The following is a 62,721-nucleotide window of genomic DNA, read 5'->3' as shown; positions in this document are numbered from 1 at the left end:
TTCACATCAGGAAAGAAAGCAGTTTAAATATCTTTTTTGCAGACGGACATTGTTGTAAGTAACGAAAATAACTAATTATCATAAAACAACTGTGTGCTCTTCTGTGTCTGTGTATGTATTCAGGGCCGGATCACATCAGTTTTAAGGGGGGGGGGGGTGTTCCAAATTTCTTTTAGGGACAATTCGACTACACTAAGCGTTTAGTTGAGGGCGCGCGCCAAGCGTTCGTTCCTCCTAGGGGGGTCAGGGTGCATGCCCCCCCCCGGCCCCCCCCTTCCCCCCCAAAAAAAATGTTGATAAAAACAATGAAAATGGAGCAATCTGGTGCAATCTGAGCCAAGAAACTTCCCCTAATACACCTTCTAAAAAGTACATTGAAGAAGACAAATTTGGATCAAAACAAGGACAATTGACAGTTCTGGTGGAACCTGAGCCAGCAAATTACCCAACTACTTTCCAAAACCGTCACTTAGAATACAATAGGATCCGGGGTCATTCCCCCCCCCCCCCCCCCCCGTAAAATTTGGATACAAATTCATGGAAAATGGAGCAATCTGGTGCAATCTGAGCCATCAATTTTTCCTTTTTTTCAAATTTATCATTATTATTTTTTGGTTTTAAATCTTTTTTAGGCAAGGGGGGGAGGGTCCAAAAACCCCGGAACCCCCCCCCCCCTCCCCCTCGCTGGATCCGCCCCTGGTATTTTTGTGTGGGGTACGTATTTCTTAAATGGGGTACGTTCCACTGTGCATTCCTTTCCGGTGTCAACCATCCAGCACGTACTCCATCTTTCAACTCGAATACATAACGATGCATGATTTATGGGTCAGGCTTGCAAGTACGTGTGAGTGACTATGTTTTCGAGTGATTTTTTCCCGTGCAGTACTGTAAAACCTGTCAAAAGTTCTGTTGTTGTTGAAGAAAAGTTGTTATTTACACTTTTTTTTATCATTCTCTTTTGTTTTGTGTGTGTGTGTGTGTTACTGGGCCTTCTAATATCGTCATCGTGGCACAGAAGCCAAATGTATCTATATCTAGGCATTCTATCTACCTTCAAGAGGGCATGGGTTTACTGGTTTAAAAGAAAAAAACCCCGATTAGTCAAACGCTGTTAACGGATCGATTAGGAGCTGTAGAAAATGTTTTGGAATAAACGTTAAAAGAGATTGTGAGGCCGTTTTACTAAGATCAAAGGAAAAGACTGAAAGCGCACTAGCGCTGTCTTCTTCTTAGTAACTGCATGGTCTAAAATGTGTTGTTGGTTTTTTTTTTCGTTGAAGAAATTGACTAATCTGTCACAAAAGACTTAAAATAAGAGACAAATGCTAAAAATTACTGATCCCGCAAGTATGATGGCAGCTTTGTATATTTTTAGACTGGAAGGAAAGCGACAGACTCGTTACGTTTGGTGTCACACACAACAACTTCTGACGCGCTTTGGTGCCCTGACCCCCCGGGACCAACAAAAAATCGAGTATGACAACACACAACCAAAGAGAGAGAGAGAGAGAGAGAGAGAGAGAGAGAGAGAGAGAGAGAGAGAGAGAGAGAGAGAGAGAGAGAGAGAGAGAGAGAGAGAGAGAGAGAGAGAGAGAGAGAGAGAGAGAGAGAGAGAGAGAGACAGAGACAGAGACAGAGAGAGAGACAGAGAGAGACAGAGACAGAGACAGAGACAGAGACAGAGAGAGACAGAGACAGAGACAGAGACAGAGAGAGACAGAGACAGAGAGAGAGACAGAGACAGACAGACAGATACAGACACAGACAGACAGAGACCGGGAGACAGACAGACCGAGAGAGAGAGAGAGAGAGACAGACAGAGACAGACAGCGACAGACAGAGAGAGAGAGAGAGAGAGAGAGAGAGAGAGAGAGAGAGAGAGAGAGAGACAGACAGACAGACAGACAGACAGACAGGCAGAAAGACAGACAGACAGACAGACAGACAGAGCAGAGACAGAGACAGAGAGACACAGACAGAGACACAGACAGACAGAGACACAGACAGAGACCGACACAAACACAGACAGACACAGAGACAGAGAAACAGATTAGCTGCACATGTTCCAAATAATCCCAGCACATGCGCAAAGACACTGTGACTCTCTCTACTTTAAGTAGCACGTCACAACCGTAGCGCATTGTGAATGTCCGGTGAAACTGGTTCCACGGCATTACGGTCTACAGAAGCGGGATTTCTTATATTGACATTCCTGCTCTGGAAGCAGCTAACTGCGTTTCCAGAGAATTGTTGCAAGGACTGAGAAACGAGATAAACTGGTTTGGGACAGAGAAGGTGAGTGCAATCAATGGCTTTTATCATTGATTTTTGTGAATCTATTTGTAAATTAATTTCTATTTTCAGAGGATAAAACTATATTGAACATCCTTTTGATAGATATTTTGTGTGGCTGTTTCTCTTTTTGTTGACTGTTGTTATACCGGGGGCCCAGGTAGCTCAGTTGGTAGAGCACTGGACTTGTGATCGGAAGGTCGCAGGATCGAATTCGGGCCGGGACGGACACGGGTCAACTTTATGTGCAGACCCAGAGACGGAAGCCATGTCCCACCCCCGTGTCATCACAATGGTACGTACAAGACCTTGGTCATTCTGCCATAAGTGCAGGTGGCTGAATACACCTAAACACGCAGACACCTGGGTAGCGCGACTCCGTTGCTGCTAGCTTTCCACTGGGAGGAAGCGACCCGAATTTCCCAGCGATGGAACAATAAAGTAATGAAAATGAAAATGAAAAAAAAAAATATACACAACTGATTGCCCCCCAAACAAAAACAAAGAAACTAACAAACTGCAGATTCTTCAGGTTTTGCTGTTGTTGGTGATAGTAGTGATGGTTTCTTACCGCCGTTTGGGGTGGGGGTCGTTTTGGTTATTTGATGAGGTGTTTTCAGGAGGTGTGGTGGTGGTAGGTGGCGGGTTTGGTGGTAACAGTTTTGGGGAGAATGGACTGATGTGTGGTTGTTCTATTACTCAATGTGTTTTTAATAATTTCCAAGAATATTTCTAGAGATATTCATGTTGCATCTTTTTCAAAAGAAGATGTTGGAATCGGCTGAATTAAAGACATTTAAAGCACAATCGACCTTCGCCTTTCTGTGGCCAGGTCAGTAGGCAGTAATCACCAGTTAGGTCTAGCTGCCTCATGCAGTATGGATAGCGGTGCCATGACAAAAATACTCCCCCCCCCCCCCTATTGATCGCTGGGAGTCGAGACAAGCTGCGCTAACAGAGCCCTGCATCATTTATAGGAGCTCATTGCTCGACGTTACCCTGTCTCGAGCTACGCCAAAGATCACATGGCTTAATTTATCGTGTCATCATCAGTCTTGTCTTGTCAGAAATTACGCCAAAGATCACATGGCTTAATTAATCGTGTCATCAGTCTTGTCTTGTCAGAAATGAGATGGCTTACTCGTGTGATCTTTTGGCGCCTCTCCTCTCTCCACTCCTTCTCCACCAAACGAGAACCTCATACGTCACCCCCCCCCCCCCCCCCCCCCCCAAAAAAAAAAAAAACCAAAAAAAAAACCCAACAACAACAACCCCAAACCCACCCACCACTACCAACAACAAACAAACAAAAATCAAAAACATCAACTGACCAAGCAAAATCTGATCGACTTTGACCCAAAACAGTCTACTGGGGAAAAAAAATAAAAGAAAAAAAATTAACAAAAAAAAACAAAAAAAACAACAACAAAAATCATGATTGTATGACGTCATTCATCGACTTCCGCGCGGTATTTTGGAAACCCAGTGTACAGTTGCTAAGAAAACCATCGACCGTCGAAGATGAATTGTATGGACTGTTTTTCTCCTGAACACTATAGCACGGATCGAACATTGGCCTCTTCAAATGGTGAATAGCAACAATGCCTATAGTTTTTAGCGCCAGCAGCTTCAAGGGCAAGCATCACGCGATAGCTCTATCTGTGTCTATGTCTTCCTGGGTCTTTTGTGTGGCCGTCAAACTAAGAAGTAGATGGCGAAAAGCGAAAGAAAGAAACAAAGAAAATAAAAGAAAAAACCCAAGAAAAGGATTTTTTTATTTTTTTATTGATTAGAGTGCTGCGTATATCAATAAAAAAGAAGCAACAATTAACATATCTGTTTGATCTTCCTGAAGCGGGCATTACTTATCTGCGCTGTTTCAAAGAGTTGTTATTAAGTTACAGAACAAACAGTGTTCTCATACACGAACACATACAGAACAAAAACACAAGCACACCAACACAAACACACACATACACACACCAGTGACAGATATATAGATAACACAAGTGACAGATATATAGATAACACAAGTGACAGATATATAGATAACACAAGTGACAGATATATAGATAACACAAGTGACAGATATATAGATAACACAAGTGACAGATATATAGATAACACAAGTGACAGATATATAGATAACACAAGTGACAGATATATAGATAAGTATAGAGAGAGGGGGGCAGGTAGGAAGACAGTCGGACAGACAGATAGACAGACAGACAGACAGACAGACAGACAGACAGACAGACAGACAGACAGACAGATAGATACATACATAGATACATAGGTAGATCGATAGATAGATAGATCGATAGATAGGTAGATCGATAGATCGATAGATCGATAGATAGATAGATAGATAGATAGATAGATAGATAGATAGATAGATAGATAAAGATAGATAGAGAAAGTAAGAGAGAGAGAGAAGAGAGATTCTGCTCATGGACGCTCAAAAAAAAGAAGGAAAGACTGGAATAGAAAACAAATTGTTATTGATTTTGCTGTGCCACTCGGAACAATACGTAGAGGTTACACGCCGAGTCTCAGTGATTATCAAAAATAATGGTCGAAGTTAGCGGATCATGAAAAATGCGAGCTTTAGCGAGTTTTTTCATGACCGCGAACTGAGACCATTATCCCCGAGTACGCAGTACTAGGGTCCAACAGACTTTAAGTGTGTGTGTGTGTGTGTGTGTGTGTGTGTGTGTGTGTGTGTGTGTGTGTGTGTGTGTGTCTGTCTGTCTCGACTTAACAGCTTATTGCTGGGAAACTACTGGGCGCAGTTCGTTGAAAAGTTGATACACTAACTTGATAATAGGTCCGATTGATCGTATTAAAACTTCATAATGTTACCTGGGACCTAAATGCGAAATAAATCACAAAAGCCACTCTTAACGGTGGGAGTTTTTGCGGTGGGAGGCTGGTCGCTTTGCGAACAGCCTGAACTAAAGGGGAGACTTGAGCGGCGAACACGTCACGCAGTGACGAGAAAAGCATGATTTGCAAGCCAGACAACGGGTGGGAAAATGGTCTCGGCAAAGAAATTACAATGCAGGGTTTGGTCTCGGTGAAAAGGAGACAGAGAGCACGAGAGAGTCTATGGCCAAAATGATCGGGGTTCGATTCCCGGCATGGGCGTTCTATTTTTTTTTTTTTAATTCTTGTTTACTATTGTTTATTATGAACGTTTTAATGTTTAATTTTACTCTAATAGTTTTTTTAATTGTGAAAAATAAATAAATAATTTTTTTTTTGTTTTTTTGTTTTTTAAATCCAAGTGACCCGGGTTCGATTCCCGGCATGGGCGGTCTATTTTTTTTTTTTTTTTTTTTAATTCTTGTTTACTATTGTTTATTATGAACGTTTTAATGTTTTATTTTACTCAAATAATGTTTTTAATTGTGTAAAATATTTTTTTTTTTAAATCCACGTGCACAAGACAAAAACTTTCATACTGGGGGAGCGAGCCAGTCTGAAGAGTACTCAGGTCCAGCGCCAGCGTTTTTTATAATCACTGAGACGAGGTGTGTAACCTCTTTATTCCTCCTTTCTTCAGTTATTCAAAGAAAAGAGGAGTTTTTTTGCGAAAGTTTGATCGAATCCTATTTACTCAACCAGTCAACCTGCGCAGGCGATCGATTAATGCGCGGTTGTATAGTTCCGTGCAAATCATTCCATTCTGTTAACACTTCTTGTCAGTTTTCCTATTTTGGACTAAAATCAAGTACACAGATATGCTGTTATTCTGCTGTGGCGGCAAAGGCAGATATTGTGTGTTCTGTATATGTTTTGGTGTCGCTTAGGATAATGTTCTTTCGTCAAATGGGACTAGCAGACGAACTTTTGCACCCGTGTTCCAACGTTAAAAACTGTATGAAGTTCAGTTTTCTGGGGAAAATAGTGTATGAAACCGCTTTATGTTGTTTAAATTGATGAGATGTGTGCATTTGGTTGCGTGTGATCTGTTTATTAAATGAAATATTGTTGAAAACTGACCGTCGGATTGCAGTCTGTTGTCGAAGAAACTGAGTGAAAAGAAATTTGAAAGGGGAACTACTCTTGTCGCTAGACAAGGTATGAGAGTTACTTGCCTTGGGAATTTGCTTGTGATGAACGTTTGTGCACAGCAGACCTAGATTCAGAAAACAACCAAACTCATGGATTTTATATGGAGATTCATGTGTTCAAGCCTGTAGTTGTTAATTTAAATGCGGTATGTTTGTATTGTTTGCTCCAGAGATGTATACTTCGTACATTAGAGCGTTCGGAACTTTTCAGTCGCAAAAGTAGTACTGACGCAGAACAGCTTCTCAACCCATTGCGCTATCGAGGATTCAGGCTGTTGCTGGGTCGTTATTTGTTTGGTTGCTGGGTGTTTATCGAAAAATAACTAGCTCTACAAGTTTACAGAGGTAAAGAAGCAGAGGGGGGAATAATATGAGTTATTTCTAATATGCTGACTGTTAGCAAATGATAATAGACATGTCGAGAAAATCGATATCTACATGAGACGACAGGCATGGCATACTAAACTATTTGGATGGGTGGTGCCTTGCCGTTCTGTAAAACACCCATAGGCGAAACTGTATTTGTTTAGATGAAAAAGTGTATTATCTGATAACATTTGAAGTGTAACTCTTTAGAATAAGTCACGCTGATATTGTTAATTCAAATTTTTACTTCGTCTTATTTATAGTTAGGGTGATCAGCATTTAGCGGGCCACCTGGAATCAGTCTAAATCCAAATACAATTTCCATTTAAAAGGAAAATTAATTTGTCCTTGCCATGAGCACAGAAATAGGTGAAAACATTTACCACATATACCTGACTTAACCTTTTTATTCAGAATTCTTCTTCCCCTGGGCAAATGCAAATCAATAAATCAGTACGATCAAACGTCAGGTAGAACAGTGGCAAATCGGAGAGGTGAGGGGAAAGAGAGAGAGAGAGAGAGAGAGAGAGAGAGAGAGAGAGAGAGAGAGAGAGAGAGAGAGAGAGAGAGAGAGAGAGAGAGAGAGAGAGAGAGACAGATAGAGAGACACACAGAGAGACAGACAGACAGACAGACAGAGACAGAGAGAGAGAGAGAGAGAGAGCGCGAATGACAGAGACAGAGAGACAGACAGACAGAAAGACAGAGAGAGAGAAAGAGAGAAAGAGAGAGAGAGAGAGAGAGAGAGAGAGAGAGAGAGCGAGAGAGAGAGACTCAGACTCAGACTCAGAACTTTATTACAAAAGGATAAAGGTTTTAGGCAAAGCCTATTCTTCCAACCTGTCCTTTATACAACACTTAAAGACACATAAAGACAGAAGCACATTACAAATATAAATTCAATCATATAATATAACTTAATCATGATAGCTATCAGTTGTGTGAGAGAGAGAGAGAGAGAGAGATTGGTTAGTCGTAAACGCAAACAGACAAATACAGAGACACAAACATGGACGGACAGAGACAGACAATCTCTCCCTATCTCTGTTTCTCTCTCTCTCTCTCTCTCTCTCTCTCTCTCTCTCTCTCTCTCTCACACACACAACTGATAGCTATCATGATTAAGTTAACAGTCCCGCAGAAACGCTTGATTTAGGCCGACGTCAATACCAGTCGGAGGGAGGAAAAGCCCATAGAGAAACACGAAAATATACGGTCACGCTTGACTCGGGCGATTCCGAATGCGTCGTCATTTAGAGAAAAAAAGCTCTTTTAAAAATAAACAAATCAAGATATTGTTCCTGGTAATGGGCTAGCGTGCGCCTTCTTATCATGTATTATGCATGGCTACTCGATCAGCGTAGCTAGAGGATTTTAAAAAGGAAATATGTTCAACAATAGTGTGTGACTTACATCAGAACAGGAGGTGGTCCATATTGGGAGCCGGTCCATACCAGGCAACCTTCCCCTATCACATTTGGAGTACAGTTTAATGGTGGGAAGGGGGGGGTAGGGGACAGAGCAAGAGAGAGAGAGAGAGAGAGAGAGAGAGAGAGCGAGAGAGAGAGAGAGACAGAGAGACAGAGACAGAGACAGAGAGAGAAAGAGTAGAAGGAGAGAGAGAAATAGAGATAGATAGACAGACAGACAGACAGACATAAACAGACATTGAGACATTCTGACAGACAGACAGACAGACAGACACATTGACAGAGTCAGAGAGGATGCAGGGCCAGGTTGCTGGGAATAAGTTAAGAACCATTTGTCTTATGCACTGACCGAATAAAGATGCAGTTTTCTGTACAATTCTCACGCCATTTGAGTTCTTACCTGCACCGCGGTCAGGGTCCATTTGAGGTAACAAAGGTGTCTATCGAAGCGTGGAGCTGGCACGATTAAAATCACATCAAAGGTATCAACTATCATGATGAACACTGTGGGGGCATTCACCTTGTGGAATGTGTTATTTTTCTCGGTTAATTATTGGCTGAGATGTTTAAATACGAGAACGATATTTTTCCATTGAAATGTACTCATTTAATTGAGAAGATAGTGCCTTTTCGTTATTGTTATCATGTCTGCGGACAAGTTGAACTGGAAAACCGGTGGTGATTCTATTTTAAGTGAGTGCTACTCAATATTTTGGATTTTGTCTAGCTTCAAGTGGACCCCCCCCCCCCCCCCCCTTCCTTATGCCCAATCTATCTCTCCTCTGTCTTCATTTCTCAGAAATCCCATTATCTGGGTCACAGGATTAAAGCCAAGCGAAATCCTGTCTCTCTCTTCCTCCCCCCCCCTCCTCTCTCCCTCTCTCTCTCTATCTCTCTCACCCATTTTCACTTACCTCTGGGACAGCTTTCTGCAGGAAACAAAGCTAATCTGATCTCTTTGATTCATTCGGTCTCTGTCTTTGTCTGCCTGTGTGTCTATCTGGCTATGTGTGTGCCCCCTCTCTCTCTCTCTCTCTCCCCCCTTCTCTCTCCCCTCTCTCTCTCTCTCTCTCCCTGTCACTCCCTCTCCCCCTCTCTCTCTCTCTCTCTCTCTCCCACCCTCTCTTTATGTCTCAGACAAAATATTGTTGAAGTTCAATCTGTGTCAGGCAACTCAATCCAACGAAACAGGACATGGACGGCAGATTCAGCCTACTTTCAAATGTACCATCAATAGTTGATGCTGACTGTCACACAGAGGCACCCATTGGAACCAGGGCCGAGATAAAGCACAGACGGCGTATTATGCAAATAACTCTGCTCTTTAGTGCGTGTACAAGAGAGAGCAAGCGAATGTCACTTCCAAGATATCTCGATAACAGCTGCATCCTAATGAAACTCACGCTGCAAGAGCAATGCCGGTCGTCCGTTGTTTACTGAACTTGTTTACTTCACAGAACACGCACATTAGATCACATGACAGATTGGGCATACTGATTAAGAACTATGCCCAAGAAATTTAGTTTAGGTTACACAGGTCAACGTTCTGGTGGATATTTTGTTTGTTCAGTCATTAAACGTTCGAGTACTTACCCTTTTTGGGTTTATTTAAAAAAAATAATTATTCTTGATTTTGGAATGTAAAAAGTCTTTCTGTTTCGGATTTTGCCTGAAGTGATTTTCTTGACTGCAACCCGTTTTTGGACTGTTTTGTCTGTGTGCAACACATCGTGGAGCTTAGTTCTGATGATTGTCTCATTATCATTTGTATGTTATTCACTGACTTCAAAGACGACCGGCACGGTTGGCCGAGTGGTAAGGCGTTCGAACCCCGGCCGGGTCATACCTAAGACTTTAAAATTGGCAATCTAGTGGCTGCTCCGCCTGGCGTCTGGCATTATGGGGTTAGTGCTAGGACTGGTTGGTCCGGTGTCAGAATAATGTGACTGGGTGAGACACGAAGCCTGTGCTGCGACTTCTGTGGCGCACGTTATATGTCAAAGCAGCACCGCCCTGATATGGCCCTTCGTGGTCGGCTGGGCGTTAAGCAAACAAACAAACAAACAAACTTCAAAGACGACTAGGCCGACGTGCAAGTGAATATTCTTGTGTTAAAGGCACAGTCAGCCTCCCGTAACAGACACTGTCAGGCTTTTACACACAGTACAAACACCCTTTCGTTTAAACACTCACCACTTGAGAACATCATAGGTGCCCTACGTAAAGAGCGAGCAATTTTCAAAGAAATTACTTGTGCGTGGCCAGCCGGATTGTTCAGTACCACAATCGGTATCTAAATAATAAACTGACAGCTTGTTACACAAACATTCTTAAATCATAAAAGAATTATTTTCTCATCAAGACAAGATCAGTACAATTCGAAGTTTTGAAAGTTTGAAACAAGAAAAGCCCGGAAACGTGTCACGCAAAACGTGTTTTGCATAGCAGACGATGGTTCTGCATAGTGCCAGTTCCTTTGAACGGTCGACCGCCACCGCTCAGTTCGTGTGACTCGCAGCCTAATTGTTGCGTTTTAGATTCAGAGGTACACAATAACGTGTTATTGCAGATAAGCTTACAGCGAGTCGCATTGAAATCACAAACTGACGACTAAATTGTGAAGAAAAAGAAACTGGATCACACGGGTTCACGATGGCTCAGGGGTAAGACAAACCACGCAAAAATAAATTCTTTGAACATTGCTCGCTTTTTACGGAGGGCACGTAGGATGTTCTCAAGCGAATGTTAAATGCAAGGGTGTTTGTACTGTGTGTAAAAGCCTGACAGTGTCTGTGATGGTTTACGGGAGGCTGACTGTAAACGAACCAATAACGAAAATGAGTTGTTTTCATGTTTCTGAAAGGCATTAACATTAATTCGCGGGACAGCTTCTGTGTCTAGATTAAACATATACCAGGACAGTGAATAGGGGTGATCGTCCTTTGTTTTCTACGTTTTAAATCCGGCTGTGTGCTCACATACTAAAGATCGTTCGCACGAAGATTAGGCTTATGTGAAAGATTTTATTTCTGGTGAAGAAGACAACATTATATAGAGCATCAAGCTCACTCTTTGGTGACCTTAGTGAGGGAAGAAAAATTGCTGCCGTGGCGAATTTTGATTTGAAGACGTCACGTGAAAATAAGAGATAGCTGCTGCGTCCTGGCTAAGCTTACTGTCGAAGACCTGTTATTGTCACCCATTGTTTTCTTGAAGTTAGTTGTAAATCACACACGTATTATTTCAATGAGAACCTCCAGATAACTTGACTGCTGTATCCCGATGAAGGTCTGGTTGGTAATTGAGGTAGCTCGCTGTTGAATGAGCGCTTCTGGGGTGATAACGCGAGACAACTCCTGTGATCTTGCCGCGAGGTGGCGCCAGTTACCAGCCGAAAGAAAGAAGGGGCATAACCTCACCAGAACTGACCATTGTCTGTTTACCGTATAAAATGCACGACTTACACACGAACAGTTACCAAACCGATATGCTATTTGGAACCAATGCCATTTTTTTTCCTTTCTCGTGTGATCTTGCCGCGAGGTGGCGCCAGTTACCAGCCGAAAGAAAGAGGGGGCATAACCTCACCAGAACCGCCTATTCTAAAGTCGTTTTCAAAGAACAAGGCTAGCATTCAAGACACCCCCCCCCCTCCACCCCATCCCACCCCACCCCACCCCGTTTTACGACTGCAGGAAAATGAGGAGACTAAAATCAGGCCACCTCAATACTTAGGTTAAGTAGTTAACCCGAAAGTAAACGCATGCAATATTTTATAATCATGGTTGCAGCTTTGCCAATCTTGCACTAAGGGACTTAACCAGTTCTTCATCATGTGTTTAGTTGAAGTATTTTACCTGAAGAACGCGATGCCTTTGCCCTTTTTAACTTTCAGTCGTTTAAGCTGTTTTCACTTTCATCCTCGCACCCGCCCTCCTCCCCCCCCCCCCCCCCACCCCAGCCACCCACATAGTACACTGGCCGAATTAGTTAAACCGGTCTCCAATTTCGTTGCTGTATTTTAAGGCGATCCTTAATTCAGCCCGAAGTCGACTTCGCGCAGACTTTGCGAAGTCTTTTTACCGAAAACTTCGTACTAAAGCTTCGTGCGGCCAGCTTTGTGTAGTCAACTTGGCCCAGTTAAGGACAGGCTTTAACCTGTGTTACTGCTTCCAATTGTGCATCGTCGTTCTCCCCTCACAAAACTTAAGACAGAAGATTCCGTCTACCTCCATTCCGCCGACCTACCCTATCCTCTCAGTCACAAAAGTAAAAATGAATAAATGACCGCTGCCAACCACCCTGTCCCGTTCGTCTCTACCTTCAATAATACCTCCCCCACAACACGTTTCCGTGCTCCGTATTACTACAAAATTGCTTTAAAGACGAAGTATGAAGGCATGCGAATTTGCTGATTAGGCTGCCTTTGAAGCGTGCCAGTGACGTCATACGCATTCCGCCAATCCTCTGTAAGTGACGCAGTCTGATTATGAGGTTCGTGGGATGACGGGGGAATGCAATGTCTGTCTGTACACAGAGAGTCGATACATCAATAACGGCTTTTTGCCTTTGATATTGATCTGTGTGGGTTACCCTATGTTGTCATCTAGTGAATGAGATAGAAGAAAGGAAGATAGAAGAATGTAGGTTTACTGGGCGCAGGGGCGGAAAACGTAGAGCTCGGTTGATATTGAAGTTGCAATTCTCATCATTTGAGATGGGAAAGATGATAGAAGAACCTACGTTTGAAGTAAAGGATTGAGCTATCCTACATTCTGAATGTACTACTCTACAGCTTCACTGCTATATTAGTGCCCCCCCCCCCCCCCCACGCCAGTCACCCATCCCCTCCCCCGTCAGGTGCCCGTGCAAAGATCCCAAAACCAAGAACCTCTCCTCACTTCAGCAAATTGTATACAGTACCGCACTCAAGATCGATAAACACGGTCACGAGCCAGTACATTTTTATGTCATCCTATCCCACACAGTATTTTCAGAAGTCTTGTCAAATGTAATACAAGCGTATCAGACACCTTCAACCAAGAATCAAGAACGAAATCATCCCTCTTCACTCTTCCCTCCGGACACTTCTTCCAACTCAGCAAACAGTACAGCCCTCCAGATCTATAAACACGAAGGTCCCCAGCCAGCAATCAATGCAAAGGTGGGCTGACGTGACGCGAGGGGGACCAGGGTAAAGGCGTGTAGACAAAGAAAAGAACACGGGTAGAAGCCGTGTTTTTCTACCCGGCTACCAACAGCGACAGGACTGTTGAGGTTGACAAAATCAATTTCTCCCTCGCTGTTCAGCAACGACAGAACAATGGCGGCTGTCCCATGACACCAGGATGTTGTGGCGTTGTTAAGGTAACATAGAACATGGTGGTATATGTACCAGCTAGGAACCCCTTATCTCTGCTTCCCCCTCTCTCTCCTCTTTGACTCGTGTTTCCTTGCTTTTAGATCTGTCTGCGGCTTTTGATACGATAGACCATGACATTCTTTTTTTATCGTCTAGAGCACTACTTTGGCATTAGCGAGATGGCTCTCTCTTGGATTCAAAATTATCTCTCAGACAGGAAACAGTTTGTTCTGATCGATGGCCAACAATCTGCTGAAACCTCTCTTGTGTTTGGTGTTCCTCAAGGTTCTGTGTTAGGCCCGGTGCTGTTCATTATGTACACAGCACCGCTGACAACTCTCATAGAGAATCATTGTGTGCTACACGAAATCTTCGCAGATGATACGCAGATCAGTCATTCCGCATCACATGACAAGTACCCAGATTTGGTTCTGTCGCTACAGGAGTGTGTGAGAGATGTCGGGGCATGGATGGAAGAGAACAAACTCAAACTAAATGACGACAAAACTGAAGCCATGCGTTTTTCATACTCCACCCCTACCCATGCTAAGTCTATTTCAGAACTCCCACAGGCCATCTCTTTGAACAATATTGACATCAAGTTCTCGGATACATCCCGTGATCTCGGAGTCTTTTTTGACAAAGATCTTAGCATGAAACAGCATGTAGTCCAAACATGTAAAGCAGCGCGAATGGAGATCCGGCGTATAGGTTCCATTCGACAGTACCTTACCGAAGACGCAACCAAAAGACTAGTCTGTTCCAGCATACTCTCTAGATTAGACTACTGTAATTCACTGCTCGCTGAATGTCCCAAATCTGTCACCAAGCCCCTGCAACTAGTCCAGAACGCTGCCGCTAGACTCGTGTTTCGAACACCTATGAAACAAAGCGTCACGCCTCTACTCAAACAGCTACATTGGCTTCCAGTCGAACAAAGAATTTAATACAAGATCTGCTGCATATTCTATCAAATTGCCGCGGGCACGGCTCCACAGTACCTGTCCGATCTCGTGCAGAAAAACAATCCTGAAAGGGTTGTCCGCTCTGCCTCCCAAAATAAATTTGTCAAAGCTCATAAGTATCAGAGGGACGATCATGGTGGCCGCTGTCTTTCAGTCGCAGCTGATCATATCTGAAACAAACTCCCTTTGTCTCTACGTCTCAGTCCATCTCTGCCTTCTTTCAAGGCAAATCTCAAGACTCACCTCTTCAGAGAAGCATTCTAGAAGGTTAATGTTGATGATGTAGTTGTCGCGACCCTGTGAATGTGCACTTTTCGGATGAACAATGTTTACTGTGTGTGTGTGTGTGTGTGTGTGTGTGTGTGTGTGTGTGTGTGTGTGTGTGTGTATACTGAGAGTTCGTTCCTGTAAGAGCCTCTGGATTTTTGTAACATTTATGTTGTTTTTGGTTTTGTTGTAAAGTGTTTACGATTGTGTTCTATTCCGTCAATGGAGTCATTCTGGTAATGATGTTGTTAAAGTTGCTTTTGTAAAGCGCTTTGTGTGTTCGAAAGCGCTATAGAAATCACCATTATTATTATTATTCATTAGAGGCGTAGGTTCAGGCACCTGTTGGTTTGATATGGTATAATATAATGCCAACCGTCAGTGCAAGACAATCATGTATGCCATTTATCCCAAAACATTACAGTATGTATCTTACTGTGGTGGTTTTATTTTTTTATTTGTGTTGTCTATGTTTTTCTATTGCTTCTTCTTGTTTTATGTTTGTACAAAGGTTAAAATGTAAAACAGGCTAACAAAAAGACACCGGCACGGTTGGCCTAGTGGTAAGGCGTCCGCCTCGTGATCGGGAGGTCGTGGGTTCGAACCCCGGCCGGGTCATACCTAAGACTTTAAAATTGGCAATCTAGTGGCTGCTCCGCCTGGCGTCTGGCATTATGGGGTTAGTGCTAGGACTGGTTGGTCCGGTGTCAGAATAATGTGACTGGGTGAGACATGAAGCCTGTGCTGCGACTTCTGTCTTGTGTGTGGCGCACGTTAAATGTCAAAGCAGCACCGCCCTGATATGGCCCTTCGTGGTCGGCTGGGCGTAAAGCAAACAAACAAACAAACAAATAACAAAAAGACCCTTTTCTCTGCCCCAACACATCTCTCCTCTCCTCTCCTCTCCCTCCCTTTTGATTAGGATTCCCTGTGGTTTTATATGGCTTAATATCCGATATGGCAGGTACCCACCCGTGAACATGGCGATATATTGTGTACCAGCTAGAATCTGTCATCTCAGTTCCACCTCTCTCTCCTCTCCCATTCCCTTTGACCTCTGTTACCTTGACCCATGTCAAGGTCCAGGGACCTGAAGGATTTATACGGTTTATAGTCAGTCGGCTAAGGACCGTTTTGGTTACTTTTTGGCGTCACGTTATACGTTAGCAAACACTTTTTTCTGATAGATTTTAACACCACAACACTAAATCGAAAGTTTTGGGGCAATATTCCAAACCACCGGTGAGAAAAACGTTGGTTTGTGTGTATGTTTTCCTTCTTTGGCGTTACTATTCTTGTTTTGAGGGTTGGGTTCATAAAACGGACATAAAACTTAAACCGCTTGACAGAAATTATATAACTGTAAATCATTCGAAAGGGAAGGCATTCATGTACACGTTTGTGCCACTTAAAGTGACGTCATTATCTGTTTGTTTTTGTGAAATTGACAAGAAGAGCGGGGTAGTAGTTGCGCTGAGAAGGATAGCACGCTTTTCTGTACCGCTTTTCGTTTTAACTTTCTGAGCGTGTTTTTAATCCAAACATATCATATCTATATGTTTTTGGAATCAGGAACCGACAAGGAATAAGATGAAAGTGTTTTTAAATTGATTTCGACAATTTAATTTTGATAATAATTTTTAAATTTTTAATTTTTAGAGCTTGTTTTTAATCCAAATATAACATATTTATATGTTTTTGGAATCAGAAAATGATGGACAATACGATGAACGTAAATATGGATCGTTTTATAAAAATTTTTTTTTTTTTTACAATTTTCAGATTTTTAATGACCAAAGTCATCAATAAATTTTTAAGCCACCAAACTGAAATGCAATAGCGAAGTCTGGGCTTTGTCGAAAATTACTTGACCAAAATTTCAACCAATTTGGTTGAAAAATGAGAGGGTGACAGTGCCGCCTCAACTTTCACGAAAAGCCGGATATGACGTCATCAAATACATTTATCAAAAAACTGAAAAAAACGTCTGGGGATATCATACCCAGGAACTCTCATGTCAAATTTCATAAAGATCGGTCCAGTAGTTTAGTCTAAATCGCTCTACACATACACACACACAGACACACACACGCACATACACCACGACCCTCGTCTCGATTCCCCGCTCTACGTTAAAACATTTAGTCAAAACTTGACTAAATGTAACAAGTCGCGTAAGGCGAAAATACAACATTTAGTCAAGTAGCTGTCGAACTCACAGAATGAAACTGAACGCAATGCCATTTTTCATCAAGACCGTATACTCGTAGCATCGTCAGTCCACCGCTCATGGCAAAGGCAGTGAAATTGACAAGAAGAGCGGGGTAGTAGTTGCGCTAAGAAGGATAGCACGCTTTTCTGTACCTCTCTTTGTTTTAACTTTCTGAGCGTGTTTTTAATCCAAACATATCATATCTATATGTTTTTGGAATCAGGAACCGACAAGGAATAAGATGAAAGTGTTTTTAAATTGATTTGGACAATTTAATTTTGATAATAAGTTTTATATATTTAATTTTCAGAGCTTGTTTTTAATCCAAATATAACATATTTATATGTTTTTGGAATCAGCAAATGATGGAGAATAAGATAAACGTAAATTTGGATCGTTTTATAAATTTTTAATTTTTTTTTACAATTTTCAGATTTTTAATGACCAAAGTCATTAATTAATTTTTAAGCCACCAAGCTGAAATGCAATACCGAATCCCGGGCTTCGTCGAAGATTACTTGACCAAAATTTCAACCAATTTGGTTGAAAAATGAGGGCGTGACAGTGCCGCCTCAACTTTCACGAAAAGCCGGATATGACGTCATCAAAGACATTTATAAAAAAAATGAAAAAGACATTCGGGGATTTCATACCCAGGAACTCTCATGTCAAATTTCATAAAGATCGGTCCAGTAGTTTATACACAAACATACCGACAAAATGACAGACATACACACAGTGAGACAAACCGACACAGAAACCCCCACACATGCACGCACGCACTTATGTACGCAAACAAAGACGTAGAGATGCTTATAGAGAAACACTTACGCAACCAAAAAAACACGCACACAAACACACAGACAGACAAACTTCATTCTTGGTAGAGAAATGCATTTCTTTCTGTATTGCTTTCTCTTTAATGCACCTACCTCGCAGAGAGAGAGAGAGAGAGAGAGAGAGAGAGAGAGAGAGAGAGAGAGAGAGAGAGAGAGAGAGAGAGAGAGAGAGAGAGAGAGAGAGAGAGAGAGAGAGAGAGAGAGAGAGAGAGAGAGAGAGAGACACACACAGACAGACAGACAAAGACACAGAGAGAAAGAGATAGACAGACAGAGGGAGAGACAAACAGACGAACACACAGACAGACATAGACAAACACACAAACAAAGACACACAGACAGACTTCACTATTGTATGTGCAAGTAATTTTGTTAAACCACACGTTACGTTCACCACTGAACGTGAAACCATGTAAAACGTAAGGCATTTTACTTGCTGTCTGATGGCAAAAATCTTTAGCTTTCGTTTAAGGTATAATTTGCTTATATCCGTATGCAGTCAAGCGGTACATGACGGTTTTTTGTAACCTACCCCCTGCGTCATGGCTGCATTTTTGCAGAATATGGGTCATGTTACAAAAACGCTTCTCATTCTTAGGTGGTTGGGTTTAGCCATTTGTCGTTTACCGAACTGTGGCTGCAAATAAAACGAACTTTCCAAAAAACATAATATCTAATGTGACCACCAAAAGTAACCTTTCCACTATAGCCAGCCAGGTGACTATTAGTGTCACCTGCAGCAGCTAACAATGAACATGGCGGTATGTGTCCCAGAAAGGACCTCAATATCGCCTGATTCTTAATCCTCTGATGACAGAAACAGAGATCAAGGGGAAGGCGATATTTTTTTTTAAAGACCCCAACCCAATACTCTTTTCTTATTTCTTTAATTTATTGTTGTGTAATTGATTATTTTATAGCAGATTACGTTTGACAAATAAACGATGTATGATTTGTCCCGTCGTCGGGGAAGAGTGATTGGGTTCTGAAACGGCCAGAACGCTATTTTGCAAAAGTTCATAGCTCTATTTTAATCCAATCAATTAAAAAGCTTGTATAGGCACCCCCATAGACTCTGCTTTCTTTTTACATTTAGTCAAGTTTTGACTAAATGTTTTAACATAGAGGGGGGAATCGAGACGAGGGTCGTGGTGTATGTGTGTGTGTGTGCGTGTGTGTGTGTGCGTGTGTGTGTGTGTGTGTGTGTGTGTGTGTGTGTGTGTGTGTGTGTAGAGCGATTCAGAGTAAACTACTGGACCGATCTTTATGAAATGCTTCATGAGAGTTCCTGGGTATGATATCCCCAGATATATTTTTCATTTTTTCGATAAATGTCTTTGATGACGTCATATCCGGCATTTTGTAAAAGTTGAGGCGGCACTGTCACACCCTCATTTTTCAATCAAATTGATTTAAAATTTGGCAAAGCAATCTTCGACAAAGGCCGGACTTTGGTATTGCATTTCAGCTTGAAGGCTTAAAAATAAATTAATGACTTTGGTCATTAAAAACTGAAAATTGTAATTAAAATTACTTTTTTTATAAAACGATCCAAAATTACGTTTATCGTATTCTTCATCATTTTCTGATTCCAAAAACATATAAATATGTTATATTTGAATTAAAAACAAGCTCTGAAAATTAAAGATAGAAAAATTATGATTAAAATTAAATTTCCGAAATCGATTTAAAAATAATTTCATCTTATTCCTTGTCCGTTATTGATTCCAAAAACATATATATATGATATGTTTGGATTAAAAACACGTTCAGAGAGTTAAAAAGAATAGAGATATAGAAAAGCGTGCTATCCTCCTCAGCTCAACCGCTACCGCGCTTTTCTGGATTGTTAATTTCACTGCCTTTGCCACGAGCGGTGGACAGACGATGCTACGAGTGTACGGTCTTGCGGAAAAAATGCAATGCGTTCAGTTTCATTCTGTTAGTTCGACTGAGCTTGACTAAATGTTGTATTTTCGCCTTACGCGACTTGTTTTCTTTATGTGTTCAACCTCAGTTACCTCATTTGGCTTCTTTTCGTATTCAGCACCTCTCCCTCCTAGTGTTTGAAATCATCTTGGTGCTATTGCATTATGAATCTGCTTTATTGACGAGTTTTTCTATTTTTCTTTGGCCTTCTGAACCCTTGTCGTCGCCTCTTGGCACCGGCGATTGTTCCGCACACGTTACGTTGCTTTTTATCACTAACCAAGTCGATTGTCGTGCATGAGCTTAAAGACAGAAAAGCCTCTCTCATTCAGTATGGCGTTACTGTATTATTCATCCCTGTCACAGACCAACTGTGGGAGAAAGCGACGTACTTGTACTTGGTGCCCTCTTCTTTGCGATCTACATCTTTTTCTCCGCTTCTGTTTCTCCTCTAATGACCTCAATGGGCTGAATGGTGTGTTTTAGCGAAGATGCATTTCTGTGCCTTGAAATTATGGACAGCTTATTAATTTTCATGGTATGGTATTTTGCGTTGGATGAGAAGGAAGCAGACTTGGAACAATTAGTACTTTTGACGAGACCGTAACAGTTTTCGTACAGTTTGTCGAGCCTGTTAACACAACTCATGAGGGCCAGGGTTGGTAGATTGGTTACTTTGTTTTATTTGATTATTGTTTCTGTAAGTCATTAATTGTTTATTTTTTAAGGCGCCTGTGGCTTTCTATTGGCCGGAAATCGTGCGAACTTTGTACGCTGGATGTCGAAAAAGAGTAACTTCCTTTGTACAGTCTGCACATTTCATTAATATCTTTTTTAGATAATTGTTTTTAAAGGGTAGCAAAAAACAAAAACAAAGTTTTGGGGTAGAGACGAAAAAGTAGGGTTGTTTGGGGAATCGGAAGCATTGAATATTTGTCTTGGCTTATCATTGACTCTGAGGAATGTTCTATGTTTCCACATATCTGTGGTCCCATAACACTATCCCGAACCAGGAGTCGTAACCATAGGTCTTAAATCCTAAGCTTCATAATTTGCCCAAGCCTATTAAGCGTATGGGTGCAATGACGCATGGTGGTTGTTCTAACCCGACAAGGCAAAATACGGGGAACATTAGTGCACATTATGATCGCATCGGTGATCTGTTTGAAGTTGCGGCAAACACGATGCATGTTTCATTCTGACGTGGAAGGTGGTCTGTTTGAAGTTGCGGCAAACACGATGCATGTTTCATTCTGACGTGGAAGGTGGTCTGTTTGAAGTTGCGGCAAACACGATGCATGTTTCATTCTGACGTGGAAGGTGGTCTGTTTGAAGTTGCGGCAAACACGATGCATGTTTCATTCTGACGTGGAAGGAGGTCCCATGTTCCCCCGAAATCAAGTTTCCATAACATCACGTCTCATGTGAAAGACACCCATTGTTTGGACGCATGCATGAGAATGAACTTTAGTCAAACCCACCATTATACCTTGAGGGAATTTTGTTTGATAATTTGTTTTTCATTTTTCATATTTTCCGACTGACGGCTGAGACTATTTGACATCCATGGATTTTTTGTTTGTTTGTTTGCTTAACGCCCAGCCGACCACGAAGGGCCATATCAGGGCGGTGCTGCTTTGACATATAACGTGCACCACACACAAGACAGAAGTCGCAGCACAGGCTTCATGTCTCACCCAGTCACATTATTCTGACATCGGACCAACCAGTCCTAGCACTAACCCCATAATGCCAGACGCCAGGCGGAGCAGCCACTAGATTGCCAATTTTAAAGTCTTAGGTATGACCCGGCCGGGGTTCGAACCCACGACCTCCCGATCACGGGGCGGACGCCTTACCACTAGGCCAACCGTGCCGGTCATCCATGGATGTAACGTGTATTAATTTCATATTCTGCAGGAGATGGGGCTTGGAATGAGGCTGAATGTGAATAGTTTAATTGCTAATCTGGCATAAAAATCAATCATAACTTCAATCTGGCTCAATTTACTCGACTGCAGCCTTGTCACTTTTCAGTTGTTGTAACCAGTTTTTCGCACGGTTTCGAAGAAAGCGACACGGATACTGGACTAACTGCAATGTCGACTCATTTTGGTTTCCGCTTTCACACAGTCAGAAACGTTCCGATGCACGTGGGTTGTCTGTTCACTATTCCATACATTACCTAACACAGGCGGGCGGACGCAGCATTCTCCAATGCACAAGACTGCTTCATTGACAATTCTATCACACCCATTACCTAACACAGGCGGGCGCACATAGCCTTCTACGTTGCACGTGCATAGCGCTCTGCAATGCCCTGGCGCTGTCATCGATCGCCTAGAAAAGAGAGAGGGCAGGCCTAAGTAGCAGGACAGGTACGTAGCACCACAGGCCTTGCAGGGACTGCTAAGCTAGGTTTTGTTGGCACCACGTCACAAGATAGAGACCCGTAGTGCCAGACGCGGTCCCACAGAGGCAAAGACAGAAAGAACTGCCAGCAGCCAGCGGAGATAGGTAGGTAAGTCATAACCATCGAGTCTACTTTCAGGGAACACATTGCTTTGGGGTATTTTGTGGTTTATTTATTCCTTTATATTCGTAGTCAACTTGGCTGCTTGCTTGGATAAAAGCGAGTTAAGAGTAAGGTAAACGAGGTTTTTAGCTGTACTGTGACACTAAGTGGCACCAGGGTCGAACAGGGAATACCTATTAAGTCACAGGTGAGTCACTTTACTTTGAGCTTTAAAGGAATTACTAATCTAACTGGCGTAGCCTACACTCATACAGTCAAGTGATACTGTCAACGTCATGATTATTATAGTTAAGATTGATCTAAGGCGCTTATGTTGTGCATTGTTGCTGTAATTAAGAGTGTTATATTTAAGATTGTAAGGCGCTTAAAACTATTTTAGGATTTACGCCCTTTAAATACCCTTATTATAATTATTATTATTATTATTATTATTATTATTATTATTATGGGTATTTCGTGCACTTTAATATTCGCAAAAGCTGTGTTTTTTGGTCAGTGGTGAGTCTGTGTTGTGTTTTAAAGAGCAATGCAACCGAATTTTGGCAGTTTGACATGTTATCGATTTGACCGTGACCGAGGAGTGTTCGGTTCATTATTGATTTGGTTTTGACCAAGGAGTGTTTCGTGTTATTGATTTGGCTGTGACCATTCTCACTTTCTCTTCTTTTTCTTACACACAACCAAGGGCGCATTTTATTTTTATGTGGCATGGCCAATTAAAGTTTATCTTTGTTGTGACATGGCTATGCGTATGTAGTATGTCTAAAGTTATTGTGACATGACCAAACGCAGTTAGCTGGGATTTTCTTTTATCACACAAGGACGAGCAGTTACAGTTCGTTGTGACATGACCAATCGCAGTTTCTCTGAATACTGGGCTGATCAAGCCTACGTGTTGAGACTTGGATGCGATCAGACCAAGCGCAGTGTCATGACCTGACCTAAAGCACTTCTTGTCACAAGGCAAAGCACCGTTTTTACATTTAGTCAAGTTTTGACTAAATGTTTTAACATAGTCATAGAGGGGGAATCGAGACGAGGGTCGTGGTGTATGTGTGTGTGTGTGTGTGTGCGTGTGTGTGTGTGTGTGTGTGTGTGTGTGTGTGTGTGTGTGTGTGTGTCTGTCTGTCTGTGCGTGTGTGTGTGTAGAGCGATTCAGATCAAACTACTGGACCGATCTTTATGAAATTTTACATGAGAGTTCCTGGGAATGATATCCCCGGACATTTTTTTATATATTTTTTTTATAAATACCTTTGATGACGTCATATCCGGCTTTTTGTAAAAGTTGAGGCGGCACTGTCACACCCTAATTTTTAATCAAATTGATTGAAATTTTGGCAAAGCAATCTTCGACGAAGGCCGGACTTCGGTATTGCATTTCAGCTTGGTGGCTTAAAAATTAATTGATGACTTTGGTCATGAAAAATCTGAAAATTGTAAAAAAAACAAATTGTTTTATAAAACGATCCAAATTTACATTCATCTTATTCTTTATCATTTTCTGATTCCAAAAACATATAAATATGTTATATTTGGATTAAAAACAAGCTCTGAAAATTAAAACTATAACAATTATTATCAAAATTAAATTTTTGAAATCAATTTAAAAACACTTTCATCTTATTCTTTGTCGGTTCCTGATTCCAAAAACATATAGATATGATATGTTTGGATTAAAAACACGCTCAGAAAGTTAAAACGAAGAGAGGTACAGAAAAGCGTGCTATCCTTCTCAGCGCAACTACTACCCCGCTCTTCTTGTCAATTTCACTGCCTTTGCCACGAGCGGTGGACTGACGATGCTACGAGTATACGGTCTTGCTGAAAAATTGCATTGCGTTCAGTTTCATTCTATGAGTTCGACAGCTTGACTAAATGTTGTATTTTCGCCTTACGCGACTTGTTCTTTGTTCTGATATGACCAAAAGAAGATTTTCTTTGTCACCACATGACCAAGAGCGAAAAGAATAGATTGTGTTGCTGCTGTTGTTTTTGTTGTTGTTGTGATATTAGCAAGTTCAAGTTTCTCGTTGTTGTGAAATAACCAACATCATTTCTTTTTGTTGTGACATTACCGTAAGCAGTTCTCTTTGTTTTGTCATGGTCAAACGAGTTTCCTTGCTGTTGTGAAGCTATTGCATCATTTTGTTATCACAATGCACGTCATTTTGTTATCACAATGCACGTCATTTTGTTATCACAATGCACGTTATTTCACCACGATGGACACATTTATTTCGAAATGTCCAAATGGCATATGGACTCCTTTTTTGTCGAATTATTTGTAAAATTATCAGGTTTTTAGCCAAGATTTCCTAAACCACCGCTTCATAAGTTAAGTGCAGACTGAGTGTTCTTTTTTTGTCCAAAAAGGTGATGATAACATTCTTGTACACTGGTATGAGAATATCTTTTTTCTTTTGATGTAACCCCCCCCCCCCCCCCCCGCTTACACACTCACACGAAAAACGAACACAAAGCAAATAAAAAATAAACTAAAACTTAAACAAGAACAGAGAAAAATGTTCAGGAAACGCATCAGAGAAGTTCAATGTAGGGAGGGTAGTGTGCAGTGGGTAGTACATGTATTTTATTTCCTGTCTGTGCCCGAACATCGATTCTGTATTCTGTTTCACAATATAAATGATATTACATGCGGTATAGCGGGATCAGACTCAATGCACGGCTATCAAGGTCGTTGGCAATTTGCCTGGTTTGGATTTGATGATTGAGAAAGCTGATCGACATGAAGTGTCATTTGTTCATATATATGTGCGCGCGTGTGTGTGTGTGTGTGTGTGTGTGTGTGTGTGTGTGTGCGTGTGTGCGTGTGTGTGTGTGTGCGTGTGTGCGTATGTGTGTGTTTTCTGTGTGTGTGTGTGTGTGTGTGTGTGTGTGTGTGTGTGTGTGTGAGTGTTTTGTGTGTGCGTATGTGTGTGTTTTCTGTGTGTGTGTGTGTGTGTGTGTGTGTGTGTGTGCGTGTGTGTGTGTTTTTCCAAATTAGAAAACAGTGTTCAAATAAACAAAAAAACAGACAGACAGACAGACAGACAGATAGATAGATATATAGATAGATAGATAGATAGACAAACATACTGAAAGACACACAGACAGACAGATAGGTAGATCGATCGATAAATAGATAGGTAGATAGATAGATAGATAGATAGACAAACAGACTGACAGACACACAGACAGACAGACAGACAAACAGACTGACAGACACACAGACAGACAGATAGGTAGATAGATAGATAGATAGATAGATAGATAGTCAGATAGGTGGAAGGAAGGTAGGTGGGAAGAAAGAAAGAATAAGAATGCCCTTTGCACGGTATGACCTCTTATCACTTGAACACATGGGAAAGATCAACGGCTGTATTATGTTCAGAGATATAATTTTTGACTAAATCAATTACGCACGTTGACACTGTTGTCAGATTCAAAATTATGGAGAAAAAAATCACACACAAAAACCTCACACTTACTTAAAAAGTAGTTGAATTTTGGTATGTATTTGAATCGAAGGAGGCTCATTTCTCTCGATATATCTTTGGTGGCTGAAATTACGAGTTTTATCTAAAGAAAGGCAAATCTATGAAATAAAATATTTGCAGGGGTTAGAGAGCTCACGTTGGTGCATAGTTACAAAAAAACAAACCCAGAAGGGAGGGATGTGGTTCATCTCTTAGCTTGATTTGTGTGTTTCCGATCACGAGCGTGTTTGGTTCTTGTGAACAGGTGAGCTTGGATATTATGTTTGATAACAGTGAGAATGGAAGATTGTTGCTCATCTGCTATTCTAAGGCTGCTGCTATTTGGTTGAGGTATTTTGGTGTCAGGATGTTTTTTTAAAAGGTGAACAAGAAAGCTCACTTTGGGTTGTGTGCATCTTGTCAAGCTCTTTATAATACAGCTTGACGTCATGCCAGTGTTAAATATTCGCACAGAAATCCCCCAAGTCAGTGTTTGAAGTGTAAACACTCTAAAGCTCTGCCAAGAGTCTACCTGTCTTTGGTGTTTCTTGCGTGTGAAAATTTGAGAACGAGTTTTTCCAGTCATATATATACACCAGTAAGGCATGTGTCTGTTGTCTTTCACAGTTCTCTGACATGATCCCGGAAAAGATTTGTTCGGATTGTGTGTGTGTGTGTGTGTGTGTGTGTGTGTGTGTGTGTGTGTGTGTGTGTGTGTGTGTGTGTGTGTGCGCGTGCGTGGTGCGGCGTGCGCGGTGCGTGTGTGCATGCGTGCGTGCGTACGTGCGTGCGTGCGTGAGTGCGCGCGCGTGCGTGCGTGCGTGCGTACGTGCGAGTGTGTGTGTGTGTGTGTGTGTGTGTGTGTGTGTGTGTGTGTGTGTGTGTGTGCGTGTGCGTGTGTGTGTGTGTGTTAATTTTGACATCCAAAAGTTAACTTAAAAAAAAGAAAAGATTTCTGGTGTGTCTGCAGTCACTGGTCCGCTTCTCGTCTACTACCTCTAAAACTAAAAAAACCCGAAGGTTTAAATCTATAAACCGGGAAATTACTTCATCCCTTCTTATTGCCTAAAACTGAAAGATGGTTTAATTCAATTGTATTACAAGATACATGTACGTCAAATGTTCTCCATTTTGAAGATGTTGCACAGTCTGTTTCCTACTTCTTCACGCCTGAAACGTCAAACTAAAACTAACATTACGATGCTATGGTATTTCTGTGGGTCTCCACATGTGTTTGTTTATAAGGCGGAAGTGACCTCCCCTTGTACACAATAGGCCCTCAGAGGAAGCCTACGGACAGACTAGAATAGAACATGCACATAACACAGAAGGTCTGCACAGCACACTCACACACAGCAATACAGCACACCGTCTTGTACCTCCTTCTGCCCTGCCGAAGTCGGGGTATCCTTTTTAATCCACCGAATTTCACAACAATTAATATCCACAGCCATGTGTGTCTCCTGCCTCCGAACACACACGCTACAGAGCTCGACTCGATGTGCGCAGTTTCGTATAAAAATTATTTTCCAAATTTCCCCACTGTGTTTTATAAAATAATCATATTATGAAAGCACATACATTCTTATCTTAGTTGTTATGTATTCATTGTTAGCAAACATCGGCATTATTCATGTTTTACTTTAAACGCAATCATTGTTATTTATAGATCACAGGCACTTGATGTAAGTAGGTCACACACGTGTAAATGTTGTGCCCAGTCCTTGTTTTTGTTTCTGTTATTATTTTAGTTAGCAGGTCTAGTTGAGCACGTATTAAGTATCATGTACCCACTACTAGTCATTGTGCATTTTAGTTAATGGACTGATGATGTCATTTGTATGGAGTCGACGCACGTGCGAGGATATGTATGTGTGGGAGGGGGGGGGGGCGCGGGAGATGGAAGCTTGCTGTATGTTATGTAATGTATATATTGTGTGTGATACGTGGAAATGTGATACTATTTATTTGCATGTATGATACAGGTACAAATGTGATAATTGTAGGCTTATACTAGTGATTACTGTGTGTGATACATGAAATGTGATATGAATGCTGTTTTTATATGTTATACTCTTACTTTCTCCCAAGTGCAAGACAAATTCTTCTATGAAAATTGAAGCCAATAAAATTTGAGTTGAGTTGAGTTGAGTTGAACAAGTTATTGAGAGGGAGACCTGAACTCAAAATCTCCTCCATTTTGCAAGAGAAGAAAAACGTTTTCTTGCTCCTCCTTTTTGCGTAAAACCCAAAACATGGAGGTGACTGAATGTTATTGACTAGAAACGTGTACGTCAAATCCCTTCATTTTCCAAAGTGCCAGCACAATTTGCTCACCTAAAAAATCTTAAACTACAAAAAAATGGAGGTGGCCTAATCGTATTGACTGGACAACATGGACGTCAAACCCCTTCCATTTTCCTAGATGCTTGCACAGTTTGTTCTCTACTTTTTCTCGCCATGGAAACGCACACAAAGGTCTCAGCCTGCAGTCAGCAGAATCCGCATTGTTCTAGGCGCTGTGTTTGTTTTCCAAGCCGGTCAGACCAGGTCGGTCTGCCTCCAGCGTACCAGCCAAGGGAGCCAACTCCACGGAACAGCAAACACCAGAAGAGGAATAAATGGCGGATATTGACAGAATGGCCTCTAACATCGATTGACGTGTACATGTGTGTGGAGCTCTGGCCCGGGGGTTGTGCATACAGCAAGCAGGGGGATTGACAGCGGTAGTCTAGTCACTCACCTTCTGTCGGTCTGTCTGTTGTCAGATGCGTTGCTGCGTGATGTGAAGTCTGTTTGTTTGCCGAAGCCTTTTATTCCAGCGGTGAGAGAAAAACAAAGGGCGGCGTTCATGAGTTGTTGTATGAAACGATTAGGCTGTGGTGAAATTGCGCAAGATGGTGTATACTGACTCGATGGCTAGATATCATTTTTAATATGGGTTTGTTTGATCAAAGAGGTTGTTTGGTGTGATGTGACTTCACATGTCGTTTTGATCTTTTAACAGGGAAAACAAAGAAATCCTGGCCCGTGCTTGAACTTTTTCTTTCAGGATTTTGTTCCAGGGTAAGCTGCTCTGCCTATAATCTCTTTGCTTCGACCTGTACATCTAATTAAACCACAGAAGACCTTGAACACGAGGAAAGCGTTTTAGAAATTTGCAAAACTACACCAACCAGAACTTGAAATATCCTGGTTGGTCTGGCATGCACTTTGTCAAAAGGTGTTTGTAAGTTGAAACGCCCCGTAAGACCTAATACTTCATTGGAGTTTCTGAAGGTCAGCATTTGATGTACATAGTTGAATATTTATTAATTGCATTCATTTAATTTTTTGTTGTTATTTGCAGGATGACGTCCTCAACTTTGCAATCAAAATGAATTTTCTTCATGAAATCGACCTTCGTCTGCAAGTCCTCTGTTTTGGATAACCACCCTGGTCATACTTAACAACACGGAATATCAACACCAGCACAAAAGCCTTCAGGAAGACCGCAAGAAAAACCTACGACTTCCTCTGCTGGACACACCACGCAACGTCAAGAAGTAAATTCTACTATTCTACTTCAGTTTCCAGGTTACTCATTTACCAACACATTGCTGAAAACGCATTTGTTATCAGGTTGTCACGATCGTCAAGAGGGCCATACCAAAAGAAGAAACCAGTTTAACGGGAAAATCTCCAAACAGATCCTCAAGAAGAAGTTCTTTCCCTGTCATTTTGGAGGAAGGGGTGACCTCCTTCTCGTGTAGTTACCTGTTGCTTCTTATCCCACGAGTCCAGTGTGAGTCAGTGTCACCTTCAAGATGGGAGGTTGTGGGTCGAGGAAGGAGGAGCGCTGCTACCAGCTGCAGACGCTCCACGAACACGAGTCCGGCATCAACTGCATGGCTCTGAGCGAGGACGGGTCAGTGCTGGCCACGGGGGGCGAGGACAAGACGGCCAGGGTGTGGTCCACCAAGACAGAGCTGTGCGAGTGCATCGGTATCTTGCGTGGCCACACCGAGTACATCAACTGCATCCTCATCGAGGACTGCTTCGTGCTGTCGGGCTCAGCCGACAAGACCGTGCGCAAGTGGGACGTGGGCACGTGCGACTGCCTCTTCGTGCTGACGGGGCACACCAGCGTGGTCTACCGCATGATCTGCACCGGGGACTTCATCTTCACCTCGTCCTACGACCGCACTGCGCGCTGCTGGGACTTTGACAACGGCGAGTGCATCAGGGTGTTCCGAGGTCACAAGCGAGGCGTCTACCCGCTCATCTTCATGCCGGCGGACGAGGACGACCTGGAGGAGACTCACCTGGACTCCTCCAAGGACCTGCTCATCACGGGGTCCGCGGACTTCACCGCCAGGACCTGGGACTTCGAGACGGGCCAGCAGCTGAAGACCTTCAAAGGCCACAAGGGCGCGGTGACCTGCATGAGCGTGGACCCGCACGGCAAGACGCTCTTCACTGGCAGCACGGACTTCACCGTGCGTTCCTGGCACATCTACAAGGGCTCGCAGCTCAAGGTCTTCGAGGGACACCAGGGATCCGTCATCTGCATGCAGGTGGGTTAAGGGCCTCTGTTTGTGGGATTCGTTTGTTTGAGCAGTATGACATAAAGTGTTGTTTGGGCCTCTGTTTGTGTGATTTGTGTGTCTTGTTTGTTTGTTCGATTGTTTGTTTGTTTATTTGAGCAGTATGAATACAACCAATATATATCTTTGACATTCGCTCCTAACAATGTCATACAGCTGTCTCTTCGAGGGCCATTAGTAATCCATAATCTGAACGCAGAAAGGGCATGTGCATATCGGTTTGGCGTTGTGATGCTTATGCTGTTTTTCTGTTACTTTTGTCACCCATCCCTGGCACAATGACAAGTTCAAATTGTTTGCTGGAAGCCAGTGCTCTGTTACCTGGATGCAAGAAGGCCATGAACTTCTATGTGTTTTGTATACAATATGTGTGTTTGGAGGTGTGCATGTTCCTGTCATTTGCTCCTGGTACACCTGTCAGGGCACATAGCTCAGTCTCTTTAACGGGCACCAGAACCATCGTCACGTTATCGGTTTGCAGATGGATCGTGAGCTTATGTGCGCAGGCGTGTGTGTGTTTATGCGTGAGCATGTGAGTTTGTGTAAACGAGGTTTGTGCAGACGTGTTGATAAGTTCACCGAAAGACACCAACAATCACAACAACAAAGACGACGACATTGACGACGACGATGACGAAGAAGAAGTAGAAGACAACAATAGGAAGAAGAACAGCAGGAACAACAGTGTATATGAAAAAACCCACCAAAAAACATGTCATTGAATTCATATTTACTTCAAAGCTGACGCCCACTATTTCTGACACGACCAATTTTGTGATCTGCTATGCGGATAGTTATTACGACAACAGCCTGGCTGCGGATCTGATCCAGAAGACATCAAAGTAATCCAAGACCGTGACAATAACGAGGCTGACGCATCCAGGCACGCATGACCTTTTAGTACATCTGATCCAAACCAGACCTGTCATTTCCCTTTTCGTTATAGAAGGTGACCAAGAATACCAGGGCATTCTGTGTTTGTTTCGCAACCAGAAAGTTGATTATTTCGCAATATCCTGAATTATTTCGCAATATCCTGACCTCATGAAAACTTAGCTCCTTATGTTTGTGAAGTTTTTACAAGGTTTTTAGTGAGTGCTGTTTTTTTGACCGAGTGATGCTGCTACATTTGTCAATCACCTCCAAAACGCAAAAACACTGTCGCTTTTTTCTTAGTGATGGTCACACTCACAAGAGTTGCATCAAAGCGCCGGTAAATTGAAGTAGGTCACTCCTTTATCCTTATTGTAGTGTTACTGCTATTATTCACTATGTGTATGTGTTATTGAGAAATGACGTTAACTATTAGAGAGAGCAAGCAAGCAGGCAAACAATTAGTTGCTGCAAAAGCAGACCCATGCAAGCACACAGCTATTAAAGGAATCGTAAGCGAGCAAGTAAGCAGACAAGCAAGCGTCTCAGTTACACATTGCTGTACTAGGCAATCGTCTTCGATCTTTGAAAATACATTTCTTTTCCGTGCAAACTTTTTTTGTAAATCAGCACAAAACTGCACCGGCTTTTACATGCGTTAAGGGCATCATTTCACATGGACATAGATATCAGGTAAATACAATCGAATCTGCCTGGTCCTTGGGTAGAGTCGTATTTAGTTTTTCTAAAATAAGTTGCAGATTTAGGTAGGTGTAAGTTAGGACATGTATTCAGGAAACAAATACAGCCCTGCATTGAAAGCAGCCAGGTCGCAGCTTTGTGGTATTTGCCCCAGTGGAAGGGTGCTCTCATCTCATGTAAAAGCCTGGAAGGATCTATGATGATTTGCACGATTTCTTACACGAGATGGAAGGTGCTTTTCTGCATCTCATGATGTCGCTTTGCGAGAATTACAAAAACAAACAAACGATCAAAGCGAGTTCATTAAAATGAATGTTACAAGTCCTTTGGAGTACGCGAACACAAATATATTTTTAACACTGAAAATGTAGTCACTTATCCGAGACCACACGGAGAGGTTTAGAGGTTTCATACGACATCGCTACATCTTCGATGCCCGATGGTATTCCCTAAGCGGATCAAGAGCAGATCATGAAGACTTGCACTCACCCCCCCCCCCCCCCCTCCCATCTCTGTAATCTCTGTGCTTAGGAACTTGTCGTCTTATGTCCGCAGGTGGTCAGATATGGCTTATGAGCACCAGTTGGTGACCACAAAATCCTCTTCCTTATTCCCTATCCTCTGCTGGAGGTCGCCATTGTCGATACCGTCATTGTTATTGCTGTTGTTGTTGTTGTCGACGTCTTCGTCAATATCATTGTCGTTATCGTCTTGAAGTTTGGGTTCCGAGAAGTAAGTATTCATCGTCCTATCCCCTCTTAACCTCTTTAGTGTTCCCAAGCGCCTCGATCGCTGGTACTACGTATAGTATGTGTTAGGTTTGCCTTTCGGGTGTTGCACTGGGACCGGTTCTTCTGGTAAGGAAGGGAACAAGGGTTACACTCCATTTATTTATTTATTTATTTATTTATTTATTTATGTATTTATGTATTTGTGTATTTATGTATTTATGTATCTATTGATTTATTTATTGATACTTTATTATTGCAATGACGGAAAATTCGGATCACTTCCTCCCATTGGAAAGCTGACAGTAGCAAGAGTTGTTCGTTTTCAGATTTAAATAGCCACCTGCACTTCCAGCTACTCTGCTAAGCCCTTTGACATGCCACAGCGGTGACACAGAGGCGAGACATGGATAGCGTCTCTGCGACATAACATAAAATTGCCCCTTCTCCAACCTGTCAGCCGAGGATCACAAATTCAGTTCTTTACCAACTGAGCTATTTACAGTCAGGTTCCATGTGTATCTGCTTTCGTCACAGTAAATATCGATGAACAAGGGCTGTGCACTTACATTTTTTCCTTTTCCTTTTCATGACTGTATTGTCCCATTGCTGGGAAATTGGGGTCGCTTCCTCTCAGTGGAAAGCTAGCAGCACCAGAGTGGTGCTACCCAGGTGTGTGCGTGTTCAGGTGTAATCAGCCACGTGCACTTATGGCAGAATGACCGAGGTCTTTAACGTGCCACAGTGATGACACGGGGTGGAACATGGATACCGACTCTGAGTCTGCACATAAAGTTGACCCGTGTTCGTCCTGGCTCGGATTCAACCCCGTGACCCCCAGATCACAAGTCCAATGCTCTAACAACTGAGCTACCGGGCTCGATTGAATCAACAAATATTCAGTTTTGTCTTGCTTCTAATGTTGGTGCACGGTGTGCACGTACTGTGTTACAGGTGGTGAACAAAATCATGTACACCGGCAGCTCGGACCACACGGGACGCGCCTGGGTCACGGAGTTCGGGGAGCAAACACGGCTGTACAAGGGCCACAAGCACACCGTCAGCGTCATCAAGATCTACGACGGCATGGGTACGTTCACTGTCTGGAGAAGACAAGAAATATAATTACGTTCTGTTTACTGAAGTTTTATATTACTGGTGGATGTTGGGATATTATTACAGGGGCACACCCTGTTGAAGGAAGACGGCACACACAGACACACACACACACACACACACACAGACACACACACACACACACACACACACACACACACACACACACACACACACACACACACACACACACACACACACACACACACACACACACACACACACACACACACACACACACACACACACACATTTGAACAATAGATAAAAAAAAAAGTAATGCGTAGTCAGCTGATACAACGTTCAGCAGACACAAACACAAACACTCATTGTCCAGCAAATACAACTACATCAAAAGACATCAATCAAGTTTTGGAAGATGTCAGATTAACTCGCGCATGGTGATGAGACTGAATTTAAGAACAAACAGCGTGTTCGCAAGCTCTGCGCACGATGATTATACTGAATGCTTTATTGCAACTTCAATCCGAACATTACACGCTGAAATGAATACACACACAGAAGTTCCACTACGACCGCGAGAGCGATGATAGCATGTGCACACACAGAATACACTGGGGAGGTGTAACATTCCCCTGTTGGCATGTGGCGAACACTCGACAATAAAGCTCATTATTTTGTAACTTCTATCACGCGGTATATCTACGGCTAATCGATACAATCTGCCAATCGATAGGGAAATGATAGCCGTCAACGGCTATCGGACGCTGCTTCCCAGCCCCCTCTCTCCCCATCCCCTTCCTAAAACTATCTCGTCTAATCCCTCTTCCTCAATCCGTCTCCTCACCCCACTTCCCATCATGCAGTTGCTGCAATTATGTCACTTGATGAGCCTTCGGTACACTGCCCTCTCTCTTCCAATCCTCTCGTGTAATTTTCTGTCTCTTTCATCCCCCCCCCCCCCCCCTTCTCCAAAAAACCCGTATAACTTCATGAAAAACAAAATCATCTTCTTTTCCAAGCTCCTAGCTCTTACTTGAATCTAAGATCACAACGTGTAATGAAAAACAAAATCATCTTCTTTTCCAAGCTACTAGCTCTTACTTGAATCTAAGATCACAACGTGTAGTGAAAAACAAAATCATCTTCTTTTCCAAGCTCCTAGCTCCTACTGGAATCTAAGATCACGACGTGTAATAAAAAACAAAAGCATCTTCTTTCCAAGCTCCTAGCTCTTACTGGAATCTAAGATCACGACGTGTAATAAAAAACAAAAGCATCTTCTTTCCAAGCTCCTAGCTCCTACTGGAATCTAAGATCACAACGTGTGATAAAAAACAAAAGCATCTTCTTTTCCAAGCCCCTAGCTCCTACTCGAATCTAAGATCACGACGTGTAATTAAAAAAAAAGCATTAATGTCTATCTTCTTTTCCAAGCCCATATAGCTCTTACTGGAATCTAAGATCACGACGTGTAATAAAAAACAAAAGCATCTTCTTTTCCAAGCCCCTAGCTCTTACTGGAATCTAAGATCACAACGTGTGATAAAAAAACAAAAGCATCATCTTTTCCAAGCTCCTAGCTCCTACTGGAATCTAAGATCACAACGTGTGATAAAAAACAAAAGCATAATCTTTTCCAAGCTCCTAGCTCTCACTGGAATCTAAGATCACAACGTGTGATGAAACATCAAAAGCATCTTCTTTTCCAAGCTCCTAGCTCTTACTCGAATCTAAGATCACGACGTGTAATGAAGAAAACAAAGCATCTATATCTATCTTCTTTTCCAAGCCCCTAGCTCTTACTGGAATCTAAGATCACGACGTGTAATAAAAAACAAAAGCATCTTCTTTCCAAGCTCCTAGCTCCTACTGGAATCTAAGATCACAACGTGTGATAAAAAACAAAAACATCTTCTTTTCCAAGCCCCTAGCTCCTACTCGAATCTAAGATCACGACGTGTAATGAAAAAAAGAAGCATTTATATCTATCTTCTTTTCCAAGCCCCTGTAGCTCTTACTGGAATCTAAGATCACGACGTGTAATAAAAAACAAAAGCATCTTCTTTTCCAAGCCCCTAGCTCTTACTGTAATCTAAGACCACAACGTGTGATAAAAAAACAAAAGCATCATCCTTTCCAAGCTCCTAGCTCCTACTGTAATCTAAGACCACTACGTGTGATAAAAAACAAAAGCATCATCTTTTCCAAGCTCCTAGCTCCTACTGGAATCTAAGATCACAACGTGTGATAAAAAACAAAAGCATCATCTTTTCCAAGCTCCTAGCTCCTACTGGAATCTAAGATCACAACGTGTAATGAAAAACAAAAGCATCTGGGTTGTTCTCTAGAGCTGGGTACCATTTTGTGACATGCATTGTCAGTCCTTTAAACTATGATAACGTACATTCAATGGCAACTAGAACGTAGTATCTGTACTTATTTCAGTAGTTCTCCAGTTAGATAATGATACAGACATGCAACAAAACACATAATATATATTTGTGTCTTCTTTTTTCCGGATGTTTTGTGTTTAAATCCATGTCACAACCTTTTGTTTTCCTGTTACGAAGTTGACTTACTTTAAAATCCTTGTAATTTACTGAACGTAGACAAACAAACTGTGCAACTGTTCCTAATTATAATTCTTTATCTGCAGGCCAAGGATATATATGGAACAAGTATTTATTAAGGAAATCAATGCGTATGGTTAAAATGTCTCAGTTCAGTAAAGGAAAGTCAACTTCGTAACATGGTTTCCCCTGGTACCCAGCTCTGGAGAATGACCCATCTTCTTTTCCAAGCCCCTAGCTCTTACTGGAATCTAAGACCACAACCTCATGATTAGAAGGACAGACATTTTGCAGTCACAGTTTCTGGCCCTGGAAGGGATCGGGGATTACAGCAAACAAGAACATCCTGTGACTGTAACATCCTTCAAATGTCCATGCATTGTTGAGCCTTTTCAAAGCCTTTCTGTAACACTTTATCGAAATAGAGTCGGTTTACTTTTGTGATTTAATTAATCATCAGCCCTGAGAGTATACATAGATCTTAATGAATCTTACGGGCATCTTGCTTTTATACAGATTTGTTTGTATTCGATTCAACAGATAGGGTTCACATTTCCTAAATAAAAACAACTTAACATTTTTCAAAATGCACTTTGATGAAAGTTACCTGGTTTGTCGATGATGTCGAGATTGGAAGTGCTTTGCGTATCATTACGTCACTGCGCAAATCGTCATGTATTTGATCACGTGTGTCGTTGTATCATCGTTGCATGCATGTCACTTGTTGAAAAACATTGTTTATCACACATTCACAGACTCACAATTTGACACAAATACTGCATACTTCATATTCACGAAGTTAAAACACATTGTCGACTTGCAACAAACACAACTAGAATGTCGCAGGTAAATACTTTTTGTCGTTGTCTTTAACCATCAAATGGAATGAGTTTTAGAACATTTAGTTTGAGAAATTGAACAAGTTGATAAATGTGTCTCGTTGAGAGTACGTGCAGTATTACTCACAACCCTATTCATGGCATTCACAGAACTTGACATTGTGACATATCTTGTGTATTTACGTACAATGTGCGTCGTGTGAAAGCGTGTTGTCCGGACATTTACATTCTGTGAATGTGTGCGTGTTCGTGTGTCAACGTGTTGTCCGGACATTTTCACTCTGTGAGTGTGTGCGTTTTCGTGTGTCAACACGTGTCTCTAACGTCCATAGACGCGAGTGTCTGAAAACTGCAGTTTCAGTCAGTTACAACGATGTAAACTGTATTGTACATTGTGCGTTGAGATGTCCATGTGCTTCCTGCGTCATCCTGGAGTTTTGTGTGGTCGTCAAGAGGACTGAACAATGAATCACACGAAACGTGGATTTCTCCTTACAAGTGTTTCATATATTATGTTTCTCATCAGTGTATTGTTTGTGAGTGTGATGTATGTATGGCCGAGTGTTTGTCCAGTATGTTTCTGTCATTGTCCGATAATAGTCTGCTCGTCGTGAGCGATCTGTAGTAATAACAAGTTGTCAAGCGGGATTCAGTTCAGCCTGTCTTGTTTGTTTCGTCGTGTCGTTGTTTGTTCGAGCGTTTGTGATAAATTTACTTTTAATTTAGTTGTTTAACATTTTGTTTGTTCAAGTGCTGACCAGTGTTTGTTTGGTCGTGGGTTTGTCAAAATGGGAGACCTGAACACCCCCCCCCCCATCCCCCCTCCCCCACCCCCGCCCTTAACGCGATCCGACACCCCTATGATCACGTCCCCATTTCTTGCATGTGTCTGTCCGAGAATTGACTTGTTCGCTCTGACGTGTTGCACGTGTTGTGTCACGTGACTTGCAGTGTTCACCGCCTGTGGGGATGCCATATGCCGTGTGTTTGACGCCAAAACCGGCGAACAACTGCGCGAGATGCCAGGCCACGAGAGCACCATCACTGCTATACAGGTCACTCTCAACCCCCCTGCCCCCACACCTCACCCCATAACCCCCCCCCCCCATTAGTTTCAGCTCTCCTTCCTTCTTTCTTTTTTTCAGCAATTCTCTTTGTTTCACTAGCAGGATCATAGCCTTTCTTGCATTTTTGTGGGCAATATTTTCTACACTTGTGTGACATTAGTAGTCGTTCTTGCACGTGTAGTTATCTACTCTATTAGTTCGGATGTTGTTGGTGGCGTTGAATTATACTTAAACCACCTCTATTCATAATCTGTGTACGTGTAGCACCGTTTCCTCTTGTTTGTGGATCTTTCCCTTTTGTCCTGTGACAGAAGAATACCCATCCTGCTTCATTAAATGAGTGACTACTAATCCGTTCAGACTCACCTTCGTGCAGGCAACTAATTGTCTAGATCCGAGCGATTATTTACGTTCTTCAGTTCCCCCTTTCTCATCCATCAAACCGATTTGCTGGGTTTTCAATTCCCGTTTATTATTTCTTCTTTCAATCCTCGACTGACAGTTCTCTCTCTCCCTCCCTCTGTCTCTCTGTCTCTCTCTCTGTCTCTCTCTCTCTCTCTCTCTCTCTCTCTCTCTCTCTCTCTCTCTCTCTCTCTCTTGTTGGTGAGATAAAACTAACTGAGCACAGAATTAATTTATTTTCAAACATTCTAGTAGCTACTCCTACCCATAGAACTTTACGACTTTTATTTTTATTTTGTGTACCCCACTAATCAAAAATGTAAGTGTAGCTTTTGCAAAGCTATTTACCGTATGTACTATCTAACTTACTTTGTCTTTCTCGTTATGACCATCACTCTTTGAATCAGATGTCAACCCCGCATTTCTTTTCTGGATGCTAAGACATCTGCCAGTTGATCCCAAACGGTCATCTATGTTCACAGACTTGTATTTAAGCCCGTGGCTAAGTAAGTGTAAAGTGCAGTATTTTCCAAAGCAATTTGCCGTATACAACAAATCTGATGTGTTCTGTCTCTCATGTTCTCTGAACCAGGTCTAAATCCTTCACCGACAGTCATTCTTTACTGCATGGTCACATGGTGGGTGGGATTCTTCCGGTATATACCGGAAATCCGGATTCGCAATGTCTGTGCTGACGTTTTTTGGGTTGTTAATTATACAAATCCTTCAGCGTCTGGGGGCCCCCAAATACCCCTTAAAATTCTTCAGAATTCATGAAAGTTTTCAGTCCCACCCATGTTACTGATCTTACTGTTTCAAATGTTATACTCTATCGCTCACACCTCATTAGTGTTTTGGTGTAGCAAGATATGACGAAGGGTATCTTCCGTGTTTTCCAATTCTGAACTGGTAGTGTAGTTAGCGTGACGTTTTGCACTCTGGAGTCCTCATTGTTGAGGCTTTTTCTGCACAAGCACACGCTTCACTGACATATTGCACTTCGCAGAAACTTTGATCACTGTCGCTTTTTGGGGTGCACCCAGAAGCATTCCTTCTGTTCTTGACACAATTTCTTCAGCTGTTTGCACAGCAGATACAAATATGTGCAGGCTTCTTCAAGACTTCTGTCTCAATTTGCTAACAAACACGCATCTAGCGTATTACTTCGACTGATGTTTGAGATGTTTTTCTCAAATGGCTTCTTTGCAGATAATGAACCCTATAATGTCTGCAAGCAGACTATGTCAAACGAAGACATTCAACTGAAGAAGTTGCGTGAGAAACAATTGCGCTGGGTTAAGACTGATTAATTTTCACCAGCAGTGCAGGTCACACGAAAACAAGAAGCAGTGCGTCAGTGTCAGGCGAAAGTAGACTGGGACTGGGAGACGGGCTGAATTATTGAGCGCAATGTGCAATTCAAAATCCAGAGTAGGTGTCAGTCATGAGTAGACTGGTAGACAGGCATTAGGTCTGAATTATTGAGCACCATGTGTAATTCTGAATCCTCTGAATATATATTTAGCTTACTGCGCATTTCTTTTGCGTTGAGTCTATCGATGATATCTGGGTAATTGGAGACCACTTCCCCGCTCAAGAAGTGGACTCCACTTCCATTTTCACAATTGTGCGCCTCTAGTGACATGTAACAGCCTTCAATCTGATTGTGTTGTGTTAAATGGCAATTGAGGTTTGGCAAAAGCCTGTCTACAATTCAGATCAAACTGGCTTTTATTTTACCTTTATTCTGAAAGTGACTCAGCTAGATCCCAAATGCTCTCTGTGTTCTGCGGTCATGGGTCAAATACTTCCAGAATGCAAGACGTTGAAAAGCTGGGAAATGATTTTCAGAGAAACAGAGTTCACTCAGTTCTTTTTTTACTAACAACTTCCACTACATCATTCTGCTGTCATATACCTTTGCAATTTACTAAATTCGCAACGAGTCCATGTCCTGCTGCTGATGGACCAATCTTGTCTTGTGAACATGTACGTGCTTAGTGTGCTTTCATGTGTTCAGTTTGGTTTTGAAATATCTGCTGATAAGCAGGTTTTAAGCTTAGTATGTACGTGTACTGTGTACTATTTGTTCATTTGTCGTGAAGTCAAGATGCACACGCTGTTTAACTACATGTGTATGTGTGTTCCGCATAATTGTGTTGTTTGCGATGCTTAGATTCCTCAGCGATGCAATCTAACCTGTTTAACCTTTTTTGTATTTTATTTCTGACCGCTAGTGTTTACGGCATGTGGGGATTGTCTTACAAGATGTTTCAACGCGAGAACGGGATCTCTGTTGAGAGAATTCAAGGGACATACGGGTATCGTCACAAACATACAGGTAGCAAGAGTGACTCCCCCCCTTCATTCACGCATGCGCATGGACTGTTGTGATTGACCCGGAGGCTTGAAAATGGACCTGTCAGCCCGCTTGCATTTTGGAGTTTACCTTTCGCCAGTTACCTTGCATGCTGTGTGCTGTTTGATACATTTTGCATGGGAGTAAAGGAAATACTGTGTTTGGAAATATATTTATTCATGAGAGTGCATGCGTAAAGATTTACAGCGTCGAATCACCTCACAGCATTGTGATGGCAAATGCAAGCCAAACGGACATTTATTTAAAACTGGCAAGCTCTAACGTTTACAGTTTTGCTGCACTGAGTACCTATCACTTCGATCATAATCAGTAACATCTCACAAATGATTAACACAATTTGATAGTTCAAAAGGTAATGCTTTAAAGGCAAGTTTCCAGAAAAAAAACCAGTTTGGGAAGTTTAATTAATATGAAGATCTAGGGCAACCTTGCAAACAATAAAAAAGATAATACGCGATTAATTTTTGCCCTGATTTAAAATTGCTTTTGATTGCTTGGCTTTTTAGAGGTGCACTTGTTTTCTTTGATGTTATAATTTACCAACTTGCTCTGCATTTTGTTTTTTTAATTTGTGTCTGCTACCGATTTTTGTTTATTCCTTTCCCATCTACACGTGGGTGCCTGTTTATCATAGGAATTTATAATGCTTGATAGTAGTTTCAGAAATACGGGCATATTCCCTTTCTTTCTCCCGCTGCGCTGTAACTTGTTTATAATATATCGATAAGCGTTTGTGATGTTGCTAAGGCTTCAGTGTCTAATCGTTAAATGAAGTTTGAATTTGTTTAATGACGGATGGTTTTAAATCTGAATAAAACTTTAGATCAGATTGCTCTTGAGAATAATAACGTGATGCTTAAATGTAAACAGGATATGTGCATAAACTTAAAGGAAATATAATGTTTTAACCAATTAAAATTCACTTTTATGCTTCTTACAAAGTGTAAGTTCATTTGTTATTGATATCACGTGAGATGATTATTCTCAAACCACAAGCTGTTATATTTTTCTTAAGACTCGATTAACTATGTTACTGTAGATAAGATATGCATAAGATAACCGTTTTACACTTTATCGATCTGATTGTTTCATTTTAAATTTGATGCAGTGAATTTTCTTAAAAAATTAAAATGTTCGCGTCAGAAACAATAACTCTTATGATGGTTATAGTCTGCATTTGCTTGATTTTTAAATGTCCAGGTAAGAATTACAACAATGATCCCATATAAAGCAAAAGTAGAGTATACCCTGACGTTCTGTTTGATATTACTTAATCAAATCCTTAGCTACAGACACTTACTGGGGCCATGACCTTAGAAATAAGATATCATTTTGATTTTGGAAGTAGGGACAGTAACTTGTAGCCATGCTATTAAGTCTGGTCGACCTAATTGTACAGTTTGATTTATATATTAAAAGGGATGACGATGATGATGATGATGATGATGATGATGATGATGATGATGATGATGATGATGATGATGATGATTTATGTGTGACATAGCTTCTCATGCATTACATTTTCTTTTAAACAAATACTGTTGGGTTAGTACCATTAACCCTGAACTTCTCATGATTTTTATAAGAACATATTTAGCTAGTTTTGTTTACTAGACACGCTATTTAACTCTGACCTTGACCTTGACCTTGCTCATTTCGCAGTTGGTGGAAGGCCGTCTCTTCACCTCGTCGTACGACGGCTGCCTCAAGGTGTGGGACGTGTCGGAACTGGGCAGCGGCCACGACACCAACTTCAAGCTGCGCTACGCTCCTCGGATCGAGCCCATGGACGACGAGAAGGACAAGGAACAGACCAAGGAGATCGAGAAGTACGGAGGGGTGGGCAAGCTGGACAGCAACCAGAACCAGAACGGTCATCCGCAGTCCCAGAAGATCATGATCGAGTAAGAATGACTTCTTCCGAACAATTCCGGAATCGCGCTGGAACAAAAAGCTGAAGATCGATTCCGGAATCGAGCTTCGACAGTATCGAAAACCGACTCCGTAATCGAGCAACAACAGTGCCGAAGACCGCTTCCGAAATCGAGCTGCAATAGTGCTTTGGAGACCGTTTCCGGAATCGAATATTGTGAAGCTCGCTGTAGTTCCGGTAAAGGAAAGACTTCAAACATTTTTCTTCGAGGTTATCTGAAACAGGAACAATACTGACCGGAGAGCACTGTGTAGCTCGCTTTAGTTCTGGGACAGGGCAAGACTGAACACTGATTTCCTCGGGGTTATTTGAAACAACAAAAATACGGGCCAAAGACAGTTATGGTTGAGTTACCTTGGGTGCATAAGTTTTGGAATTTAAACATTCCCATTTCATGTACGATTAAACGTTTGCAGGATTTAAAGGACAAAGACAGGCATGTGAACATTACGATAATACTTAAGTAACATTATATTTAGAAGTAAAAGCCTGGAAACGTGCTTATATAGATCTTAGTGAAGGGTGGACAACAGTTATAAAGTTCTAACATCTGCACAGGCTAGGCTCTCTCGGAGAGTGGTGTTTTATAACTGTGTAAAACGAGACTCTGAGTAGAAATAAAAGTGTAACATTAAGCAGAGTCGTGTAGAAGGGTCACTGCGCGCGATGGAAAACTATTACGAAAGTTACCAACGGTATACCCCAACTTGTGTACAATGCTTGCACATAGACCACAACAATTGTGTACCCTTTCTAAAATCGTTTTTTTTTTCAGAGTTAATGCAACACCAATGCCTTTGTGTGAAGTTGTGAAGTAAACACTATTTAGTAGTAGTTTTTGAATGGGTAAGGATCGCCAAAAGGTAGTGGATGGGGATGGAGTTGGGGGGGGGGGGGGGGGGGTCAAATATGAAGAGTGTCTGTGCTCTGATCTTGCGCTGAAATGTAAAAGTGATCAGGGCATTCTCCCGAATACGCCCCGAAAAAGTGACGTCACATCCTGAAAAAAGCAAACATCTGAGATTCACTCACGGCGACGGGAACCTAACTTGGGGCTGAATCGGGTCATTACCGCGAACAAACACTTTCAAACTGTGTAACCGGATTTTGGACGAATATTGTGATCGTTTCAAGGGGATCGACGTTTTGAACTGGCAGGAGGCATTATTGTTAAGCTTTACTTATGCTTTGCCATCAAAAATGAGTTGGAGAACTTCTCTACAAAAAGCATGAGCTTACCGAGGATGATTCTCGGTGTGACTGTGATATAGATTGCAACTAAATACGCAGTCCGACCGTTTTATTTAGGTATTTGACGAATGGGTTTTGTTTTTTTTCGCAATAAAAACCTAGTCGGGAAGATTTGTTGAAAAGTGGCCAAAGAAGCTCTCGAAATACGTGACCATTTTTGGTTGTGGAAGTGAAGAGGAAAATACAAGATTGTCATTGCTGCGAGCTGAGATTGATGACATTTGTAACACGGTAACCTTATTGATGTTGGCTGTAGATTGTTTTTGTTTTGAGGCTGGGATGAAAAATACAAAACATCAAAGAGGTTAACTGTCGGTGTTTTCTGAGTGTTGTGATTCTTCGTCAGAACAATCAAGTAAATCAGGTCAAGGCAAATATTCGTCGAGTAATGTTTCCTAACTACCCAGGAAAGGGAAACAAAATAACCAGAGGTAGCCTAAACGCAGAGCAACTTTTCTGCCTCTTGGCATTCAAGGAATCATATGATTTAGACATTTCGATGATTTCAAGGTCCTGGTCTTTGGTAGAAGAAATTATACCGAATTAAAACTGAGATGAGTAGTTTGCATTCAGTGCTGAATAATACTTTTGATCCGCTGTATAGGGTTATTGCTATTTTTGGCAGGGTTTTGGTTTGAGTTCTCAGTTTAGTGCTTGAGATATTCAAAGGATGCATAATAATATGCTGCTGGATTAACTGTGATATTTTTTGTCATGTTAAATTTACATGTAAACACATTGTCATATTGATATACCTTTTCTTGTTTTGAAAATTTTCTTGTGAACACATTGTTATATTTTTCTGTATTACATTCAAAAGTCCGTCCGTCACTACAATTTACGTGCGTGTTAAAGCTGATCATTTATACACAAAAAAACTACAGATTTGTCTGTGGACTTGTTGGAATATTTGATAAATCTGCCCTTTAAGTTAATTTTGCAGAATTAATCAATTTTGGGCGAAGATCTTTCTTTTTTTCTTTCTTTCTTTGGTGTTTAACGTCGTTTTCAACCGTTCAAGGTTATATCGCGACGGTGGGCGAAGACCAACAATCCAAAATCTGAGATTTTTGTGTTGTGTCGGTTATGTTATGTAACTTATCCGTCCAGTTGAACTGGTGGTAGTTATTTTATATAATCGTTGTATTTTGACTCTACGGCGCCCTCTAGCCAGTGAGAGCTGTTTTTACGCTCAATTGCAGTGTGTTTGCATGTTGCATGGAACGCACAATGTTCGATGGACTTCTGATGAGAGGACGCTGCTCCTATTTAATCGCAAAATGATGACAACACGCATTTAATTATTTTTTCTGTTTTCGATTTTTTTTTGGGGAGACCGCTCTCCTCTGCCGAAAAGTGGACTCAAAATGAAAGTGGATATTTTAGGAACGTTGCTAGTTTTGATTGTCCGAAATGGTCATAAATGTGTGGGAAATTTTCGTAAGATTAAGGCAGTCTTATACCTTAGCCTTTTCAGCAGCTTGAAAACGTTGGCTACTCTACCGAAATGACGGACACGTTTTCGGTGATTTCAAAGACGTCCAGGCGTTTTAAAATATGCCAAAGTCAAACGACATCCCTGAAATTCACACTAACTGTTTACGTCAGTGAGTGACTCGGCTTTATATCATTGAATATTCCCCCATCCAAAAATATTGGAAAATTACTCATTGGAGACAAATATTTTAGGAGAGCTTTTTCTTTATGATGAGCACAAACTTATATCTCTATCATCATATTATGACAACAAATCTCTATCATCATACTATGACAACAAATCTCTCATCGATACTTTGAGGTATCTGATTTGTTTGACCAGCCTTGTGACTTTGATACGACAAATTCTATCATTCTATCATTTCCCTCCTGAACAAAATGACCTGTATTAGTGCATCTGCACTGAACCGTGTGTTTGATAAAGTTACCTTCAAGAGACACCACTAGTATATATATGCAACAGTCAAATCAGCCGTCCACTAAAAAATGTCCAATAGTAGTGCATGTGCACTGAACCGTGTGTTTAAGAAAGTTGCATTCAAGGGACAACTATAGTATATGCGACATTCAAACCAGCCGTCCACTAATAATACTGTCTGATGAATATGATCTGCTGAACTTTGTTTCTTAAAAGAATCGATGTTTGTAAATACTGTCTTTACACGTATTAAGTCGTCGCTTATCTTAAATATGCAGACAGCCCTATTTTTTGGGGGTTGCCTACAAAATGTTGAATCTGCTGTCTTTGAGAATATAATTTACTTACCTGTGTACTCATTTTTGAGAGAAGTGCTGAATGATCTATTTGGTCTTTACGCTGAAATGTCGATGGAATTTAATTTCCTCTTGTTTGTTTTGCTGAATTTTTGCCGGACATTTGTACAAGACGCATTATTTGTGTGGTGATTGTTTTTACATTTAGTCAAGTTTTGACTAAATGTTTTAACGTAGAGGGGGGAATCGAGACGAGGGTGTGGTGTATGTGTGTGTGTCTGTGCGTGTGTGTGTGTGTGTGTGTCAGTGTGTGTCTGTGCGTGTGTGTGTGTGTAAAGCGATTCAGACTAAACTACTGGACCGATCTTTATGAAATTTGACATGAGAGTTCCTGGATATGATATCCCGAGACGTTTTTTTCATTTTTTTGATAAATGTCTTTGATGACGTCATATCCGGCTTTTCGTGAAAGTTGAGGCGGCACTGTCACGCTCTCATTTTTCAACCAAATTGGTTGAAATTTTGGTCAAGTAGTCTTCGACGAAGCCCGGACTTCGGTATTGCATTTCAGCGTGGTGGCTTAAAAATTAATTAATGACTTTGGTCATTAAAAATCTGAAAATTGTAAAAAAAATATTTTTTTTATAAAACGATCCAAATTTACGTTTATCTTATTCTCCATCATTTTCTGATTCCAAAAACATATAAATATGTTATATTTGGATTAAAAACAAGCTCTGAAAATTAAAAATATAAAAATTATTATCAAAATTAAATTTTTGAAATCAATTTAAAAACACTTTCATCTTATTCCTTGTCGGTTCCTGATTCCAAAAACATATAGATATGATATGTTTGGATTAAAAACACGCTCAGAAAGTTAAAACGAAGAGAGGTACAGAAAAGCGTGCTATCCTTCTCAGCGCAACTACTAAACCGCTCTTCTTGTCAATTTCACTGCCTTTGCCATGAGCATGAGCGGTGGACTGACGATGCTACGAGTATACGGTCTTGCTGAAAAATTGCATTGCGTTCAGTTTCATTCTGTGAGTTCGACAGCTACTTGACTAAATGTTGTATTTTCGCCTTACGCGACTTGTTTGTTTTGACGTCACACGCGTATGGTTATATTTATTATACCCTCTCTGTAGTTTTTGTTGCTTATGTAAGTAGATTTATATTTGTTCATCATATGTAGTACCCTTCCCGCGCAGCTTACAGTAAAGGCAGTAGTTGTGTTGACACCAATTTTGATTTGTCTTGCACGGGCACAAATATTTGTTACAATCCAAATACGCAGGTAAACTTGGCTCTTTATTTTTTCTCTCAAATTGTTGTTGTTGTTGTCCATATTGCATTGAACACGTTTTATTTGTTCCGTTGCATAGGGTCAATATTGCACATACACCGAAAACAAGAAGAATGTTCAGACATCTATGCTTAACAGAATTGCTATGCATGTCGTTAGAATGTCCCTTCACAGCAAAAGGAGCTTTACACTTAAAAACACCCCAAGCAAACTAGCAAGCAACAAACAAACCAACGAATCAACCCACCCACCATCTCCTAAGCCGTGCTGAGCAGGCTATCATCTTCCGCCTCCGCACTGGACACTGCTGCCTCAAAGCACACCTAAGGAGGATAGGTGTAGCAGAGTCTGCCACATGTGACTGTGGAGAGGGAGATCAGACTCCAGAACATGTTCTCCAAGCATGTCCCCTCCTCCACCAACTGCGGATCCAGACATGGCCTGACCAAACAGATCTGAGGACCAAAATGTGGGGAGCACTGGAGGACCTGGAAAGAACGTCCATGTTCATGGCATCCTCCAGATTCCGAGTCTGACACAACCGTCGTACGAAGAAGAAGAAGAAGAAGAACCCACCCACCCAACCACCAACAACAGACCAACCTTTTTCCAAACCACACCACACCAGAAACAATATTAACGAAAATGTGCTTACGCAGTGTCTTACAGTTATCCATCTCTGGACTGAAAGAGAGTAACACTTTTCTGTCGACATGATTGTATCCGTTACGGAAGAAAGAAAGGGGGAAAACAAAGTACTCACATCTGTTTATAAACGTAATGCTTCCACACAGTAATTTTCTTTTGTGTGTGTATGTACAATTCTCGATTACAACATTGAAATTCACGAGGACAAAAAGAGCTAAAATGTGCATAATTTATTAGCGTGATGCTTTTACACGGTCATGTTTTTTTTCGCCCTGTGCATTTCTCCTTTACACACCTGAAAAATTCATAGCGAAAAACAACGAACGAACTATAATCCGCATACAGACGTGTACATTTCACACAATACTATAACACCGGCCAATCGACATAGCCGACCTCAATAGTGGTATGAACATTTAAGCTAAGCTCAGAGAGGGAAAGAAAGAGAATCTATCATGGTGTACAATACCTTCGCTAGTCGCATAATCAATAAGTCATAGCGAGGTCAACCAAGGCGTGACGCATTTCGCTTGTGGTGTGGTCGATTTCTATCATTATTTCATGATGTGCTGACCACACCACAAAAGCCTGACCATTTACCTGGTCAGATATCCCATTTTGAGCTAGCTCGGATCGCTGGAGCGAAGGCACAAATATGCTGGTTGCTGTGTTCGCTTTTACTGCATGGCAAGGGAGTACAATAAATTGCTTGAGAAAGATGTTGGCTGAATAGGGTAGATGGTGGACGTGAAATAAGTACTCGGTAAAGTATTTTTGTGAAACTGAATGTTGATACAGTTTAAAGTCAAAAGAAAAAAACATAGCTCGGTTTGCATTAAATACAATCCAATACAATCCAAATTAGTACGATGCAAAATAGTACAATACAACGCACTGCACTACAAAACGACGCAACACAAGTCAATACTGTGCAGTAAAATACAATGCAATACTGTAGAGTACAGAACAATACAATATAATACAATACAATATAAAAGATAAATACACTACACTACACGGCAATCAAATGCAATGCAAAACAATACAATTCTATGCAATACAATGCAATGTAAAATATACAATAAAATGCAATACAATACAATTTGGTACAATACAAACACATAATACGATGTATGTGCTTAGCCCCCTTTTGTTGGACTATGACCCCCTTTACAAAAGGGAGTATTTTTATTTCTTATTTTCTTTCTTGTTTCTTGCGAAGCGTCCATGGCCATTATTACCGCTTTCTGTGAGAAACCGATTGCCTCGTTAGATTCAAAAGTTGCGGTTCAAAAGTGCAAACATGTTTTCCAGAGGCAATTACCCTTTTTCAAAAATTTGAATTGAAGTTTTATACTGACAAGTAACGAAATATGAACAATAGAATATGGGCTCATTTAAAAGTAGGGAAACAATACCAAAAATGATGACAAAGACAGATACAGCTCGAATGAAAACGACCCACTAACATGGTTTTTGTTGATTGACAGTAAAATGTTTGTGCTTGCTGAAAAATTATCCCAAGTGTGCTTTTTATAATTTATTGATCATGCACAGAATTATACATGAGGATCACTAGCTGAAGTATGAACCTATGTGATGTTTGTTTACCTTTCTGCGTCATTGTGATGTTTCTTGTTTCTTATTATAATAGGTATTTGTTGCATGTATGCACATTTTGGTGTAATGTTATATACATATTTGATAGTGAAGCTATCAAGAAGTAGTTAAAATATTATGTTTTTTGCGCATATGTGCTTAGAGATCTCGTCACTCGTGTATTGTAACAGTCCAAATATCAGAGGCATGCATACGCAGGGACAGAAAGACAAACATACAGACACACACACACTTACACACGCGTACACAATTACATACACACACAATTACACACACACACACACACACACACACACATACATACATACACTCACACATACACACACACACACACATACACACACACATACACACACACACACACACACACACACACACACACACACACACACAGAGACGGGGAGACAAGGTATCATATCCAAGTGTGTCAAAAGAAATAAAAGCAGAACAACATACACCACTCTAACTTTTTCTGATTTATTCATTCAACTTAATTTAATGTGACATATGATAATGGTTTAATGGTTTGATTTGCCGTTATGGTAATGCATTTGAGGAATATTTTGACATAATTATCAATCTACCTAATATTATTCGCAATCAAGTTTAATTGATACGGAAGAGAGTTATTGTGAAATGGGATCTATTTATGTATAGTAGCTGATGTTTTTTCCTAAAGGAGGGTGGGGGGAGTTTGAAAAAAATGTTGTCAGTATAAAGCGAATGTCATATTAAAGATACCTATTAAAGAATGTCAACAGTGCATTTTGTTGTAGTTTCCTTTTTGAAAACCACATTTGCTGTACATGTTTAGGCCCAAAAAAAATTTTTTGTCTGTTTCTGGTAACATGGCTAAAAAAAATAGGGTCGGTAGGTCGGGATTTTTTTATTTTTTTTAAATTTTTTTTTTTTACCCCAAATGTAGACCAATAAAACTAACTTTAAAAATCGCGCAAAGAGACTGGATTCACTATACATAGAGACAAGACACTCAACACATTTACAAATCGTCAGCGGACTTTCGTTTTCATACGTTTTTGTTGTTCATTTTCTCACCCTGTCCTTTTCCACCAAAAAAAAAAAAAAAAAACAATTTGAGTTTGGAAAAAAAAAGTTTAGGGTCGGCGCCGAAATTTAGGGTCGGTCGGGTGACCAGAAACAGACAATTTTTTTTTTGGCCTTAGCTGAAATTTTAGGCTCCACGTGAATTCTGCAAAAAACTCTCTGTTTCTTGTCTGTCTGTCTGTCTTTTTCGGTATAGATTTAGACACCTCATGTACGTAAATGGAGCATGTCTGCATTGTATAGAGTACATAGACTACCGAATCATCAGATCGTTTCACGCTGAAACGCTAGTATGCACGCACGCACGCACGCACGCCAACACATGCACACATACACAAACATGCACACACACACACACAGACAGACACACACACACACGCACACGCGCTTAGAGATCTCGTAACTCGTGTATTGTAACAGTCCAAATATTAGAGGCATGCATACGCAGGGACAGACAGACAGACACACACTTACACACACACACACACACACACACACACACACACACACACATCAACACGCACACACACAGACACACACACACACACACACACACACACACACTCACACACAAACACACACAAACACAAACACACTACATACAGGGATCGCGTTTACGCACGATTTTTGCGTATTTGACGCATTTTAAAAGTCGCTGACGCGTTTTTTTCGCCGCGCCGCGTAAGCCATACGCAAAAATATTGTAACTTTTTCTTGTCTTCACGCAGCGCTTTTGCTCTGACTTAATAATCACCCGATCCTGAAACTGACTATAGGGCTCGAGAAGTGACGACACACATGAAATCTGCGCGTCAAAACTAAAGTCCGTTTCTTTTTGCATCGAAGTATCGCAAACGAACGTAACGAGGGTATTACCAGATGTCTTGTCGGATAATGAAACAGACATTAGCTGCTCTCCCATCTCGCGCTTCCAAAAGACGGAAAGTGTGTCTAGTCGTATTAGAGCGGGAAACAAACTCGCAAAGCCCGAAGGTTGGAGACAGCAGGGGTGTTATTCGACAGGCGTGCGCGGAGTTCGACAGGAAAACTTGCCGTATTTAGGTAAGGAGTGTCTTTAAGTCTTTCGTGCGTGTTTTGTTTGTATCTGTACGTGTTTTCGTAGTACGCAAAAATATTGGTCCGTGACGCGTTTTTTTCGTTTCGTTGCGTATGACTTACGCGTTTTTTAAAAAGCTAGCGCGATCCCTGTACATACAAGACCAAATGTGGCGATGTGAATTGTCTGCTTTAAAAGCAATTCTTGTAATTATTTAACGATACTCAACACTGAGATGAAAAGCAATTGGGAAGCACAAGCCGGGCACCTCGACAAAGACACTGTTCTGTCAGATCAGACAACAACTAAACAATATACTTAATCAATTCATGCAAGGATCATAAAAACAGCCAGCGAAGCAACTCACCAAAAGTACCCATGTTAGGTGAACACAGTTTTGTTACTTTGTCACATAAAGGGAGATAATTCCCTCCCGGGGCTATTACTCGCAATAGGCTTCACAATGAGACGTTACTTCCCTTGCCGACTTTCAACTTAAGCCCGTAAACGAAGACCTTTCGATGTTTTGATTCATGGTAACTGTATTAAGACCAAGGCGCCACCAGGGTAAGAAGACAGGATGACAAACAAGCTTCTTATTCAAACGTCAGGTAGAACACTGGCAAATCAGAGAGAGAGAGAGAGAGACAATGACAATGACAATGACAAATCTTTATTTTTTGAGGGTGACAAAAATAAGCATAGATATGCTTTTTTGCATCTGACCCTCGCCCAAAAGAGGGACTAAACTATTTTACAACAACTATGACTAGGAAGGTTACATGAAAACATTAATGGTAGAACATATAAGTTTATGTACATGAAGCGCAATAAGAGAGAGAGAGAGAGAGAGAGAGAGAGAGAGAGAGAGAGAGAGAGAGAGAGAGAGAGAAAGACAGAGACAGAGACAGACAGAGAGACAGAGACAGACATACAATAAGACACAGACGGACAGACAGACAGACAGACACAGACAGACAGACAGACAAACAGACAGACAGACAGACAGAAAAAGAAGGCACAACGATCATGTAGCTAAAGTAGGCTTACATGCATTTGCACACGCACTCGTTTCTTTGGCCCGTTGGCCTGATATTACCGGGACCTGCATGTAATCAGATTGGGATGCATCAAGCCCAGGTCAATGTGAGCCAGCTTTTTTAGTTTTTGCTGGAAGGATATTAATTGTCTGAAGTGGTTCGTTTGACAGAATCCCTGCTACAATGTTTCGTGATGTCAAATGTTCATGTCGTGATATACGACGTGCTCGGTTTGCAGACGTTTAGACTGTGTGTCTTGTCTGTTGTAAATGAGGTAAACGGTATACCCTGCGTTCAGAGATTTACGTGAAGGCAATGTCCGAAAGGACACCACACACACACTCAAGCACGCACTTATACGCACACACGTGCACGAACTAACGCACACGCACACGCGCACGTACTAACGCACACACACACACACACACACACACACACACACACATACACACACACACACATACACACTCACACACACATACACACTCACACACACACTCACACACACATACACACACACACACACATACACACACTGACCACCCTTCAACACGTACACACATACACTGCTAGCACCAAGTATACAATACACTTTTATATATTTATGGACAATTGCCAAGGTGGCTAAGACGTTCATGTGATTAGATTGTGATGCATCAACGCGCGATCAATGTGAAACAGGCTTTTGTGTTAAGACAACAGCTTTTGGAGGCAACGACCGAGAGGGCGACCTGCAAACGAGCTGAGTGTACTTATCATGTCGTAAATTACGTGTGTGTGTGTGTGTGTGTGTGTGTGTGTGTGTGTGTGTGTGTGTGTGTGTGTGTGTGTGTGTGTGTGTGTGTGTGATTAGATTGTGATGCATGAACGCTTGATCAATGTGAAACAGGCTTCAGTGTTAAAGGGAAAATGTCTATCCAGAACTTGACTGTCTCTCATCGCCCCAAGAGCTATACAGTTAAGGTTGGGGGTTGTAATTATGTTACCACACACCAGGAATGCCTTAAAATTAACGTTTGAGCGCTGAGTTACTGAAATTGAAAACGGCTGTTTTTTGAGTGAGAATCCCAGACCGTAATTCTTAATTTGACGTCTTTTTGCAGCAGTCGTAGTTTTCGTCCAACATTTCGCCCCTGAGTATTTCATGTGCTATTCCTAAAGATACACATTTGAAATTGAGCCGAGAGCTACATAGTTCGGCTTGGGTGTTAAATGGATGACAAAACACGAGAAAGGTCTTAGAATTAGTGTTTGAGCGTTCTATTTTTCAAATTTGAATGCTTTGTTTGACATTCTCCAACTGGATGTGTCTGTTTATATACTGTTCAAAAAAAGAAACGCATAGCTTGTAATATTTGGTTAATTTAGTTATATGGCTACAAGGATATCCACCAAACTGCAGAAAATGTTTATCTGGTCGTCGACCTTTCGTCCATTGCCACAAGTGAGCTCTGCACGTGACGCATGCGTTATCAGTGGCTACAATGTCAAAATTGCTCATTTGGCATGACCACTCGTCATGCTTCAGTGTAATCTCGTGAAACTCGGGGAATATTGAGCTCTCACCATGTCTTCCAAAACCCATAAAAGCGGATTGTTCGCCACAAAGAAATCAGACGACAATTCAGCGACGAAAGATGGCCCGATTGAGCAGAGAAGACCGCCAAATTGCATTGGGTCGTTTACAAGCAGGCCAAAGTCAAAGTGCAATCGCCAGGCACTTCCACGTGTCCCAGAGCACCATCAGTAGACTGTGGGTCAGGTTTCAAGCCACTGGCTCCGTTGCTGACTTGCCACGAGCGGGAAGACCAAGGGCGACAACTGCTGCTCACGACCGCTTCATACGGCTCCGCCACCTCCGGAATCGTTTCCTGTCGGCCTCATCTTCTGTCCAGGCTCTCCCCGGGCCACACCGATTATCGGACCAGACCGTGCGGAACCGCCTGCATGAAGCTGGTTTGAGAGCTCGCAGACCTCACAGAGGAGCTGTCCTCACCCGCCGCCATCGCCAGAACCGAGTGCAGTGGGGCAACCAGCACCTTCGCTGGACCGTCCGGAATCACTGGAGACACGTGTGGTTCAGCGACGAGTCCTACTTCCTGCTCCAGCGACATGATGGTCGGAGGAGGGTCTACCGGAGAGTAAACGAACGTTACGCGCCCAACTGTGTGGATGAGGCACCCGTTCATGGTGGTGGAGGCGTCATGGTGTGGGGGGCGATCAATACCGCTGGAAGGAGCACCCTGGTGCACGTCCAAGGGCGCATAACTGCCCAGCGATACGTGGAGGAAATTCTGCGCCCACACGCCCTTCCTCTTCTGGCTGACCAGGATGCCATATTCCAGCAGGACAACGCTCGCCCGCACACAGCACGACTCACCACCCAGTTCCTCACCGACCACCATGTCCAGGTGCTTCCTTGGCCATCCATGTCGCCAGACATGAACCCGATAGAACACCTCTGGGATGAATTGGACAGACGTGTGCGCAGGCGAGAAGAAGCGCCGGCAAATCACCGCGATCTATTGCAGGCACTTCAGGAGGAGTGGGACACCATCCCACAGCAAGATATCCGGCATCTGATCCAGTCCATGTCCAGAAGGTGCCGGGCAGTTGTTGCTGCTCAAGGCAGTCACACCCCCTACTGACTTGACAGCCTCGGCACCCAATCGTATTGATTGACTGATTGATTTGAAGATGCAAATGAACTGTGTGTGCATTCAACTGTGTCCATACCAAATTTCAAACAAATAATCTAAATATTGGATTTTCTGTTAATTTTTTCGAAAAATAAAATGTGTGTGTGTGTGTGTGTGCGCGCGCGCGCACGCGCGCGTGTGTGTGTGTGTGTGTGTGTATGTGCGTGTGTGCGTGCGTGTGTGCGCGCGTGCGTGCGCTTGCGTGCACTTGCGTGCGTACGAGTGTGCGTGTGTGTGTTTGTGTGTGTGTGTGTGTGTGTGTGTGTGTGTGTGTGTCTGTCTGTAAGTGACACCCGCGCGCAATATCGCTAGAGTTTTGTTCATCGTTTTTACATTGTCGTACATCACGAGACGGAAGATATATATATCAAAACATAAAAACAGATTCGTGCAGGATATTGTATTTGCTGTCAGACAAGTGCACGTTTTTGCTTTTGATTGAAGTCTTGTTTTACTTGTTCATACATTGTGTAAGGTGCTGCAGGAGGAATCTGGTCGGGATTGCAATAAAGGGGTGAAACTTTGACATGCTTCCAAAATCGTAAAAAATGATATTTTTTCAACCAGATAAAGACAGTCGTTCAGAAAAGGATGTACACTTTATCTCTTAATTTGACTAGCCTCAGCGTTGTAGAGACACAAAGGAACACAACTTAGTAAGTTAGGGTTAAAATTCAAAGTTGTATTAGCACGCTTTTCAAAAGACAAACAAGTCGCGTAAGGCGAAATTACAACATTTAGTCAAGCTGTCGAACTAACAGAATGAAACTGAACTCACTGCCTTTTTAATGCAAGAGCGTATACTCGTAGCATCGTCAGTCCACAGCTCGATGCAAAGGCAGTGAAATTGACAAGAAGAGCGGGGTAGTAGTTGCGCTGAGAAGGATAGCACGCTTTTCTTTATCTCTATTCTTTTTAACTTTCTGAGCGTGTTTTTAATCCAAACATATCACATCTATATGTTTTTGGAATCAAGAATTCACAAGAAATAAGATGAAATTGTTTTTACATCGATTTCGGAAATTTCATTTTAATAATAATTTTTATATTTGTAATTTTTAGAGCTTGTTTTTAATCCGAATATAACATATTGATATGTTTTTGGAATCAGAAAATGATGAAGAATAAGATGAACGTAAATTTGGATCGTTTTAAAAACAAATTATTTTGTTTACAATTTTCAGATTTTTAATGACCAAAGTCATTAATTAATTTTTAAGCCACCAAGCTGAAATGCAATACCGAAGTTCGGCCTTCGTCGAAGATTGCTTGGCCAAAATTTCAATCCATTTGATTGAAAAATGAGGGTGTGACAGTGCTGCCTCAACTTTTACAAAAAGCCGGATATGACGTTATCAAAGGTATTTATCGAAAAAAAGAAAAAAAACGTCCGGGGATATCATTCCCAGGAACTCTCATGTCAAATTTCATAAAGATCGGTCCAGTAGTTTGGTCTGAATCGCTCTACACACACACGCGCACAGACAGACAGACAGACAGACACACACACACACACACACATACACACACACACACACACACACACACACACACACACACACACACACACACACACACACATACACCACGACCCTCGTCTCGATTCCCCCTCTACGTTAAAACATTTAGTCAAAACTTGACTAAATGTAAAAAGGGGAACGGACACAAGGATGATTATAGACCGAAGTGGTATTTCTTTCAGAATGACTACACTACCCGAAATGTTGAAAAATCTGAAAGAATTTGGCGTGTTTTTGATTTATTAATTTTCTCAAGAGACGGACGATATTGATTTATAAACTTGCCTGTGAAAGTATTGCACCACTATTTAATTTTTATTTTATTTTACTCTCAGCTGCAAAGTTTATACTAGTAATATATATTAATGAAACCTTCTATACCCCAACAGGGGCTTGTTTTGGGATATTTGGCCCACTTACGGATTGAGGATTTCTTTTACAGATGTCGTGTGACAGCCACTTAAATGAGAGTACATCCAAAATTGAACGAAAAGATTGTAGACCTGGAATTAAAAAATCGTCCCCCCCCCCCACCAATAAAATAGCATCAGAATTGGCAAAAGTCAGTAAGATTTGCATATCGAAAGGAATATACATCTATTACATGTTATTACTTATCATAGCAAGCAATGTTGTTATGTGTCTATTTTGTGTGCATTTTGTGTTGTGTTATTTCGAATGAAGTTTTGGTTTCAACAGCGTAAGAGATGGAAAATGAAATGAATTTGCGTCAGATGCAGGACAAAAATTGCAGTAGTTCTGCAGTTATCTATTGGACTGCTTTTGCAATGTATCAAAAGATAGAGTGATTAAGAACCTGTGCAACTGTGTTTTTTTTTTACCTGGATGAAAAATAAGCGTGTTAACGATTTTAATAGCGGGTAAAAGTTACAAGTTTGGCTGGAGTCAGGGTTCACTGTACCCTTTGACCAGATTACGGTCAGAAAGCGATTTCGTATACACAGAGATTCCATGAGAGGTCAGTTTTGGAAACAGATCCATAAAACCAAAAACCGCGTTGCCTCAAACAAACAATAGAGTGATCTCTCAGATTAAAACCCAATTCCTGCCAAGAGCAAACTTCACCATCACAGATCTATTACACACACACACACACACACACACACACACACACACACACACACACACACACACACGCTCGCAGGCACGCACACACACACACGCACGCACAAACACACACACACACACGCACGCACGCACGCACGCACGCATGCACACACAAACTCACACACCCACACACACGCGCGCGCACTAGCACACACACACACACACACTCACACACACATACACACACGCACGCACGCAAGCACGCACGTACGCACGCATACAAACACACACTCACACACACACACACACACACACGCACGCACGTACACACACACACATGTACACAGACACACACACACACACGCGCGCGCGCACTAGCACACACACACACACATCCACACACACACACACACATACACACACACATATATATATACACACACAGACACACATAGACACACACACACAGACACACACACACACACACACACATCCAGCTTACTTCCTATGCAGACTGTGTGTTTTGTGATTAATCACCTGATTGACAAATGTGTCACTACCGAAAGGAATTCTGCGATAAATTCCCAGTTAGCAGAGGACGAAGCCAGGCTGTTATTCATTATGTTGATAGTAGGAATGTTATTCAAGGGAAAGATTATCGGCTGATCCCACGTTGAAGCATGGAATAATTTGTGGAGGTTCACGCTGGAAAGACATCTTTTATGTATCATGCATTAGCTTCGAATGAGACTGTACTGTTGGCTCTTTCGTCGCTTGTTTTGCCATTGCCTTGCTTGTTGTCTCTTTGTTTATTTGTTCGATCGAAGTTGTCATGTTTGTTTACCCGATTGCTTTTCTGCATCAAAGGTTGTTTTTGCAAATGATTAAAGAGCGTTTTCAGCCAATTCAGCAATTGTTATAACAAGATCACTTCGGAAGAACGATTCTTGTTCATAGTAATTCGTCCAATACAGCAATTGTCGTCGGCACAGACACTGACGCACAGTCATACTGACACATACACACACACAAACACAGACTCACAGATACACACACACCCCTCCCCCCTTCCCCCCTCCACATACGAACGCACGTACACACACACACACACACACACACACACACACACACACACACACACACACACACACACACACACATATACACACACAAACAAAAGCACACACACGTTGGTTTCCTTTTACGATCCGGGTTTTCTCCAACTTTTTACGAGAGAATGTGCCGTTAGGCGCCAGGCGGAGCAGCCACTAGATTGTCAATTTTAAAGTCTTAGGTATGACCCGGCCGGGGTTCGAACCCACGATCTCCCGATCACGGGGCGGACGCCTTACCACTAGGCTAACCGTGCCGGTTTCTGGAAATTGATTATGAAGGAAAATTAAAAGAGATTAAAAGAATTTTAAACGATTGGAGCAGAAGACAGTTAACACCATTCGGTAGAATTATAATTTTGAAAACTTTGGTCCTTTCAAAATTGGTTTATTTATTAACTGTATTGCCAGACCCACCCGAAGACTTTTTACGAGAAGTGAATGCAGCCTTTTATTCCTTCCTGTGGAATGGTAAACCTGCAAAGATTCGGCGTAATGTCGTTTGCAGACCCTATTGCAATGGTGGTCTGAATATGATTGACATTTACACTTTTGTGGCATCAGTAAAGATAAATTGGATTCGCAGATTAAAGATGTTTGAATTTGATGTAAAAGAGCTTATTTTTTATATGATACCTGGAATGAAAGACATATTTAAAGTGGGTGCCGAGTATGTAAATGTGTTAATGAAACGATGTGGTAACAGTTTTTGGAAGGATGTTTTGAAACATTATAAGAAATGCTGTTCCTTAAGCGAGGTAATTAATGTGAATGATTTTGTTTTTGAATGTATACATTACAATTTGAACATTATTCGAGACCACGGTACAATAGTAAATAAGGAATGGATTGAAAATGATGTAGTGTTTGTCCATCAGTTGCTACATTTAAATGGACATTTCTTTACCTTTGAAGAATTTAGGTTAAATTTTCCTTTTGTTCAAACTAATTTTTTTATTCTATAAGGGAGTGATTAAGTCCTTACGAAAATATCAGAGAAAAGTAGAAATTGATTCGTTGAATGGTTTTCAGATAAGGGATTAATATAAACCTTAGAACCAGCCGAAGGCGAGACAGTGAGGTGGAGCTATGGACAGAGACAGGAAGGACAACCCGGAGTCAAGTCCGATGGGAAGCGTCGTCGATGAACTATGCATCGGCGAGGGCAAAGCGACTTTAAAGGTAAGTAAGTCAGGGCCGGACCAAGTTCGTTTGAGGGGGGGGGGGGGGGGGGTCCAAAGTCCACATTTTTTTTTCTCTGAGAGGTACATTGGATGGCCAGGGGGGGGGGGGGTTCCGGAACCCCAGGAACCCCCCCACCCCCCCCCCCCCAGATCCGGCCCTGTAAGTTCAGTTATGAGCAATACGCTGATCTCTTATTCAGGTGAGAATAAAAACACACACTATGTCGGTGTTGTTGTGGAGATCGCTAGATACCACTGGAATCGAATGGAAGGATAAAGAACATTATGGAACTTACTTTGATTTAGTGCGCAGTCACTCATGACGTAAGCGTAGACGCTCATCGGACAGATGGAACTGTGTAGATCTAACCAGATTAGTGTCGATGTTTCCCGAATATTCTCGTATGTCCATTAACTATATAAGTAGGGCTGCGCACACGTATTGTTGTTCTTTACCAGTCTTGCACTTGTTCTTTCTTACACTGTGCTGAGAGATATTGTCACCGTTGTTCCAGCTGTTAATAAATCTACAGAACCTACACAAATCGTTGTGTCTCCTTTGCGACTGAGAGTGACGAAAGGAAAAACACGACAACTGGCGTCGCCGACAGTTATTTCCCTTGTCTATTCGGAGTGACTTATTACTGCAAAATGACGGAAACAGAGCAGCTGATAACACTTCTAAGGGAGCAGTTGGAGCAACAGCAACGCCAGCACAAAGAAGATATGGAGCAACAAATGCACCAGATGGAGATGATGATGAAAGTGTTCAGTGGTGCCGCAGCTTCTGCCAGGGAGGAAAGCTACGACGATCCGAGTGCTTCGAATCTACGTTTTCCCATTACTACACAGGCAGCTGCAATCCCATCTTTTGTTGCGTTTGATGCAACATCGGAACTGTGGCCTGACTACTGGTCAAGATTTTGCACGTTTGTGTTCGCCAACTCCGTGCCGGAGCAGCGCAAGGCTCAAGTTTTCTTGACGAATCAGACTGCTACGGTCTACAAACAACTGGCAAATCTGGCTACTCAGCAAAATCCGCCCAAGGACATCAACAGTTTGACAATGGACGAAATTGTCAAATTCATGAAAGAACAGTTCGACCCGAAACTCTTCATAGTGCGTGAACGTTTCAAGTTCTGGAGTGACATGAAACGGAAGCCAGGCGAAACTCTCCAGGAGTTAGCAGCGCGCATACGCCAAGACGCCGCTACCTGTGACTTTCCTTCGATCAAAAACCCACAAGACGAAGCTCTGAGACAGAGATTCATATGTTCTGTCAACAATGAGGCTGTCTTAAAGGCTCTATTCAAGATCAAGGACACAGAGCTGGATTTCGCACGTGCTGTCCAAGTCGCGATTGAGACTGAAGACGCAGCGAAGGTTGCCAAGGAAACTGTCTACGGTTCCAAGACCATGCCAGTCAACAAGGTCCACCAGAACAAGACTACGGGTCCACGAAAGAACCACAAGCAGTCTAATTCCACAGACAGGAAGTGCTACCGATGTGGAAAGGCCCACAAAGCAACAGACTGCCCCTACAAAGACGCCAAATGCCGATACTGTGACGTCACAGGACATTTGGAAGCTGTCTGTAGAAAAAAGCAACATCAGAATCGGGAACGACATTCCCAGGCTTCCGTGAAGAGAGTCACGAAAGCAGAGCTTGTCAACGCGATCCTCGGTGAAGTTCCCCAAGATACTCCTAGGTTGGATGTACCCATAACAATCCAGGACCGACAGTTCACCATGGAACTGGACACCGCAACTACGGGAAATTTTGTTTCTCTTCCGGTCTGGAGACAACTAGGAAAACCGAAGCTGGATGACGTCACACATCGTTACGAGTCTGCCAGCAAGCACGACCTGCCCGTGCTGGGAACTTTCATGGGCCAAACCAAGGATCCAGTGACTGGTAAGCAAAGCTCAATTCCGTACATCGTCACCAAGATCCCTCATCTGAATCTGCTAGGACGCAACGCAATCCAGACTCTGGGAATTTCTGTGGACAATGCTCTAGGACT

At 41.8% G+C, this 62,721-nt stretch overlaps 1 protein-coding gene across 3 annotated transcripts; it reads left to right on the top strand.

Moving 5' to 3' along the window:
- Positions 1-1,983: 1,983 nt before the first annotated feature.
- On the top strand, positions 1,984-50,715 carry LOC138960288 (WD repeat-containing protein 86-like). Of its 3 annotated transcripts, none has more exons than XM_070332119.1 (5): positions 1,984-2,295; positions 29,103-30,309; positions 33,597-33,732; positions 38,083-38,186; positions 42,643-50,715. In XM_070332119.1, the coding sequence occupies exons 2-5, from the start codon at positions 29,560-29,562 to the stop codon at positions 42,886-42,888; spliced, it is 1,236 nt and encodes a 411-aa protein (XP_070188220.1). In that variant the 5' UTR covers positions 1,984-2,295; positions 29,103-29,559; the 3' UTR covers positions 42,889-50,715. The 3 variants fall into 3 exon arrangements, with proteins under 3 accessions (XP_070188220.1, XP_070188219.1, XP_070188218.1); XM_070332118.1 differs by lacking the exon at positions 1,984-2,295 and adding an exon at positions 22,121-22,255; XM_070332117.1 differs by lacking the exon at positions 1,984-2,295 and adding an exon at positions 22,123-22,259.
- The last annotated feature ends 12,006 nt before the right edge of the window (positions 50,716-62,721 follow it).

This window comes from Littorina saxatilis, linkage group LG2 (assembly GCF_037325665.1).
Source record: "Littorina saxatilis isolate snail1 linkage group LG2, US_GU_Lsax_2.0, whole genome shotgun sequence".
In the NCBI taxonomy this organism is placed as follows: domain Eukaryota; kingdom Metazoa; phylum Mollusca; class Gastropoda; order Littorinimorpha; family Littorinidae; genus Littorina; species Littorina saxatilis.
Note: the sequence above shows the minus strand (reverse complement) of the source record. Positions and strands in the feature narration are given on the sequence as shown.

What these genes read in the sequence shown, in the direction of transcription:
- LOC138960288 (XM_070332119.1), top strand. Translation starts at nt 29,560, where the DNA reads ATGGGAGGTTGTGGGTCGAGGAAGGAGGAGCGCTGCTACCAGCTGCAG. An exon ending in GATCCGTCATCTGCATGCAG is followed by an intron (nt 30,310 to 33,596) that starts GTGGGTTAAGGG and finishes ACTGTGTTACAG; the next exon opens with GTGGTGAACAAAATCATGTA. An exon ending in CAAGATCTACGACGGCATGG is followed by an intron (nt 33,733 to 38,082) that starts GTACGTTCACTG and finishes CGTGACTTGCAG; the next exon opens with TGTTCACCGCCTGTGGGGAT.